We start from the raw sequence: 59,866 nt of genomic DNA, 5'->3' as shown, positions 1-59,866 counted from the left end.
CCAAGTTGACTTATTAATATCGCAACCTTTTGCTCCTCTGTCATAGGGTATAGGTCAAACAGGCTACTCAGCTTTTCTTTAAAGTCTCTGAGGCTATGGGACTCGCCTGTATACTGGGGCAGCCAGGAGGCACCTGGAATGTACGGCATTGTTAGCGGTAATATAGGTGCCATAGTTACTTGGTTGTGACCACGGTTAGAGTCTATGGGGGAATCAGAGGGGCCTGGGGATGAGGATCCACTTGCTTGAGACATCAACCCCCTTGTTAACCCCAGCAAGGCCACACTCACCGTACTTGATACTGTGAAGCGTTGATCCGGATGGATGGATGGATTGAGGATTTATCACTGCAGTTGGGGATGATGCAATCTGTATCTCTCACTGCCATTCACTGCTCCTTGCACAGGCATGTCACATGTTCTGCACTCAGCATGGCTTGCAAGGAAAAGACACCAACCCTGCAGCTCAGTTTAACTTGAATCATGCAACTGCTGTTTTGAAAAATGCAAGTCTTTTTTTTTTTAACAAAAATAAACGTTTTGCGCACTTTCGCTATCCTGTTCGTGACGCCAAAAAGGTGGGTTGCCCCGGCTCGGCCTATGTGGATTCACGGTGCGAGCAGGCCTGACACCAGGGGCGGCAGCGCCTTGAAAAAGGGGAGTTTTAAGCAAAAATGGATGAAAGAAAAATAAAAGTTTGTCGTGACGCCAGTTGGGGTTTCGGCTTGAGGTGAAGCCGGGCACTGTAGATAGGGCCTCTGGGAATAGGTGGTGATGCAGTGCCAGATGTTATACCCTCCCCAACCAGGGCAGGTCCCAGGGCCAGATGATATAGGTGAAGAAGGGGAGATTTCCAGGAGGAGTAACAGAGGGTTGATGAAAGAATACGGTCCAGACAGGGGTTAACCAAACACTTACAGTTTACTTCTGTAGTCAGCAGGAGATAACAGATGTTACAGGAGGATTCACCTTGCTCCAGTATAGTGAGATGCCAGTCCTCCCTTTTACCACTAGTATGATTCAGCCTTCCATTGCTGCTCAAACTCTCTAATAGATTTCCTCTGGTCCTGGGTTCCAGGAGCTCAGAGGTTAATTACAACTGGGTAGATCCCCCTTCTGGACAGCAGGTAACGCGGGTTCTTTGGGATGCTGGATACACTCACCCCAACTCTGTATGTTACTGAGCCTCCAGGAATCTTGCATTCACTAGGCCTGGGTCCAGTGAAGCTCTCAATGTTCTTAGTGTTTCTTACACTAGTTAGGAATTGATGGTCCTATAACTGCAGCTCCGTCCCTGTGAGGTCTCATCTCACCTCTGCAGGTCTCCGGCCTCCTGTGCTGTTCTATCACACCATGAGGCTTGCAGCACATACTGCACCTCCACACACCTCTCCTCTCTCTTGCACACTCTGATCTGGAACTGAAAAAGAGACCCTCTTCCAGTCTGTAGCTCCACCCCTTTTCTTAAAGAGATAATGGCTGTGGAACTTTGTGTGTGCTAACAGGGTGACTGGATCTCACTATACCTTCACAGTACACAGTATAGATCACATAAGATGACATTTGTAGTGACCCACTCTGTGGGTCGCTACAGTAGGACGACAGGGAACGGGAGATTATGAAGCTAATCTTGTTTCCCTTAGTCCTAACAGCGGCACAAGACTCCCCCCCCCCCCAAGGATGTTTTTGATTGTTATATTGTGTATTGTATTACTTTTGTATGTACACACAGGGGGGAGGCTCTTGTGCCCTCTTATAGGGCAAGCCATGTATTTGGCTAATTAAAAATCCGCCTGTCCTACCAGCACACAGGGGCAGAAAATACCCCATATTGTGCTGCTGCTAGCACTAAGAGAAACAAGATTATCTTCATAATCTCTGGTATGGTTTGGTAGAGCTTTTCTTCCAGATGAAATAGTGTATCTATCTCTACCATTCTATCCATAGGCATCTGTTATAAGTAAACACTGAGACAGCTCAAGTAGATCTCTGCTGTACCCTGCAAAGGCAGTGTGAATATACCTTTAGGAGAGACGCATTGTCAAACTAAGGTAATGTTTTCTTCTTGCGTAAATAATATAAGGTCAGCAATTCTTCCACCTTCATATAATAGCATTGTACTGGTTACAGATCATTCGGCAATAAGCAGAAGCCGCTGTCATTGAGCCTTCACATTTCATCAAATGGGAAATTCATCTCAATTACCATTCACTAGACAGAGCTAATGGGGGCAAATAGAAGAATGGCATAGGGCAATGGCGGGGACTACGCAAATCATTGGAGGGATCACTGCCATTGTTCATATGGCAGGGGATTGCTGGTTTATACAAAGACATTCTCATGTCCTAAACCTGTATTGTACAAGTAAAAGATGTGTTATTTCATTGTAGAGAACAATCTGTCCTAGTAGTAAGAAGTGTACTGTAACCAGATGACTAGAGGACACTCTGATCAATATTATTTTCTAGAACCCTCATAATCAACCGCTAAGTGAGCCATCTGCTAAAGATTTATTTCTGTTCCATCTGAGCAATCCTATTTAATGGATAGAGATGCAATATGTCAAGTTTTTGGAAGGCCAGACAATTAAAAAAACAAAAAAAAACAAAAAACGGGGCTCCATAGCAAAAAATTTTGGGCTCCCTTATGCACAAGGATAATGTAATCAGTTATGTCTCAGTACAGGGGAAAATAAACACAGTGATGTCACAGTACAGGGATAATACACACAGTGATGTCACAGAACAGAGATCATACACACAGTGATGTCACAGTACAGGGATAATATACATAGTGATGTCACAGTACAGGGATAATATACACAGTGATGTCACAGTACAGGGATAATATACATAGTGATGTCGCAGTACAGGGATAATAAACACAGTGATGTCACAGTACAGGGATAATACACACAGTGATGTCACAGAACAGAGATCATACACACAGTGATGTCACAGTACAGGGATAATACATAGTGATGTCACAGTACAGGGATAATACACACAGTGATATCACAGTACAGGGATAATACACACAGTGATGTCACAGTACAGGGATAATATACATAGTGATGTCACAGTACAGGGATAATATACACAGTGATGTCACAGTACAGGGATAATATACATAGTGATGTCGCAGTACAGGGATAATAAACACAGTGATGTCACAGTACAGAGATAATACACACAGTGATGTCACAGTACAGGGATAATACACACAGTGATGTCACAGTACAGGGATAATACACACAGTGATATCACAGTACAGGGATAATACACACAGTGATGTCACAGTACAGGAATAATACACACAGTGATGTCACAGTACAGGGATAATACACACAGTGATGTCACAGTACAGGGATAATACACACAGTGATGTCAAAGTACAGGGATAATACACACAGTGATGTTACAGTACAGGGATAATACACACAGTGATGTCACAGTACAGGGATAATACACACAGTGATGTCACAGTACAGGGATAATACACACAGTGATGTCACAGTACAGAGATAATACACAGTGATGTCACAGTACAGAGATAATACACAGTGATGTCACAGTACAGAGATAATACACACAGTGATATCACAGTACAGGGATAATACACACAGTGATGTCAAAGTACAGGGATAATACACACAGTGATGTCACAGTACAGGGATAATACACACAGTGATGTCAAAGTACAGGGATAATACACACAGTGATGTTACAGTACAGGGATAATACACACAGTGATGTCACAGTACAGGGATAATACACACAGTGATATCAAAGTACAGGGATAATACACACAGTGATGTCACAGTACAGAGATAATACACACAGTGATGTCACAGTACAGGGATAATACACACAGTGATGTCACAGTACAGGGATAATACAGTAATATAATAGTGTAATACAGTATATCTACTTCAGTATTCCACCAAGTACAGTATATTAGTTTCTGTATTCCACAAAAAGCTGTAAATATCTGTCTCAGAATTCCACAAAGTGCGGTGTATCTGTTTCAGTATTCAGAGTGCAGTGATTCAGCCTGTCGGGCCTTCACCATACTCTGTGTGGACAAGTGAAGAGGTGCTCCAGGATGTGTGAAATACTGAAACGGATATCATGTACTTACTGTATTCTATGGAATAATGAAACAGATATCGTGTACGTTGTTGAATTCTGAGAGACTTTCATAGCTTTATGTGCAATACAGAAACTGACATACTGTACTTTGTGGAATATTGAAATAGCTAAAAAGTCATCACTAACTACACCTTATATCTCGATGGATATGGGCCCCTTGGTTGTTGGCCCCCACAGCAGCTGCTCTACCTGTTGCTCTGATGGTTATGTGGGTTTGTTACATACATACAATGCCCATATAGTCTGCTTTATTCTGTATGTTATGGCCAAAATTATACAGGCAGATTGTACATTTGACTCCTAGGTGCACGTCTGGTACGCTTAATAAGTAATAAATATCTATAACTCAGAGATTGGCAGCATTTACACTGATCTGTAATATTATAATTACAATAACATGTCAAATCTTCTATATTCCCTGCTGAGAACCCCACAAATCTATTGGGGAAACCTGGAAGCAAGTGTTCAATTGCCCTGCAGCGCCACCACAGGAGACATTAAGCATTACACCCTGTCTACTTAAATCAATGGGTTTCTACAGAATGTGGGACAGGGCAGGTCATCCCGGCCAAGACATAATCTATGTAACTATTTTCTCATCTAGCCCAGAACTGATGGTCCTGTACAGAGGACACCCTCTAATAACTCAGAATTCTGTAATGGGGTATGTGAGGACTAGGCCACCCCCCTTAATGCTTTCAGTAAATGTATCATTCAGAGCACTTAGAATAATTTGGCATTCATTCATTTTTATGTGAATTGTTGAATTATTATTTTTTTTTTTTTAATTGAGGCATGTATTTTAGTTGTCCAACACCTCTAGCCCTAGGACCCAGCACGGAGACACGAGGGGCCGGTCAAGCAGTACTTGGTGCTGAAAGCATGTGTGTTTGAGTCTGTTTTCTCCATGTCTATTTTAAGACTCCCCTTAGTCAGGAGAATAGAAGCCACTGACTGCTCCTGTAGCTGCAATGACACCAGTCTCTCCTCGGAGATCAGGAGAGAATTGATCTTGGGGAACACATCAGCGCCCCACTGAAGAAGCGGCCACATAAGAATGGAAAGCTTGTGTCCTGCTGAGACCGATAGGGCCTCTGAAGTCTCCATCTGTCTAGATGAGGATGTCTCTCTTGAAACTGTCCTGAACAGTGAAGAAGCCCAGGATCTTACACAGAGGTATGCTGACGTAGACCCCAAAAATGCTCTTGGATATGGGGAGCACTGTACCTGCTAGGGTAGCAGCACTGGACCCTATAGATCCCCTTTACATACAACCGCCTGAATGTGAACTCCGTACTCTGTTCTGTCTCTGTCTATTTAAAGACGCATCTGAAATGACAGCTGGGGGATATTTGCCTGCCCCTCCCCTGCCATTCTGGAAGCTGGTCACATAATGATCCCATGCCGTCATTTGTGATGTGCCAGTCGTGTGTAATGCCTGCAGCCGAGATTTTGGTGACATAATTTGAGCTATGCACGTATCTGACATTGTGTCATAGTTATGGATTTGACCTTTCAGCTATCTTTCTATCTCTTTAGCGGATATCCATCTAATTCCTTTCTCCATCTTTTCTTGGAATAATTTCAGTATTATTCTGTAAGATAAAAAACATTAAAATCAATGTTCTGGAACAATTGCTGAGCTTTCCTAAACCTAATAAAAAACATTGTAACCTAAATCTAATATACAAGTAAAATATAAATATAGGTAATAGAATTAGAGTTTAACTGTGCAACTGTATTATGTTCTATCACTATATGTTCATTATGGAGACTACTGACCAATGGACCCTATAGAAGAACCCATGTAAACATTGCAGTACTGCAACGGGAGACTCCATGATTGGTAAACCTTACTATGATATGACCATTGAATCTCTGCTGAGGTTTTACCAAAATCTGAGATTTGCACAAAGAAGTAGGAAACGCAACGTTTTTTTGTTGCAGATTTTGCTGCTAAAAACACAGCAAAATCTGCAACAAAAAATGTGAAGCCTCAGCTTCAAAGTGGTAAATTCTAAGTAACATGAGTGCAAGTGACAAAATATTTTGTGTTGACTTGAAAAGTTATTGCCATTTAGGACATTTATGTCATATCCACAAGATATGACATGAATGTCCTATAGATGAAGGTCTCAACTCTGGGACCCACTTGAAAATTGGGGATCCCAATCCCCATCTCAAGGCTGCAGTGAATAGAAAGTACACCGCGCATGCGTACGTCTCTCCATATACTTCTATAGTACTTCCAAGATTAGCTATCTGCTAAATGGTACATAACCAACTTTTACCCTTTGTATAATGCTTCATTTATAGATGTATAGTAATTTCAGGATTCTAGTGAATTAGTAGGACCAGAAGCAATTTTTGATCCTCTCATTATCACTATCCTAAATTTTCTCGTTGACTTTATTCCAGTTTAAAGGAGGCTGTAAATACTGAGGAGGTGAAACCCAAGCTCCAATGTCTCATGTCAAATCCAGACTTTTCTATGGTCACAGTTCAATGTGAAGACAGTGGTATACACTGGGAGACCAGCTCCAGCCGATGTTCCACACCATGGGCATCAGAAGCCAGCACCACCTCGGATGTCTACAGCATGGAAACTTCTTCTGTTGGAACCCCTTCTGGCAAAGTCATTTTCATTATGGACGAGGGTAAGCTACGAAGAAAGAGAATTAGACCTTCAACATCAGCAAAGTTCGCTCGGCATTCATCACATCATAAAAAGAGCACTGAAAATCCCAAAGCATCTGCTGATAATATGGGGGAATCTTTTAAGCAAGCCCTGGAAAAAGCCAAACGTCATCTGTCCACCCACACAGAAGAAGCCGGCAATGCTGATCCTGTAAAGGATACTGAAGAGTCAAAAGGAGAAAACCCTCATGTACCGGAAAAGGACTCCGCTTCAGAAAATAAACCACCAGATGAGAAAACAGAACCTTCTTCTGCCGAGGCCTCCAACATCTTACCAGACAAGGTAGCAGAGGAACCAACATGTGCTGATCCAGGTAAGTGAAGGCCAACGCCGTCTTCCAAACTTGATTTTCCAGTATCATCCATTAATATCTGTTTTAGAAAACCAGATGGGGTGAACATAATGTCTCCTTTAAATAGCATGGTAAATGACCTGTCAGAGCAGTACGCCACTGTCTTGTCTTATCTCATTCATCAAGTCAAGAAGTAAACAGTTCAGCCTTTCTCATCAAAGACTGCAAATTGGATGTCAGACCAAGTCAGCCTTCATTTTTCATATTTTCTTCCAACATCAGACTAATAGCCCATCCATTCCATATGTACCTGACAATGGCGGAGAAATTACCAATTATAGTATCAATACAAGACGGTGATAGATCTAGATACAACACATTCTGGATATAAAAGACTCCTACAATTATATATATATATATATATATATATATATATATTTTTATATATATATATATATATATAATTTTATTTTTTTATTTTATAGGAGCTAGTATAGTTTTTCATGACAGTTGCTGCAAATTTTGCTGTTTTTTGGTTAGCGTTGCAAAAATTGCTGCCTGTGTAAATTCAACCTAAGTAGACAGCATGTCATTTACCTTGAGTATAATATGTGATAAATGACTATGAGAAACCATCCGGAATAGCTGTGACAATATATGGATGTTTTCGTACTGTCATTACTATAGGTACTAGATAGGCAACTAGATCAGGAGCTTCTGGTAAATCTCAGACACGTCCTGACTAGGTCACAAAGCCTTAAACTGGCCAAACACTAGAGATTTCAGTTTTCTAAACATCTGTTGGTTTTCTGGATTACACTATAAACTAATAACTCGATGATATGAGTTTCTGTCTTGATCCGTGATCTGCGCTTGTATTGATAGCATGCAAATCCAGCTTTACAAGTAATATCAATGACGGCATCTGACAACAATTGAGGAACATGTCCAACGTGTCAGATTTTTCATGGTTTTGTCTTGTGATTAGAGTCTTAAGCCCAGTTCACATCGGCGTTCCCCAAGCGAACCCCCCCAAACGTACACCTAATCCAAATAAAAAAGCGGTTACCTTAGGAAACCAGTGGACCCCACAGACTTTAATGGGGTCCGTGTGGTTTCCGCTCGGTTTCCACACGAAAAATGCGGAAACAAAAGTCCTGCTTGCTGCGCATTTCTCTCCGCATTTTACATGTGGATAGGGGAATGGAATCCACGATTACAGATGTGAACCGACCCTTACACTGCTTTTCATGTCACATTAAAGGGTGTCTGACTGACAGCTGTAAGTGTAATCTGTGACTAAGATGTCCTTTATGGACTATATCTGAGCACCTTGTATAAGTGCGTATGTGACATAAACATGGTCAGTTCACTTCTATATGACTACAGTATATCGTTATATATGTCTCTGGCTGACTAGTGTCGACCATCTTGGGTTAATAAAACTTTAAAACTTTAGAAGGCTCTTCTCGTATTATCCTATAAGGCCCGGTCCTCTCTCTGGCTGTGAGATTGGACGGTATAGATAAGAAGGTGATCGCGGTTTCTGCGCCAAAGTGGTTGTGGGCGAGACTGTGATTCATCACAGGACATTGTTATCATGGCAAATCAGATCTTTTTAATAGTTTCTGAACTCTATGATAACTCCATGATCCTAGTGTGGCCTTGTTTGTAATGGAAATGTAGGCCCGTATAAAGAGGAGAGAGGGCGCTCCACTACTAGTCATCATTTGGATCACTGGATAACATTCTATAGCTCCTTCTGGAGTTTCCTATTTTGTGATGTCGGTCTGTATTGTTATCTTTATGCTATTACTGATATGCATTGGTTCTTATGGTGATAAGGTCAGAGTCGGGTTTATGACTAACTGACCAATAACCCTGGGTAACTGGCGTCTTCCTAATTAATTAGGCTGAGTGCCGGCAGGTAAGGAAATGACATCAGACACACTATGTTGGTATTAGTTCCTTTCTCAACCAAGGAGGAAAAACTGACACACTTTTTATTAAAACAACGTGGAGCTAAATAGTTGCAGAGAAAGGAAGAGAGATAACAAACACGTAAGTTTTCATATTCATTCCTGATTGGTATGATACATCTCAAATTAAACAGAATAAGTTTAAGCAGTTCCATATATAGCCAGCTACTCCCGGCCCTGCGTGGTAACCTTGGAGAGCTGTCTTCTGGCAGCAAGCCAAGCATTTGTTTTTCTTGCACCCATCCTGGATGCAGGCGCCATCTTATCAAATAACATTATACCAGTTTCAAGCATAAGCAACTATATCTAGCATTCAGCTTTTAAGGATAACAATGTTTTTCATACATTATATGATAACCTTCACAATGGTATATTACTAATTATATATTCTATCCCTGCCCTTTGTACATAACTTTAGGGTTGAATGGGTGATACATATATTGTTGTGCTACCAGACCCTTTGCACTAGTTTGGGTCTGGGATTTTTTTTATTGGTGCAATGTTAAGGAATATTTCATATTATTTTACTTACTAAAGAGGTTATTTAAGGAAAAATAAAGCTTACCGATGCAGGAAATGCACTGCATAAGCTTTATTAGTGATATATATTTCAGTCCCCTGAAGTCCCGGTGATCACATTTTTGTAGTGCAGCTGGAGAGCCCAGATGTCACGTTCCTCTGCCTTCCCTGCTGATGTTCTGACTCTCGGTCACATAACTGACTCTGCTTTACTCTATGGACCTGCAGCCAGAGTAGAGCAGAGTTAATGAGTTTACTGAGATTTGGAGAAGCAGCAGAGGAAGCAAGGCACACTTCTGGTACCCTGTAAAGCTAAGCATCAGGGCTATGGGGAATCAGTCTATATAATAGAGATGAAACTTATTCAGTGCAGGGACTGCACTGGTTGTCCATTAAAGATATGCATTTGTATATTAATATTGTGTTTTTTCATTTGATGGGATATAGTAATTGTTCACTGGAGTATTTTTGTGTATATAAGATATACATGAAATATAAGTTATCAAGAGCTCAGCCTATGGTTATCTGAACTAGAGATGAGCGAACACTGTTCGGATCAGCCGATCCGAACAGCACGCACCCATAGAAATGAATGGAAGCACCTGTGACGCTGACTTTGCCGGCGGCCGGCCGGCGTCACAGGTGCTTCCATTCATTTCTATGGGTGTGTGCTGTTTGGATCGGCTGATCCGAACAGTGTTCGCTCATCTCTAATCTGAACCTTAAACTGCCCTATTGTTTTATGGCATCCCATACACACAACAACAGAATGGTGCAATTTGCATTATATATTTATGAGCCTTGTATTACTGCTTCATTTTCCAGAGCCTGACAAGATTCCCGCACCATCTGAATTAAACAGTGACTGTGCGGGTCCCGCCATGTGCCCAACAAAAAAAGAGCCAGAAAAGCAAACAGCAGCAAAACCGGTAAAGCAACCTCCACAGAAAAGCACGACAAATACCACAAAACCAAAAGGACGTATCCCACAATCATTAGCAGAGAGTAAAATGATATCAAGCAAGCATGATATTGACAGCTACCCGCCATTCGTCCTCATAGAACTAAGCAGCGTTTTAGAAAACATAAATAGATTATGTAATCCCCAAAAAGACGGTTCAGAAAAAAATCCACATGATCCCCCTAGCACAAAATCAAACGTGTTTAGTATCGTTTCAGATGGGTCGGAAATATTAAATATCTTGGCCCCTGATCTTATATCTACTGTAGACCAGGATGCAAGCAAAGAGATGGAAGATAAACTGGAGTATTTGGAGGAAAACCCTTTACTGATACCCAAACAGGTCTGTACTGAGGACGTATCATCTTCTTATACTTATGAGGAACCTGAACAAAACGTTCCTAAGAAGGTACAAGAGACGTTAGCTGCTGAATACAATATACAAAATAGACACATTGATAGGGCTGTCAATGAGATAGATTACTTTGAAAAATTTACTTTAGTTGACCCCAAGGTGCCGATAGAGTCTAACTATGAAAGTCAAGAAGCAGACGTAGTGAACGTTAAAGAAGAACAACATGGTCCTGCCATTAAAAGTGAATCATCCACCGACAATGACAATTACCTACTGCAAAGCTTAGATGAATCCTTCTATGGTGTCTCGTTGGATGATGATGGCAACTTATCACACAGAGAGGCTCCAAATCCAGAAAGGTATATCAAAGACGAAGATCAAGACAAAAAGGATAAGGAAGTGAAGACTAATGGAGTGTCCTTATTTAGTTCTGAAGAGGGAGTATTGACCAAGTCATTCTTCTTCCCAACGTCTTACCCAGTGAACCCAGAACTCCTGGAAGAACCTCCTGCCTTGGCTTTTCTTTATTCAGATCTTTATGAACAAGCCAGAGGATGTAAAGCCAAAGAGGAACATGATCGATCGGATGCAGAAAGTACCACATCTGTACAGACCTTCCATAGCAGAATTTCAGATGACGATGGCACCGGGATATATTTTGAAAAGTTTAACCTTAAGGATGAGATCCCACCTGGAGGTGAAAAGTCGGATGATGAAGAATTCTATAGTGACGAGGGTAGTGAGGAAGAACAGTACCTAAGCTATGAAGCTTTGTCACAAGGGTCCCTTGCTGATACACACCAGAAAGAAGATAATAAATCACCAAATAATGTCGCTCCGAAAAAGCCACTTGGTGACAAACAAAAAGTCTATGACTATAAAGTATCACCAATGGATAATGGGCCAGTATCAATGTCTACAGAGCAGAAAGGTCCAGGAGATGAGGCAAATGCTGAGGACTTAGATTATGTGATTGTGTCTCCAGATGACCTTGATGAGGATGATGTTTCCCTAAAGGAAATAACATTTGAAGATCAAGAGTCTTTGGAACGCGAGAGTGATTTGTTTCTCGATACTGTACAACAAGCCACGCCTGAACATGAGGAGTCCGGCTTCGAGATGGTGGAACACGAACATAAATCAGAAGACATAGCAGAACCCCCTCTATCCGAGGACAAAAAGGCTCAGATCGATACTTACTGCAACACATGTAAAGTTCCAATAGTTGCCATTGATAAGATCTTTGGTGACCACAAGAACCATGATGTGAATACATTGGACGATACAGTGAATGAAATGACGGTGAGTGTTTCATCCATTTCTATAAATTATAATTCTGATGTGATTTTGTCATAAATTGTACTAAAATGGTGGAACGTTTGTTCTATTTATTATATATACTATAATAGACATTGAAGGCTGTAAGCAGAGATCGAAAGTCCCTAAGCAATGAATACAGAAGATATGTGGGGAAATGTTTTGCATTGTATAATAGCACATAGAGTTGTATTGGTATATGGGAATCATAAGGAATGGTGAAAAAGGATAACCTCAGTATTCATAACCGAGACAATCTATCAAATTTATTAAACATAAAAAGAACAGATTCTATCTACAGACTACCAATATTCAATGTGAACACATTTTGCAAATTTAGGCCTCATGACCGTGGGGAACTGGAAGTAATAAGTGGGCGCTATAACAAAAAGGGACTATAGCTGATACGGGGAACTATGATTTAATATTGCTACTACTAATACTACTACTAATAATAATAATAGTACCCCCTTTCTGCCCCAAAGCAGTAATAACCAACTTTTTGCCCTATATAATAAAAATCCCACCATTCTTATTTTGTTAATGCACTAAGGTGGGCCTTTTTACTGTGTAGTTGGCAGAGAGGGGCATTATTACTTTGCAGGGGCATATATTGTAGGATTATTACTATGTGGGGCTCTTATGTGGGAGTATCATTACTGTGTAGGGGCAAACCAAATTTTATTACGATAACTGTGTCTGGTCTCTATTATTCTATTGAATACAAATGTTGGCACGCTCACTGCCGTCTGCAGCACAGCTAAGGTTTTGGGCAAAATATGAGCCACTGTCTGTGATTATTTGTTTTCGGCGGGGTCGGGAGAGAGAACATCTGTGTAGAAATGATATATGTCATCGCATGGTGGTAATATTGGTGTTTGTATAGTGGCAGTAACAGTATGGTGGGATTATTAGGTGACTATATAGTGGTAATTGTGAGGTTGTTGTGGGTATGTTCTTGTGTGTTCTGTTCTGCTTGCTTGTTTTGCTTCCTCTGCCTGGGGTGGTGGTGGAGGAGGGGCTGGGCTTGGGGGGGAGGAGTTGTTTGTCAGGGAGCCATGATGGAGCATGGAATGGGGAGTGCAGGTCTATAGGAATGACTGCGCGTGGTGGACTTGTTCCAGAGGACCTGCATCCTCACCACGACACTACAGTAATGGTTGCCGTCATAGTGTGGCAGTATTGTTTGGACTTTGTATAGGGGTATTATTGGTAACATTAGTGCATGGTGTGCTTTATTTCATATCAATATGGAGATAATATTTACATTGGGTTTCATATAGCATTATTATTCAATACCTTTATATGTTGAAAAATTATTTTCTTGTCCATGTAGGGAATCCGATCTTGTGCCCCTTATATTTTAAGACTCTACCAAATTCCCTAGTGCAGCAGAACTCTGCGTAGTGTGTACTGACTGAATGCATTTGTATTGGAACAATATGTCAGAATTTGAGTTCCAACTTTTAATTTTGCTCAGGGCCTTTGTCTAAAAATGGTGCTGCTAACCACTAGGGCCGTGATGGCGAACCTAGGGCACAGGTGCCAGAGGTGGCACTCAGAGTCCTCTCTGTGGGCACCTATCTGTAGTAAAGATTGTACTGTGTGGGGGCCACTGTGGAGCAGATTGGATTTTGTGGGGGCCACTGTGGAGCAGATTGGATTTTGTGGGGGGCACTATGGAGCAGATTGTACTGTGTGGGGGGCACTATGGAGCAGATCGTACTGTGTGGGGGGCACTATGGAGCAGATTGTACTGTGTGGGTGGAACTATGGAGCAGATTGTACTGTGTGGGGGTCACTTTGGAGCAGATTGTACTGTGTGGGGGTCACTTTGGAGCAGATTGGACTGAGTGGGGACCCTTTACTATTTATATCACACAGTATCTGTTTTACAGCAGACGTGATACTACAGGTCATAACAACATTGCACAGTCCTATAAAACAGATCTGTGTGATGGTAAATAATGAACATTAATTGTTCAAAATTATACTAAATGCAGAACAAAGTTGTTTGTATAATTGAAAGTTCTGTAAAGCCCCATTCACATGACTGTATTTTGGTGGTACGTAATTGTGTGCAATTGTGGATCTGCACAGTATTAAGGTTAAATCACTGTGTTGGCACTTTGTGATAATTTAGTGGGTTTTGGGTTGCAGATTGGTTCCTCAGTTTCTAAAAGGTTCGCCATCACTGCACTAGGGGTTTCCTATGGGCCCCATACACCTTGGGCATGAGAGGTCTATCCTAATCATATGTAAATAGTAGACCCTTTCAGCTACTGTTTGGCGTGGCCTTGGGCCTTCACCTGATGTTAGACCCTGGTCAGTGGGACCTCTAGAATACCCGTTTTAATGTAAGTCATAACCAAATTATGTTATAGCGAGAGTGCTGACTTGAAGGGATTTGCAAGATTTTATTTTTCTGGTCGTCTTTGGGAGCAGAGCTACGGTAACAGTGCCCGGCCACTATACAGAGTACAAAGCTATCTGCTTCAGACTCCATGACTCCACTTCAGACAATGTTGGCCCCTATCAATCAGATATTTATGGCCTATCCTGAGGCCACAAAAGCTGAGGTCACTAGTACTATTCATCTTCTTAAAGATGCCTCCCAAACCAATAATAGTGCCATGTAGGGACTTTAATAGGAGCAGAAAATATACTTTTGTATGTTTTTACGATTTTCATTACAGAATACAAAGCTCACAGTCCTAACTGTGTTTATAGCTAGTAATTTCTCCATTTTTGTTACAGCTAGATCCTTCAGATGTTATATGACACCAGAAGCACTCTTCTAAGTGGTATAACACCAGAGATACAGCCACTGTATTTTAGGCGTCCCCACCTTTCATCCCCGACCTTTGCTAACTCTGTACAAACTGGAAATGTACAGGGAATAATGGACAGTATTTCCCAGCCAGTTAACCTTAGTTAGAGAGTTGCTAGGAAGAACTTTAGAGACAATTTTCTACTAAAAGAAAAAATAGGTTAAAAAAATATTCACCAAACAACGTCCCTGTACAGAGCAGTAAAAAAAAAGTGAATCAATAGTAAAGCTAGGTTCACATCTTTGCTAGAGTCTATGTCGCAATGTCCACCTGAAATCTGTGGACAAAAAGTCCTACAGGGAGGACCCCTACGCTGCACAAAGGACCCCTACACTACACAGAGAATCCCTACACTGCAACGGGGACCCCTACAATGCATGAAGACCCCCTATACTGCACAGAGGACCCCTACACTGCACAGAGGACCCCTACACTGCACAGAGGACACCTACACTGCACAAAGGATCCCTACACTGCAAGGGGGGATCCCTACACTGCAAGGGGGGACCCCTACACTGCATGAAGACCCCCTACACTGCACAGAGGACCCCTACACTGCACGGAGGACCCCTACACTGCACGGAGGACCCCTACACTGCACGGAGGACCTTTACACTGCACAGAGGACACCTACACTGCACAGAGGACACCTACACTGCACAAAGGACACCTACACTGCACAGAGGACACCTACACTGCACAAAGGACACCTACACTGCACAGAGGACACCTACACTGCACAAAGGACGCCTACACTGCACAGATGACACCTACACTGCACGGAGGACCTTTACACTGCACAGAGGACCTTTACACTGCACAGAGGAGCTCTACAGTGCACAGAGGACATCTACACTGCACAAAGGACACCTACACTGCACAAAGGACACCTACACTGCACAAAGGATGCCTACACTACACAGAGGACACCTACACTGCACAAAGGACACCTACACTGCACAGAGGACACCTACACTGCACAAAGGACGCCTACACTGCACAGATGACACCTACACTGCACGGAGGACCTTTACACTGCACAGAGGACCTTTACACTGCACAGAGGAGCCCTACAGTGCACAGAGGACACCTACACTGCACAAAGGACACCTACACTGCACAAAGGACACCTACACTGCACAAAGGACACCTACACTGCACAAAGGATGCCTACACTACACAGAGGACACCTACACTGCACAAATGACACCTATACTGCACAAAGGACGCCTACACTGCACAGAGGACACCTACACTGCACGGAGGACCTTTACACTGCACAGAGGAGCCCTACAGTGCACAGAGGTATTTTTCCTACTGCAATTTAAATTTTAAAGCAATTATAGCAGTCCAACTGTCTATTGTTCTGGTTCTGCAATGGACAAGAACAACAGAAAGGCGACACTAGTGTGATCCCAGCATTATACTTTAATGCCACATTATGTTGTGCGCTATACCATCACTAACAACCACATTGCTTTCAAAACAACAGTGTGCCAGTCAATGTGAATAAGGTTACAGAGACAGTTGTCTCAGCCTGTAATATAGATGTTGTCCTCTCTTTGCTAATCTCTTTTCCCATCTTTTTACTTGAATATTTGTGTTACCCACGCAATATCTCATAATGGTGGATTAAGCCTGGTACAAGCAGGATACTTGAGTAAAGCTGATGGGCGCAGGTATTCTTGTCTCGTAATAGAACATATATATATATATATATATATATATATATATATATATATATATATATATAAGCCTGTAAAACATTTCTACTAAATGATGGATTTATTTGCAGAGTAACCTGGAGAATCTGCTGGAGAAATTACAAGAAAGTTCAATGAAAACAGAGGATTTTGTTACGAGAGTAGAGGCCCTGTTTAATGAAGTTGAAGTAAGTATATCTTACATTAAGGAACGTTAAAGGAAATGTCCATATTGTCATCCTTATATATACATGATGGCTGCGGTCTTGTGTTGTTTACCCATGCCTAGTCATGCAGCATCTCTATAATGACTATGCCTTCTCTTGCTGATATTATGGTATATTCTATATTATATGCCATGACATCATGCGATGGGAATGTCCCTTTAAAGAGGACCTGTCACCACCTCCACCAACCCTAACTCTTAGGTACCAATTTACTGATTCCAACGCAATTGGAATTTTCCCTCAACCCCTACCATTCCTATGTCAGTAGTTTAGCACCCAATATGCTAAATAGGCTCTCTACTGTCAGATAAGCGGCCCCAAGACCATGAGGACCTGATTGCCTAGGAATAGTGGGGACTAGATTTCAACTGTGCTGGATTTTTTATTTTTTTTAATGAGGGAAATTTTCTGATGACACGTACCCTTTAAAGTGGTTGTTCCATTATGGAAACTAATCCCCTATCCATAGGACAGGGGATAAGTGTCCGATCAATGGCAGCTAGACCGCTGGATCTTCCAGTGGTCAGGAGGACAGGGACTGAAAGACTCCATAAGGCCTCATTTTGAATGGAGCGCTCCATTCACTTCTATCGGGCTGCAGGGACTTAAGGTCCCGACAGCCCCATAGCAGTGATCAGAGTATTGGTTTCTGTTGTTTTGGTGGTTTGCACCACTTGTTTGCCTCTTAAACCCCTGGTTGGTATTATGTACTATGCTATTGTGTGGCTATAAGGGGGAGTTCACATGGTGTAAAGTGGTGCGCAATCTGGCACATATACGCAGCCGCAAAATTACGCGCCGTATATGATCGTAACTCCCATTGAAATCAATGGGATCTTTTTTGAGCGTGCAAACTTCTGACATGCGTATACATGCCAGATTGCGCACCACTTTACACCGTGTGAATTCCCCCTAAGTGATGCAGGATTCCCCCAAACAAACATAGTAGTGACTAATGGAGCAAGGGAAGGGATAAGAATAATAAAACAAACAATCTGGATGAACTTTTTTTTTTTAACTTTGTCTCATTTCCCAGAGGTTTTGCAGTGTACTTTCTATTACACATTCTCCATGTTGCATTTTCTAATATTTTGATGATCCTTTCACTACGATATATTTTATCCCATCCAAATCTTGCTTATGTTATCTACGTAGAAAAACTGCTCAGAAGGTGAGAAAAATTTGGCAGACGAGAATGAAAAAATGGTCCAAAAAGTAATCGACCAGCACAAGCAGAAAAGAGAAAGTTCAGAGGAAGTGAAGAAGATGAAGATGGATTATTTGTATGATCAGATGGTCAGTTTCCAGCAGAGCGTCGACTCAGCAAAGGAAATTCTGGAGAAGGCAGCTAAGGAGCTCGATGAGCTGGATCCTGTCATGTTTCTGAGTGTAAGTCCTGCACATACAGCCGCTCTATGTGACATGTCAGATAGTTGTTGTTTATACGCTTGTATCCTATTAATATTATAAATGTGAAAGTTTGTGGGTTTGTGTGTTTGGATGTTTGAATGTTCGGATGTTTGTTCCTCAATCACGGAAAAACCGCTCCACCGATTTGGCTGAAATTTTCCACAAACATAGTTAATACACCCGATTAAACAATAGGCTACTTTTCGTCACAATAGCGCACATACGTTTGTGCCAGGACCCCCACAAAACCCAAACTCACACCACCATCTCTGCAATCTCACACACTTTGGACCATAGCAAGCCACAAAATTCATATTGCCCTCTGCAGCCCCGCCCCTAACCCCACACAATCTCATATAAATATACTTTACCACTTTCACCCTCACCTTAACTATACTCCAGGAGGTTCTCTTTAATGCTCCGGAGCAGCCATGTTTGCCGACCCCCACCGCTCTGACAATCCGCGACACCGCCCACCCATGTCAATACCCCTAGGCGGTCTAATAAATGCAAGAAAAAAGTTTTAAAAAAAGTAAAAAAAATATAAAAAAATAAATAAAAAGGATTAAAAATTCAAATCACCCCCCTTTCCCTAGAACACATATAAAAGTAGTTAAAAACTGTGTAACACATACATGTTAGGTATCCCCACGTCCGAAATCGCCCGCTCTACAAAGCTACACAAATATTTTTCCTGTTCGGTAAACGCCGTAGCGAGAAAAATGGTCAAAAGTGCCAAACCGCCATTTTTTCAATGTTTTGATTCTGATAAAAATTTGAAGAAAAAGTGATCAAAGCAATAACATTTCCCGAAAATGGTAGAAATACAAAGTACACCCGGTCCCGCAAAAAAAGACGCCCTATACATCCCCGTACACGCATGTATAAAAAAGTTACGGCTGTCGGAATATGGCGACTTTTCAAAAAATTATTTTTTAACACAGTTTTGGATTTTTTTTAAGGGGTCAAAATGTAAATAAAACCATATAAATTTGGTATCCCCGGAATCGTAACGAAACACAGAATACAGGGGACATGTCATTTTGGTTGCACAGTGAACGCCGTAAAACCAAAGCCCGTAAGAAAGTCGCAGAAATGCATTTTTTCTTCAAATCCACCCCATTCTGAATTTTTTCCCTGCTTCCCAGTACATTACATAGAATAAATAATGGTGGCATCATGAAGAAAAATTTGTCCCAGGATAAATTAAGACCTCATATGGCTCTGGAAGCGGAGAAATAAAAAAGGTATGGGGTTTAGAAGGAAGGGAGTCAAAAACGAAAATCAAAAAATGCCATCGGCGGGAAAGGGTTAACTTCAAATACTTCTGTCCCAAAGTCACTATGTAAAGTTTCTCACAACACCGTATAGCAGCTCAAATACAAATTACATCCAACACAAAAGTCTCACGGATTCTCTGAATTACAGCAAAAACAAGATACAAAGTTACATTTCATATCCCAGACCTTATACACAGTACGAAAACCTTACCCACACCTGTATATACCCACTTCTACAATCACCGCAGACGAAGTCACGGGTAACAGCTAGTATTAACATAATCCTAAAATTCTAGAGATTCTATAGCATAAATCCTACCCCCTATGTCTTTTCCAAATATGTGTAAAAATATGTAATATTATAATATTCTACCGTTAACGCTAGGTTCACACTAGCGTTCTCCTGTCCGTTCTGAGCTTTCCGTCTTCTGCATGCCAGAAGTCGGAAAGCTCAGACCGGGTCCGGCCGTGAGCGGCGGTGAGCGTTTTAGGCTCTCCGCCGCAAAACCGGATTTTTTTATCCGGACACAGAGTACTGCATGTCCGACTCTGTGTCCGGATTATAAAACCCGGTTTCGCGGCGGAGAGCCTAAAACGCTCACCGCCGCTCACGGCCAGACATCTCTCTCACCCATTCAAATGAATGGGTGAGAGAGACTCCTGCAGGTTTCCGTCTCCTGCCTCTGTTTTAGGCAGGAAACGGAAACCTGAACTATGGAGACCCGAACGCTGATGTGAACGAGCCCTTAGATGTTACATTTCTGCCTATGTATTCTTAGCAGCATTTACTGCTCTGTATCTCAATGGCTCATAGTTGTCACATTGACATTGTTTGGGTCCGATCTCAGTTGATATCACCATCCACGTCTTATCTTACTATATTCAAGGCTGTTGAGGATCTCCTGAGTAGTTAGGAAAGTGTTGACATCAGGATCTTGGCATGGACTTGCTGCATTCATCGAGTCTGTATCTCCTACTTTAAAGAGTACATCCACTTTTCAATTCTTTTCTTCATTGATCCAGTATTTAATATACAAATAAAAGTAAATTTACAACTTTGCAAATAATCTAAAAACAATCTTCTACCGTTTTGTGTCTCCAGCTCTCCTGTAGGTCTAGGGGTCTGTAGTAACAAATTGCAGTCGTGTGCTATTCCCTGCCATGGTCCCTTTCTTCTAGTGTCTCTACATTAACTAAAAGATGGAAAGATGTAACACATCACCGTATGATCAGATGATATAGGGTTTGTTTGTAGTCAGTAACCATGGAGACACACAGCTCTTATTATAGCTGTATACATACAATACTCAGATATTCCAGTTATGATTACCGTATTTGCACATTTTACATTTTAGATGCAGTGGACAAGCACAAATCTTTTTCTTTTTTTTCCATAATTTACATTAAACCAGATGAGCGCCCTGATCCATAAAGCACAAGTGGATGATATGTAGAGATGTCTGTATTAATCTCTTGTATCTTTCCCTTTCTAGGCTCACAATGATATCAATAGCAGGTACGCTTCCTCTTGCTTGCTCTATGTGAATACAAACCTGTAGACTAAACAGATATGTTGTCTTTACACCTGGTAGGTTTCTGTGACCGTCGTGTACACTTGAATACAGTTTTCCGTTCTTACCCTTGCAGGAGTTTTCCCAATGGAGACCATAGATTAGAAAATGATTTATTTCACCGTCATCCTCCCTCTGTAGTAACACTGAAACCTGCTGTAACTATGTCTTTGTTAGCGATTTCATCATAGAATTGCACTAGGTTGAGGGGATATCGTCACTCCATAAGGAGAGAACCACCATTAACGTGTGTGGAGTCTTATTAAGCCATGAGCGCTCCACTTTGCAAAGGAACATGGGAAGAATATGCAAATCTGACTTCTATGATGTAATTAGGATTGGTCTGCACACTTGAGGCACTGACATCCTAATTACATCATGGAAGTCAGCTTTGCATATTCTTCCCTAGTTATGTATAATGTTCTAACCGTAAAATACAACATATTTCCAATATTTTTCTGCAAATGCAGGTTATACAGTAAAATTATCTTATTCCATATATATTCTACTAGTTTTGCTTCCGAGTTCATCATAATTCCTAATGGGAATAGCCTGTGGTGGGAACACTATTTCTGCAACCTGTGCAGGTGCCACAAGGGAGAAGGGCCACGGGGAATTAGCTTATTCTCTCTACCTGCTCATGTACTGTATATGGTCGTCTTATGCTTGTATCAAGATATAATAGGGTTGTCTTATATGTGCTTGAGTTCTCTACCGTATCTCAGTGTCTTTCAGTTTGAAACAAGGGGTTAATTTACTAATTTTGCAAGTAGACCGCAGACAGAAAACAGGTTCCTACAATCCCAGAATTGTTCCCACTGGCAACAGTAGCCACATACACTACCACAAGGCAGTTACAAGAAAACTAAAATGTCATTTTTTTCACAATTTTTCATGAGGGACTCCATTAAAATGAACAAATTCATGGAAACGAAAACTACCGCCAAACCAGTGTACTGTATAATATATTAACTTGCAGAAAAATTCAAGTGCCATAACATCTATAGAAGTTATATGTTGCAAATGAGTAGACTCATGTGTAAATCAAATCAAAGGAATTCTAATATGGTGGTCTTGTCTTATTCCTTCTTTAGAATAATTAGTACAGTTCAACTGATACCAATTAGAAACCATCATAAATGTTAGTTTTCTGAAATACTGAACCATTCCAATTGCTGTAAACAGATATGTTCATCCTTAACTTTTTGCTAATTTTGTCTATAAATTTGTGCTACAAATGCAAAACTATGTCGCCATACAATACATGCTACTAAAACCCTTACTAGACCGCAACTCACAGCACAACCACTAGGTGGCCACAGATGCAGTATAAATATCTAGGTACAGAGTATAGCAAAATCATATTTTCAAAGCTGATCATCTCACATCACACATCATGAGATATATCAAGCCAAGAAGAAAGATAAGGAAGGACACATCTGTAGAGTGATGAAATGGGGCATCTTGACCATTGTGTGTTTACTTGTAAATGACAGTATCTGTATTTAATCTTGTAGGTTACATAAAGCGATAGAGAACACGGTATCACTAGACAAGATGCCCAGCGCATTTTCTCTCTTTGATCATATTGCCGCAAAGTCTAAGAGTGATCAGAAGACAGTCAAGCAATTGCCAGGTATGAACGGTACTTATCGCCATACAATATATGTAAATATTCCACATAGAGCAGAAAAATGTATAAAAACAGCCATAAAGAGAAGACATCTGTCAGTTGTGACATGACTCCCGGATGACTTGTCACTTTGAAACCGTGAGCTTCTTAGAAGACAGCACATGCTAATTCTAGAAGACTGATATGTAAGATGCTGATATGTAAGAGAACCTGTTTGCAGTCACAAGATATTGGCCGCGGCAGCTCCAGCACATTTTGTACAGACTGTTCATAGTGAAGATGTGGTCCAAGGGGAAAAATAGTCACATTTTGTTTATTCTGACCCGTTTCTCCTCAGTTTCCTTTACTTAAAATATGGAAGTGAACATGAATGATTTTATGCAGTTATTGCTAAAACTAAACCCAAATACTGAATTTGGGCCATTGCAACACCTTGAGTTTTGTAAGCCATTCTGTTGTAGATTTGATTTTGCATTTGGGTTACTGTCTTGTTGCACGGTCCAGTTTCAGCCAAGCCTTAGTTTTTGGATAGCTGGCCTTACATTTGACTCTAGAAAGCTTTGATCACCCCCACCCTCCAGCACCATGCCGCACATTTGGTACGAGGCGTTTGTACCATTACATTCTATTCTTGGATTTTGCCAAATTTGGCACCATGCCTCATGACCAGACATCTCCATTTTGGTCTTGTCCAAAGGATATTGTTTCGAATGTCTTGTGGTTTGTTCAGATGAAACCTTGCAGACTTAGCAGTGCTGCCATGTTCTTTTTAAGAAGGGGGCTTTATCCTGGAAGACCTTCCAAACAAGCCATACTTGTTCAGCTTTTTCTAATTGTACCTTTATAACCTAGAACATTCAACTTGTCAACTGAGGTGTGTAGAGTCTTAGCTCTTGGTTTTTTTTTGCAATTTCCCTGAGCATTGCATGGTCTGATCTAATTTGTTGGGAATTCCATTCCGAGGAAGAATGTCAACTGCATGTGAATATTTCGCACTTGAGGATTATCTTTCTCATTGTTCAATTGATAGCATTCAAATTATAGGAATAGTCTTATAACCCTTCCCAGATTGATGGACGACAACACTTTCTTCTTTAAGATCACTGCTAATTAGAGATGGGCGAACCGATCTGACAGGAACAGGGTTTGACCCAAATATTCCAAATTGTTTATTTTTAACAAAACACCGATTTGTCTTGAATACACTATTATTGCTATTGCCTCATATAGTGAGCAGCAAATACAGAAGACACTTGTGTATGAGTTACTGTTTGACGTTCTAACACCACCTAATATCAGCTGACCACTTCTCAGCCAATAGACAGGGGTAGGTCGACACTGATGTCATATACATTATATCAGGTGCTGTGGGCTTCAACACGAGGCATTTCAGTAATGGTAGAGATAGGGAAGGGTCTCTGATTCATCTCACTGCCTCATATAAAGCACTTGGTTCTGAAAATCTTCCAGTTGCAAGCAATAGTTAGGAATAAGAGCATTTAGTGAGATTTAAGCAATTACATGTCAGGACCATAGGTCCTGCTAGCAAAAAAGGTTTTTTGGGGGCAAGTAAATTTTTTTCCCCATTAAATATATATAAACTGCTGTTATACAAAACAAAGTGTTGATTCTGGCTGCGCAAATCTAAAAAAAATATCGATTTTTAAGCATTTTTTGTTCACCCAATGTACAGTTTAACAGCCTACCCTAATCTGAAAAAAAACTTGTTGCTGTTTTTTGTTTTTGCTCTGCTCAACCAATACACAGAGACAGATAGATAAATGGATAGATAGATGGATAGATAGATAGATAGATGGATATCTACATAGATAAGGAAACACTTGTGCAAGTACTAACTATACGAAATTGGACTGCAACAGCAATACTACTTCTGGTTTTGGTAGAACAGCCAATAGCCACAGGCACCTGCTGTTAAATCAATTTCTCATTGTAAGGGCAATCTTTTGATGAGCTGGATGAGAACAGTCAGCATAGTATGCAACCAGTGGAGGAAGACATAACTGTTGGTGGGGAAGGTAGTAGTAACAGTGGTTGTGGTCCCACTACTGGTAGACATCTTGGTAGGGGAGCTAAAAAGAAATCTGAAGGTGGAAATTATGAGTGTGTCCAGAAATCCCATGGCCATGATGTGTCAGAAAAAGACGGGGAAGACATTGACATTGCCAATGATGATGATTCTTTTTCATAGGACATGGCACAGGGTCAGAGTGACATGGTGACATCAGATGAAGAGGGTGCCAGTGGGGATCGTAACGATTCTAGCCATTGTGCGGGCTCAATATCCACAAAGCCTGCCCTGGGCAGACCTAGGGGAGGATTACAGGTTGGGGGTGGCGGCACTGGTTGTGGTAGTGACAGACACATTTCCACTGCAACTGGTGTTGGTTTGCAGAAACTACAACCAGTCATCTCGCAGTCATGGCCAAGAGGGTGTTTAGTGCTACTGGTGGCGTTTTAACACCTAAAAGGATGAAACTGTCCACCGCTAGCCAGGAAAAAATTACTTTTGTCAAAATGAATCTGACATGGATCCATGATGATTTTCACGTACCTCTGGCTGGTGCCTATGAATAGTGATGCCACTGTCTCCCTTTATCATCATCCGTTTACTGTACTGTTGATGATGGCTGCTAATCCTAAACAGCTACCATCACTGCTATTACTCAGCCAGACATGTTCTCCGACTTGGTTCATCTTGTTACACCCTGCCACGGTGTCGCACATGTTACCACAGCTGCCCAGTGCCTACCACCGCTGCCACCACTCAGCCAGACAAGTCGCTGTCCACTTTTCAACTAGGCTCACAATCTCAAATTTATCTCCCAAATAACAATAAGCCCCTGTATCACCTACAAATCACCAAAACGGGATAATGTTTCCTACAAAACCATTGCTTTTTGCAATATAACTACCATGGGTGCCTAAAAAAAAACCCAGGCAAGTGCCTTTTCCACCCAAAAAGGGTAATTTGTGGAGCGTTTTAAATATTAAAATGCATAAAAGTAAGTGTCAGCGCAGTGTATGGATAAACTTGGAGTTTTTGTTAAATAAATAATGACACAGTGTCATTTGTCATATGTTGTTGTTCATCTCAAGTTGTATTTCCCTAATTTAAAGACCTTCTAAGGATCAGATCTTATAATTCCAAATCATTGCATTGACATATTTCAGAACTTCTTCAGGAATGTGACTTTTATATTTTATGTGAGGAGACTCCACAGTATAATAATAGCACTGAAACTAACCTGATCGGCAAACCTCACAAATATTTGCTGAAACTAATTTTGTGGGATTCATCTGAAGTGGCTCGAAGGGGGCTCTTTAGAGCATTTTATACTGTGTGGGCCCATTGTGGAGTATATTATACTGTGTGGGGCCAATTTGGAGCATATTACACTGTGTTGGGGCCATTTTGGAGCATATTAAACTTTTTGGGCCACTGTGGAGCATATTATACTGTGTGGGGCCCACAGTGGAGCATATTATACTGTGTGGGGGCCACAGTGGAGCATATTATACTGTGTGGGGCCACTGTGGAGCATATTATACTGTGTGGGGGCCACAGAGGAGCATATTATACTGTGTGGGGCCACTGTGGAGCATATTATACTGTGTTGGGGCCATTGTGGAGCATATTATACTGTGTGGGGGCCACAGTGGAGCATATTATACTGTGTGGGGCCACTGTGGAGCATATTATACTGTGTGGGGCCACTGTGGAGCATATTATACTGTGTGCGGGCCACTTTGGAGCATATAATACTGTGTGGGGGCCACTGTGGAGCATATTATGCTGTGTGGTGGCCACTGTGGAGCATATTATGCTGTGTGGTGGCCACTGTGGAGCATATTATACTGTGTGTGGGCAACTGTGGACCATATTATACTATCAGTACCTGGCTGCTACTTACCATCTGACATCCTATGGAAGCCATAATGGTGTTCTTATTTTTTTTACACACTGCTCCTGCATTTTGGCCTTGTTATTTTTACATAAATAATGACACAGTGTAATTTGTCTTGTGTTATTGTTCATCTCAGGTTGTGTTTCCCTAATTTTAGGACCTGCTAAGGATCGGATGTTATAATTCCAAATCATTGCATTGACATATTTCAGAGCTTGTTCTAAGTCCCAGATATTCTGCAGTTTCTTAGTTTCATCACTCTGTTCTAAGGCCCCCTGAGTATGTCCGGCTTGTATTCCTGGGTTATAGCTTGTGCGCTCTCATTAGCGCAGGTCTCAATGTTACTGCTCATATTTTGCTCTTCTTTTTACCTGTTTACTCAGCAGTTACCCACAAGTGTAATAGATATTATCCATATTACTTGTACATCGCAGCTCTGTATTGCTGACAGCCGGAGTTTTTCAGCTCCATTCCATGTATCACAGGTCCCCAGACTATGAGGTTATTGAAATCTCCATGTCCAGAATGCTTTTATAAATCCCCACTGTGATGTGACGTTTGTTAAATGATAATATACAGGACTTTTACTGCTCTTTCTTCAGGGTTGAGGCCCCGGCACGATCAATTTACCCCATGTCCTTTCATCATTACTAGACAGCGATAAAGCTTTATCTTCCGTAATTACTCAGATTTTTGGGCTAAGGGCACCCATGTGCCCAGTTCAAGTGTTGCGATAAGCAGAATACGACTTATATTTTTAGAATAACCAATATCTCACTTGGCTTTTATCTGAATGTGAGGTGATATGTAATAAATATAGAGGCTTTATAGTGGATGCACAACTTCAGAACGACTTCAATATAGTTTATATAAACTTTATATTTATGTCTTACTCATTCCTGACCAGACTGTGCCACTGCTCTAGGGCTCCTGAAGAGATGGGGTCAAGAACAAGTTCTCTGCATTGGTAAATCTGAGATCCCTGAAGTTCTACAAATAAAGGTCTGGGAATTTAAAGGGGTTGTTCCAATACGAGATTTATCCCCTATCTACAGTATAGTTGACAAGTGTCTGACCATTCCCACCACAGGGACCCCCCTCTTATCATAGGAACAGGGGTCTCAAGTCCTTGATTTATTGACACAAGTGGTTGGGTATGGCTGCTGCTCCTTCTATTATCTGTGTAGAGAAAACTGAAGAAAGCTCTAGGCTATCTACAACAGTCCCATATAGATGAACAGCAGCAACAATATGGAACTGCCACTATGGTCACTAAAACACAGATCCTGTGTAATGTAAATAGTGAAGGGGTGTAGACTCTCAGGCCGGGTTCACATGATGTATTATGGCACGTAATGTGGTACGTAGACGGCGCGGGAGCTTTTGTGGGCCGTATACGCTCTCATTGTTTTCAATGGGAGCCGGTACCGTATACGCAGCGCTATTTTGCGGCCGTGATTTTGCGGCGGCCGCAAAATAGCGCGGCGTATATGGTACCGGCTCCCATTGAAAACAATGAGAGCGTATACGGCCCGCAAAAGCTCCCGCGCCGTCTACGTACCACATTACGTGCCATAATACATCGTGTGAACCCGGCTTCACAAAAGCACCACGTTATCTTCAAACAACTAATCAGCAGGTGCCTTGCATATTGGACCCACTGATCTCTAAGGGTAAGTTCACACTGGTATTTTGGTCAGGATTTTGAGGCCGTATCCGACTCAAAATCCTGACCAAAAAGATAGCTCCCATTGAAATCAATGGGAGCCGGTCAGCGAGATGCTCATTCTTCTGGCCGATTCGCCTCGCGAGTCGACTTGAAGACACTCCCTACGCCCAACTAGGCCCATTCATTGGGCCTAATCCGGAGTGCCCGATTGGATGCCGATGCAGTGCACCGGTATTCAGTCGCGGCTACCCATTTTTTGGTCCGGAACCTGAGGTGGCCTCAGGTTCCGGTCCAAAAAACTCTGTGTCAACTTACCCCTAGATCTCTTAGACTGTTAGGACCTCACAGATGATTCCCAGAACTAGCAGATCCCAGTATTGCATACATGCTGGTGTGCTGTTCTGCTCACTCACCATATAAGGTTTTACAAATTGAGGGAGTAGCAAATGTCGCTAAGATCTGTGAATGATCGCATTTTCAAACACCTAACTTTAATCTTTGGCGCAGGATGACTGTGCTCCTGTTCATTGATGTCATCACTGCTTGTCAAAAACTAGAGAGTAACAGAGCTTTCGAACTTGGAGACCTTGGTTTGTCACTGTAGCAGATCACTACATGCCTAGGCTGAACGATGTCAGCACTATTCAACATTGTATGTCCCAGTAGTTGGGAGAACAATGAACTGGGATGACAGTAAAAGGTGTGGACAGATTGATTTAAAAAATGACACATAGTGATCCATTCTGTACTGCAAGTGAATTTGTAGGTCACATCCCAATCCTAGGAAGGCAAGTGTAACCAGTGTTGAAACAAACCATCAGAAGGCATTAGCATGACATTGGGCTACTAGCCAGATTCCCAGCAACAAGTGCTCCACTGACCTCACACCACTGCTCTCAAAGGCTTACCATTCTTAATGGTGCACCGCTAGAAGGCAATGGAAGCTGGAATGGAGGTTTATTCTCTTCAGCGATGAGTTCTGCATTTGTCTTGGATGCAATGATAGCCAAAGATTGGTCTGGAGAACAAGTGGACGATGCTATGAAGAGCTCTTCATAAGGGAACATTGGTCTTACTCCTGGGATTATGGTGTGGGGAGGTATTATATACTGTATGTTAACCAGACCACTCAAGTCTTCAGTTCAGGTATACTAACAGTTCAGCGTTACATTGATTTGGTTGTAGAACCAGTGGTACAGCCGTTTCTCCAAAGTGTCCAAGGAGCCATTGTCCAAGGAGCCATTTTTCAACAGTCCTTTGAGGTTCGTTGCTGGCAGAAATGACTGGAATAGTTGCTTGTGTTCTAGAATACTTTGAAACATGTTAATGCCTTCTTTTCTTAGACATGCTGCTGTGAATTCATCATAATATAATTGCTTTATTTTACCGCAGTTCCGCAGACACCAAAATTGAAGCCACAAGAGCAGAGCTCTGCAACCAGCACTTCTATTACCGTGTACTGGACAATGAGCGAGGAAGACGTCATTGACTGTTTTCAGGTGTACTGCATGGAAGAACCTCAAGGGAAAGGAGATGATAATGGTAAGCCTGGGAATAACTGATGGATGTCATTGTTACATGCTGGTGTACACGTTTGATGTATGGCAACTAAACCATCACGGACAACCACCTAAAGTATATGGGGCTCCCCGATTCTCCCATGACAGCAGGGGGAGATAAGGATCAGGCAATTGGATACAGCCATCCCTGGAACTCTCTCCGGGGCCGACTATTAAGCCCACTGCCAGAGGCAGCACTCATGGTAGTCTCTCTGGGCCCGACTATTAAGCCCAAAAGTGACTTATGCTGGGAAATGTGACTTGTCCGCTCCAATTGGATATCAACTGCTTGATACTATTGTTTTCTGGGAGATAAGCCCTTGCCAGAGATGTCTGACTGTAGCTTTGTCTCCTCTCCCTTTTTAGCTGGGCTGAGTATGTCTATGTTTGTATGGAACAGTAAGCTGAAGTAAAATTTAGGACCTTTTCGGAATTGAAAGCCTATCACTAGGATTGAATGGCACAACATGGCAGTACCCATCACCACCTCTATCACCTGGTTGAGCCATATTGATAGTGGCCATTGCATGTAGCCAAAATATAATGCTGCAAAAGAGTGACATCTCTCAGATGTGTATGGAAGATGTGAAGTATACTAAAGACAAAAAAATGAACCAGAGTTACCCTTTAATGTTTTTCTTTATGGCCACAACTACCCCTAGTATTCTCCATACTTTTACATGCCATGTAAGGAGCCATGCATATGACCAAGTGTGCATCCAAGGTGGGGGCCAACTCAGTCGTTCCGGAAGCCCCACAGATGTGAATGCTTAACAAAATGCACTTGGATGACACTTAAATGTCACCCCGAGTGTCATCCAAGTGCCTTCCGTAATAAACTTGGCCACCAACTCGGATGCACACTTGGTCGAGTGCAGGGACCCTAACAGTAGCCATCCTTCAAACACATCCTGTCAGTACGTATGAAATCTGCCTTTGAGGTCCAACCATGTACACCTGTATCCTGGATCTATCGCCAGAACCCAGCCCCACAGATAGATAGGTTACAGATCACCTGAATCATACAGTGTTCTCCTCTTATGAGCTTAGCAGGAATGCTCTCACTGCTCCAAACAGCTCATTTCCATAATGATGGTGATATTGGAGCAACGGGGGAGGGATTCACAAGGGGAAAATGCGTTTGATTAAAGTGACCCTAACCTCTCTGTGGTGCTTAGTTGATATGCTGGATTCTCCTTAAAGTCTATGTACAACTGTGAATTCAATTTAAAAAAACGCAGAAAAATCTGCAACAAAAAAAAAAAGCAGCAACGTAAGGCCTAAGACTACATTAAGTCCATTGGTTGCCCTTCCTTCTCATAGTCTATGGTTGGTGGATTGGAATATTGAGCATATAATACGGTAATCTTCTTGTACTGCTATGTTCATAGGTTTGACATTGTCCTGGTTACTTTGGTTTCATTGGGGGGTGATTTGTAAAGACTCTTGTGCCGATTTTAGGCTTGGGCCCTATGTTGTGGAAATCCAGTTGTTGTTTTTGGTTTTTTTTGCAGATTTTGCAGCATTGTTTGAGCCAAAGCCAAGAATGGTTAGAAAAGGAATCCTACTAATATTATAAATGTGAAAGTTTTTGTGTTTGAATGTTTGTGTGTCAATTACGCAAAAACGGCTGAATGGATTTGAATGGATTTGAATGAAATTTTCACATAGATAGTTTGTAACCTGGATTAAAACATAAATAACATGGCTACGCAACTGTTATGAATTTTTGTTCACATACTATATTACACTGCTCTTATCTCAGCTTCTGAGAAAGCCAGGTCTGTTATCTCTCTGTGTAAACACTCAGCTAACCATCAGTGTTCATGCATTTGCATATTATCTGATCTGCTCCAGGCACTGCAGACAAACTGACATGGCCAAACACCTTCAATCCAAATAGGCAGTTTGCCAAATTTCAACAGGCCTGGAAAAAGAAAATCTCATTTGTAACAAACAACGACAGCTATGAAGGAAGCCAGAAGTCACAGAGCTCTCCTCAAGCGCAGCTAAGGGGGATCATCGACTGCGACAACACACTCATTATATGGCGTCCCAGCAAGCTGCTGAGATACTGGAACAATCACAGGCACAGTGCGAGGAACGAGTTCAGCAGCAGTCCAGCTTGAGAGCTCCCAAAATTACGGCGCATGCAGATCATCAAAGGCAACAACACACTCATTATATGGCGTCCCAGTGAACTGCTAAGATACCACAACAATCACGGGCACAGCGCGAGGAACAAGTTCAGCAGCAGGACAGCTTGACAGCTGTTGAAACACCGGAGCAGATGAATCATCAACACCAACAACACGCTCATTGTATGGTGTCCCAGCGAGCTGCTGAGATGCCAGAACAATGACAGGCATGGTGTGAGGAACAAATTCAGCAGCAGGACAACTTGAGAGCTGCCTAAATGCCGGAGCAGGCAAACCATCGATGGCAGCAATTTGCTGAATATAGGCGGATCATCGACGCCAACAGCCCGCAGACGAAGTTGCGGGCAGAGGCTATAGTAGGAAATATATAGGAAGGTCTTACACTTCTACTTTCCGATCAATCAACTCCTGGCTTTGGCTCAAAAAATTCTGCCACAAAAAACACTTCACATGAGGCCGTAGCCTTAAGTTTTATTCTCTGTGTGCACGATTTATCATGTGTTTGAGCCTACTTTAAAAGCTTTCACGCCAGGCCTGTCACTTTACTTTTTTTGTCTAGGAAGGTTAGTGTTACATTTATGAAATATACCTTTAAAAAATAAAAAAAAAAAAAGCAAAAAAGGTGGCGTCTGAAGCATAAAAGAAACCTGAAATATCGGAGAGCAATGGAATCATTCTTTCCGCAAGGGAAATTCTGAGCAAAATTTCTGCCACAGTTGCGCCTTTTAAGTAAATTCAGCACATGGAATGCTAAGGCATAAAAAAGCACATGCCGAAAAATAGTGCAAATAATAATTGACTTCCATTATATGACCAGATCTGTAGAATTCATTGGCATTGTATAATTCTCCTTCCAGAATTCTGGCCCATCTCAGCATATCGGGAAAAACACAAACCTTCTGGCCACCTATAGTCTCTATATGTACTGTTTACTTGGAATCTCGTGAAATGCAATCCATTGACTTGTGATGTGATTCTGTATTAATAGCAATGTGATTTATCGCTGCCTCTTGTATCATCTTATTACTTTAGGTCTGCTGGAGGAATACAGGGTCACAGTGAAGGAAAGTTTCTGCATCTTGGAGGACCTTGAGCCAGATAAATGTTACAGTGTCTGGGTTATGGCTGTAAATTACATCGGTTGCAGCCTACCCAGCGACAAGTCAATATTCAAGACTGGTATGTGCGACACTTATCCGATTAACACTGACAAGCATTGCTCAAGGGGGTGAGATACCAGGCAGCTCTGTGGGGAAAACACTTGTCATACATTTTAGCAATTTTGCAGATTTTTTTGTTATAGCTAGTTTTATATTAGATGCAGTGACCATAGGTTACCCATTGTTTGCATTATTAACATGGTAAATATAAAGTATGAGTATGGATAATACAGATAGAGTTTATGATAGGTTATATTAAAGAAACATTCTGACAACTGATGTATAGTTTATGCCTAGTGCACAGCCTAAAGGGCATGATATAGGCACAACGCCGCACCTCCCATGAGGCGACCTGAAACGACCGCTTCAGGCAGCGCTAAGCCAGGGCCCCAGGGAGGGCGGCATTTTTGCTTACCTAAGCCAGTCCAGGACAAGCTGTCCTGGACTGGCTTAGCACCGAGCGGTGGATTGGGGAGGCCGCTGGAGCAGCGCTGCTCCAATGGCCTCCCCTCACGCTCAGGCAGATAGCAGGTCCTCTCCCTGCCCGCTCTCTGCCTGCTAACGCCGCTCCGCCACGTCCCCTTTGCTCTGCCACACACCCTCTGCTCCACCACGCCCCCTCCGCTCCACCCCCTCCTCTGGGGGGGGGGGGGCGGCGAAAAAGGAAGGTTCACCCCTGTATAGGCATATAGAGGACACAATGCAGAGAATATATAGATATATTCTGGTGATATATTACCTTTAAATTATGATCGTCTGCTACCCATATGTAGAGGTGAGAAGTCCGCATAGGTAGAGGATATAATTTCCCTCAGACCAGCAGTGATATGTGTGATAATGGGGAAGTCTAGTAGGAAGATACAGACTATATAACTGTTCTGTGACCTATAAGTTTTAGGTAAGTGTACAAAAATGCTGTGAAGCAAAACATACTCTCAATAATAGAAATGTTAATAGTTTATTGTTGTCAAATAACAAAATGAATTGATTAAAGAAAAGAGAAATCTAATCCCATCAATATTTGGTGTGACCTTTGCCCTTTGGAGGAGGAGTCCTGGAAGTGATGATCCGGCCCCCACAGAGCCCTGATCTCACCATCATCCAGTCTGTCTGGGATTACATGACGAGACAGAAGGATTGGAGCAAGCCTACATTCACTTGGGCTTAGTTCTCTAAGAAGATGGAAACAACTTCCCTGCCAAGTTCCTTCACAAATTGTCTATAAGTGTATCTAGAAGAATTGATGGAAGGCAAAGGGCAAAGGTCACGCCACATTGATGGGATTTTGATTTCTCTTTTGCTCATACACATAACTTAGTTAATAGATAAAAATAAACTATTAACCCTTCTATTTCTGAAAGCATTCTTACTTTGCAGAATGTTTCCACACCTGCCGAAACCTTTTGCACAGTACCGTATATTTCCATGGTCTATCGCTTAAGTCTTAGTACAACTTACAAACAGCTTAAGGTGAATATACTGTGAGTAATTCAAGGCAGAAGGGCTCGAATAGCAAAGTGTGGGTGGTTATGTGACCGTAGTGCTATTCTAGTGAGGTGCTGAGTGAGACTATATGCCAAGCACAGGGTATTTTGGCCTACACTCTATCTTAGTATATCCTATGACTACAGGACTACTCACTTTACCAAGAGGTGTACAGGTGTTTTGGGAAAGGTAAAACATTTTATGGACCTTTGTGACACTATGGAACTATATGGCAAATGTATAGACGTTGAATGTATGTCTTCGGTAGTAATATGTGGGTGCAGGTGCCTATTGTTGAGGACTGATGTAATAGGATGTCATGAAGATGGGGCCAGCTCAGCTCCTGGAGAATCGGCCCCTTGTAATACACAGCGGATATCCTGCTCTAAGTGCTGCAAATGGTAAAAACACCATTCATGTTTGTTTAACCCTTAGATTTCACCATCAAAAATAATGGTGACTCTTTGTGTTTGTCCTTCCCTTTATCCGCATCCCTGCAATGCGATCAAAGGGTGCCAATGCCTTGTCATGGTGACAGGAGAACCTACTGAAAGCTTCCAAGTCACCTTCATAAGTAAGCCTATAAGATGCTGCCAGATGCAGAGTCTAATAGATTTGCATTAGGTTTCAACTTGGTGAAATATAATACATTGCAATACAGACATATTGCCATGTACTATACTTGCAATCGTACAGATTAAAAAGTAACAATTAACAAAAAAGAATTAAATAAAAATATTAAAAAAAAAACATAAATAGCTCAATATTTCCCAATGTTTTTTGTAATAGAAAAATAGCAAAAATAATAGCAATATTTGACATTTGTCCATAACCAGAAATATTATATAAATAGAACATGACTTATCGTGCAATGTAAAAAATAAAATAAAAGACCAACAAAATTGCTGTTTTTTGGTCACATTGCCTCCAAGAAAAGCAATAAAAAAATATTTTAAAAATTACATATAACCCATATGTCAACATTAAAATAAAAAGGTTATAGCTTTTATAATGGGACCTTAAGAAGTTAAAAGACTCAACCTATTAATTCGCCCCTTATTGTCCTGATGCTTGAGTACGGATATTCTGATGGTTGTGTAGCTGCGGTTTCTCATTCTTGTCTTTATCAGAGATTGAATTTCTTAGATGACTTCTTGGTTGTCCTTCATGTGTCCTCTTTTAGAACAACATCTTAGCACCCCACATTTCTGGCATAGTTCTGGACATCTCCAGTTATTAAACACTTGAAAATCACCTTTGAGACGTTGCGGTTAGACGTTCAGGGTTTAAGTGTTGCCCGTTTCATGTGTCGTTCTGTGATGGGAAACCAAGTGTTTTGGTAGAAATCTTGTGGACACGATCTATTTGCTCAGAGACAATAAAGGATACTGGATTAGGGAAGAGCTTTCTTGTGTTTCATGGAGGAAGTCTTGAAATATTAAGAAATTATTTTGGCAAGGGTGGAATATAAACTATAAAGTAAGAATGCCTTAAAAAATAGAAGGGTAAATGGTTTATTTTTGTCAAAAATAAGGAGAGAGAAATCTAAATCTGATTAATATTTTGTGTGACCAGTCTTTGGATGACGAGTCCTGGAAGTGATGACCCACAATGGTCCGTTGTCGTTACCTATCAGAATATTTTTGGCATATAGGAGGAAACCCAAGCAAAAAAAAAAATGCCTTTGGTCAGATTTAAACCCAGGACCCCAGTGCTACAAGGCAACAGACCTTACCACTGAGCCGCCATGTCACTATGTTAAAGGGGCACTCACATTTAATAATAAATCTACAGTAGGTGGAGAACACTTGTGTAGGAATCTTATAGGACAGACAGCGCTGTCTTAGAACAGGGTTTGCAAATTAGCTCTTATCCAAGAGGTGAAAAGATGGCTGCCCAGGCTCCGACACAGTAATACCTCAATATCCAACTAAAGACAACTCCATTGCCTCTACAATCTTCTAGGTTGAGCATGGGGACATCTATCTTAGGATCCAAGCAACGGACTGTTGGTGGAACAACACCAACAGAGTGACTGATGCAGATGGCGCCCTCTCCATCTACTTCCGTATCCATTCACTGTAAAGTACGTAACAAGATGGACGCTTGCTTCTGCCATGCTTGTTAACTTTTCTAACAATAAAAAGTCCTACAGAAACAAGGCGAACAATGATGGTGAACCCCACTCCAAAAAAGGATACGAATAAGGATGTGTCTATTTGTTGTTCATGTCACATAATATATCGGAGACCCCGTTGTCTAGACATAACTTCACATCCTCAGATTTGTTTGTTACTGTCGCCTTGAGACATAATCCAGCAATGTGATAATCTGACGTGAACACAATTGTATCTGGAGAACAACCTCTTGTATATGGAAACCCCCTTTAACTCTATGCCAACATCTGTTCCAGGATAAAGAGTAAGGTCCCCATAAGTTCCCCTACAATGGGCTAGATCAGATTCTGTGACATTTCATCCTGTTTGACTTTATTCTACTTTATAGCAACACATAAGTGACAAATGTTCCTTGTTGTTGACGTGCCCAGCACATCTGATACTGTTGTTTATCGGATCCTATGGTTGTGGTGTCAGGGCTTAGCACATCTACTTGGCTACGAATGAACATTCCCCGCAGCATCTACCCTGACAGGGCGGCAGACATAGTATTCATCTTCTATTATGATACCTCCTTGTTTCTAATGTTATATCTGCTCCTAGTAGCAATGCAGCATATGCTGGAGCATGCAATGTTCTCTCATAGAGTACGAGAGAAAAAGCCTGGGTGTCAGGGGAGCAACTTGAGGGGTGCAGAGGGTGCAGTTACATCGGGGCCCAGGAGCCTTAGGGGGCCTTAAGCACTGGCATCAGTATTGAGATTGCATCTTCCATCTGGCCCATAAACCAAGGAGACCCACAGATTACCCTCTTTTGCATCCGTAACCATCACTATCAAGAATTCGCTGTAGGGATGAGGGGGCTCCGGACAAAAGAATACATCGGGGCCCACAAGACTTTAGTTCCGCCCCTGCTGGATGTCTCCATATACATTTGGACGCACACAGTATTGGCCCGTACATATCTATAAGTCATCCTCAGCACATGGATCTGCGAAAATGTGTGCAACCTTTTTTAGATGAAATTGCAATCACCCGCACACCACACTACTGATGTCTACTGGCAAGTGAGAGTTTGGCTCGAGTCTGAGGCCAAACTTTATGGAAAGGTGTTTACTTTATATTTCTCATTCCTTCTGATTCCCCCCCCCCCCAAACCTGCACCAGAAAAAGCAGTTTTTTGCAATTTGAGGGCTCAACCCAATACTGATTTTACACTGCAATATGTAGTGTCAACTTTCAGAATGTACAAAGATAGATACCTGTACATACCCTAAACATATCCATAGGCCCCCTTCACCATTCACACTGGTATATATCACAGTCTTTTACAAGGTATCACAGTCAAGATATATACAAGGTATATATCACAGTCAAAATTACAAGGAATTTATTGATCTGGCAGAACCTTATTCTGCAGTGAAAAACAGTTGTCATATAATACACATATATAGACTAGCATCTGCCCGCTTGGCACCACGGTCTCTCTAGCTACTGACTTCCTCTGGCTTCCCCCCCGTGCACCTGACCCCTTCGATCCCCGGGCTAACGTCCCTGCCTGCCATGGCGCCCCCGTCCACCCTCTGTCTTGCATGGGTCGGGCTCCCTCCCACTGCAGCACCCCCGTGGCACCCCCAACCTCGCAGGCCCTCTTCCTCTCCTGCTGCACCCCGGCTCTCCCTCCCCAGCCCCTCTCTCCTGCTGCACCCCCCTGACTCTCCCGCGGCCCCCACCTGGCTGCCACCCTTAACCCCCCTTCCCCCCAAGAAATCCCCCCTTCCCAAACCCAGATCCCTACCCCCCTTCCACAGACAGCACCTCCAGGAACACCCCCTCCCCCCACAAACTCCCCTGCTGTGAGAACCACTGTCCCGCAGATGAATGATGCGCCGTGCTTACCAAAGCTTGGGCCGCGACAGTGTGTGCAACTGCAGACAGATACTGCATGGTCGCTACATGCTGGAGTGTGTGGCAGACTGTGTAGGCCACAGCTGCAGAGCCAGCCAAAGCGAGGTTCCTGACAGTGGCGCAGGTGAGCCCTGCCACGGCGGATCACGTCTGTCCCCCGGCGTGCACACACCTGGCACCGCCAAACCTCTTCTCGCAGCTCAACAGTACAGCCACTTGTTCAGTACACTCTGGAGCGGTGAGAGCCGCCATGTTATTTCGCTTGCTGGCCGGCCGATCGCTCCACCCGCACAGTCGCGCCAGCCAAACGGGGAGCGCGGCTCAAGGGCCTGTGATGACTTGATCTAAGGTCCTTGAGCGAAGTCCGAAGTGAAAATCTCTGTTACCGGCCGTGAACTCTGGTGGTCTACGGCTATATTAAGTAGCCTATGTTTCAATTCAGTACCCAAGGTATGTATTGTGAAATTTGAGGCAAATCCGTTCAGGCGTGATTGAGGAACAAACATCCAAACACACAAACTTTTATAATATTAGTAGGATTATCAGGACATTGCAGTGCAGGACCAAGGCACAACATACTTTGTATCACACAATATACAGCACATATGCTAAGAGAGGTTGGTCAGGGTTAAATAGGTCAGCATTATGTAGCACCGTATCACTGAATCCATTGGGCCACATTTTCTAGCTAGACACTCTCATAGTGTAAACTTAGAATAGACAATCTGAAAAAGTGCCAGATTTATCACAGTGGTTGCTGCTGACGGTTAAATCTGGTGCGACTAAGTATTGTCTAGTCTAAGGCCTTGTTCACACATTCACTATTTAGGTATGCACGCCAACTGCATTTTTCATGGATGAAACATGAATCCATTTATTCAATGTATTATTCCAAACATCCATTTTTTTCATGGGTTATGGATCCATGAAAAAGAAATGGAGGCCTGTTTGTTTTTTGTTACTGATTGGTATATATCGCATCGCATCTGTAAAATGTACATCACACACCCATAAAATGCATCATGTAAATATGGCCTAATTTTTTACCAACTTTTAGTTGGTTTACTTTGGGCCAGAATTTTAGGCCAAATTTGGTGGAGTATGTTATATTGAAGCCATGCACCAAAATGTGTTATAAACGTACCACAATGCGAATGAGTCTGATTATTGTCACGTTGATGTTCTTTGTTTCCTACTTATCTCCTGTCCAGCTCCTTCCACCCCAGTCATTAAAGCGGAGGAGTGTACAGTCTGCTGGGACACCGCGGTCATCAGATGGAGCACGGCACATCTAGAGTCCACAGACTCCTTTACCCTGGAGTGGTGTAAGCAGTACTCCTCAGAGGGAGAAGGGCTCAGGTAAATGCTATAGTGCGTCTACTATAGGGGGCTATAATTCTGCTGGGTTTTGGGGTTTTTTAAACTTGTATGTGCACTCATGGTGGATTTCTTGCAACAATTTCTGCAACTGAAAATCCATTCTTTGTGCCTGAATGGGCTTGAACCATGGATTTGTGGCTCACCAGAGCTGGCTGTGGCTGGGCTGAGGGTGATCTCTGGTATAATTGTATTACATTATGTATCCTGTGTGACATAGCAGGGGATCCTGAGTCTCACCACATAGCGCCACCTAGTGAGTCTCACACATACAATATTGTGTGCTAGTATGGCGGTGGGCATCCCCCTATGAGCCAAATAGGAACCCAGACTCAGGGCTGTAACATTAACATTTAAAGGGCTAGGAACACTTTTTTTTTTATCAAGTCTACCCTGCACTCCAGGACTTTGCTGTGTCACCAGCTGCACCCTGTTATTGTACTGAAGAAACTGTTTAAGCATCTGCACCTCCACACCCATGGAAGAGTTTTCAGTAAAAGTTCATCTCTGTTTCAATTTTACAACTGTTTCTGTGTCTGACTCTGCACCGACACCATCAGGGCGCCCCGAACACCACCAGTCAGCACAGTATAGGGGAAACGCCCCAGGGGAACAATCAACACCAATATTTGTGCAGTCTCCTCATCACTGGTACCAGTGGTGGTAACGTCAGATATCACCAGCGCTGTGCCCTTGTGCCCAGAGACCATGACACATCTGTGCTATCTGCACCCCGCAATTCCAACTACAGTGTTACCCACCCCCACTGCCCCCAATCTGGTCACCGCAGATTATTTCAAGTCAAATTGAAATGTACAGGACAGTGACAGAAATTTTTGCAAAAACTCTGCTGCATTTGAATACGCCCTATAAGTGCATTTTTTTTATTTTCATGACATGTTCCTTTCAGGTCTGTTGCTGGAATCAAAGACCAATATCTGAGGGTGTCCCTACAAGCAGGGGAGAACTACTTTTTCTATGTAAAAGCCACCAATAACTTTGGGTCAAGTGAACAAAGTGAAGCAGCTCTAATATCTACCAAAGGTAAGAACTTCTGCACTGGGAATCATATCACTCATTTATAAAGTAAATCTTTGGTTTTGTTTTTATGGCTTCCACTGTGGGGTAAAAATGCTATGTTAGCGTTATTCTCCGGATCCGTAAGATCACGGCGATAGTACATTTAGTCTAAGGGCCCCTTCACACGGAGTATACGCTCGCTGATTCTGAACGTGTAACACGTTCCGAATCAGTGGCGCTAAAACAGATCCCATTGCTTTCTATGGGAGCCGGCATACGTGCACTCCCCATAGAAATGAATGGGCTGCTTTTTTCCCTATTGCTTTCAATGTGATACGCGCGTACTGATAGGGCTCACAATCTACATTAAAAAAAAAATAGAATAAAAACTGATTAAAAACTTTCTGTCTTTTATTTTTGCAGGTACCAGGTTTCACTTGCTGAGAGATACAGCTCACCCTGCCGTAGACTTGTCACCAGATGGGACTGTCATTAGTATTGCAGAGCACAGTGAGATTGTGGGGTCGGTATCTACTTACAGATTTCATATGCTGAATACATTATTTCTTGGTATTTTAGTATTATTACTTGATCCAAGGTCATGATTGTATTATTAACCCATTCTGTAAACATCTCACAAGTGAGGAGAACAATTCGGGAGTTTTGGGAGAAGAAAGTAGTCCCATTCTTGTCTGATGTAGGATTCTAACTGGTGGCTCCTGGGATACTTTGCCAGATTTTTTGTTTCAGAATGGAAATATGAGCGTTAGTTAGCAAAAGACATTACAGTGCAACCCATGGCAGCTCAAGAGGGTATGTGTAACGTCAGAGGCGGGAAGGTTTGGCATATCAGTGACAATTATTGATGACATTACCATATTTCACATATTTTGTTGGAGGGGCAATTTAGTGGAGAAGCATACTTTGAAGGGCAATACAAAATCAAATCGGGCTCTCTTCATATGTATATACCTAGAGATTTGATACGACTGTTTTCTGAGTGACTTGGCACTCATAGTTTATCTGTGAAGGTTTCATCAAAATGATTGATGGATCTCTGTCCAAAGTTTTTAATATTTGGTCTCCATTACTCATGTGTTCTTGTCCTACCAACCCATACCAGAGCTGTTGGAGATATATAGTATACAGTCTTTGCACAGACGTGCCCAGCACCAGGTATCACTCCCCTAATCTCTATATCTGGAACATAGAATGGGGCATACTTTGTGTCAGCATTAGGGCTGAGCCGATCCTGACTTTTCAGGATCGATTTTGAAATCTGATTTCTGATCATTTTTCATTCGAACCCGATCTCGATCCCAATTCCGATCCCAATGCAAGTCAATGGGATTTTTTTTACTAATCAGAGATCGGATTTTAAAAACAATCCTATTCACTATACAGCATGGAATCTAACAATTGAATGCTTTAATTGTTAGAATCCACGCTGTGTAGTGAATCACTAAGTAGCCAGAGGATTTTTTTTTAATCCTCTGGCTACTTAGTCCCCCCTGGTGTCCACTTACCTACAGAGATGGCTAGTCCGGTGCCGTGTTCTCGTTCTTCTTCGCCTTGCTGCCCTCTGCCTCCCAGGTTAGGAGAGTGTGGGCAGGTTAGGAGACTGTGAGCGAGTACTGGGAGGGGAGACGTCACATCTCCCAGCCCTGTACCCGCCCACACTCTCCTAAGTCACAAGCCCTGCCTTCTTCCTAGCCCATTAACACTAACCTGGGAGGCGAGGGCAGCGAGGCGAAGAAGAACGAGAACAACGGGCACCGGACCAGTCATCTCTGTAGGTAAGTAGCTACTAGAGATGTTAGCTAGTCTCCCATTAGAATGAATGGTCGCAGCTGGCGCGCAGGGGGTTAAGGCTGTGTGCCGGCTGCTTCCATTCATTCCTATGGAACCGCAGCAGAGCCTTCATACTAAATATACACTCCGCTCAGAACGGAGTGTATACTCAGTGTGAAGGCTAACATTGTTAGCTTTTCCCACAATGCTTGGCCAGTAGCAAAGCATTGTGGGAAATAATCACCGATCTCGATCCCACCTTAAAAGATCGTGTTCGAAATTCCGATTGCGAAATTTTCTCGATCGCCGATCAGAATCTGATCTTTTCCGAACACGATCGCTCAACCCTAGTCAGCATTCTTTGCCATCACCGCCCTAGACCCAATAGTACTAAAGTGGTATTGGCACCCTGTATGATAAGTATATTTTTATATCTAAGCCCCGTGTGATACTCTGCTACATTCACCATGCGGAGATGGCTGAACCCAAAATATCTTTTCTTCATCTCTTGAAGGATCCCTTTAGTTCTCGGAGAGCTTCTGCCGGCTAAAGGACAGCACTACTGGGAGATGATGGTGGCGGAGTGCAGTTCTTACAGCGTTGGTGCAACGTTTCATCCTTCTCCAGAAGAATCTGCCACCTCACAGGACAGTACATCATGGTGTATGCAGTGCTCCAGCTCCAGCACAAGGTAATAACACTAGATATTGCGATACATTGCACATTTGTCATACAACACATTTATCTGCTAATATGTGTAGTCGTATTGTGGACCAAAATGTATGGGCAAAAAATGGACTATGCAAAATTGTAGTATACCCAATGCATTCCTTATGGATAGGAGAGAAGCATCTGATCACAGGTGGTCTGACTACTGGGAACCAGAAGAACGTGGGTCTACAAGTGCCATCAAGCACCCATGTGAATAGAGCAGTGGTATACAGCTCCTGGTGCAGCAAGCTCCAGCTATCCTATAGAAGTGTATAGAGCAGTGAGTGACCCAATATGCAAACCACTGTCCTATTCACATGGGGCACCGGAGGGAACCTGCAGCCCCTCTTGTGATAGATGGGGATTTGAACACAAGGATCTCCGTGATGACAAGAAAGGGCCACAAGTGGATAGTGGATACGTGTCATTGATGGGGATCCCCTTTAACAGTTTGCAGGTACATTATGCCAGTTTGGATGAACACATACATTTACTGTATATATACAAGAGATGAACATTAACCTACAGCATATATTAAAATAGGTTTGATAAATACAGTCATAGCCAAAGGCTGCCCCTGTGATATCACATGACATATCTAAGGGCCAATTTAACTATAGGGCATCTTCACTAGGCCTTATAGTAGTAGTTCCCCCCTCAGTCAACCCAAACCGAGTGGGGTAGTCCTGGATTTCAGGTGCTGTGCCACTTTTCTGGGGGCCAGGTAGCGATTTCAACTCTATCTGTGTCTATAAGACACAGAGTTGAATACAATGGTGGAGCACGGAGCTATCAGTCTTTGGCGGAGACTGTCTTTGTGTGCCGAGACACAGACAGCATTATAGCTAGAGCCTGCAGGTAAGTCCATGGGAGGGAGGCTAGGTGAATATAATATTTTATAGTAAGTATAACATTTTTTTTAGTTTTTTTTCAGTCCCCTGCCCTCATGATCACCTACCCTGACATATATCCATTGTTATGTCTATAGGGGATAGTTGTTCATTGTCCATAATGGCACAACCCTTTTAAATTGTGTGTGTTGGGGGCAGTGCCGCACCTCCCATGAGGCAACCTGAAGAGACCGCTTCAGGCGGTGCTATGCCAGGGCCCCAGGGAGGGCGGCATTTTTGATTACCTAAGCCAGTCCAGAACAAGCTGTCCTGGACTGGCTTAGCACCGAGCAGTGGATTGGGGAGGCCGCTGAAGCAGCGCTGCTCCAGCAGCCTCCCCTGCTCTCTGCCCGCGAACGCCACTAAGCCCCGCCCCCTTCACTTTGCCCTGCCCCCTTGGCGCTCCGCTCCACCCCCTCCTCCGGGGGGGCTTTTTGTAGTTCGCCTCGGGCGACGAAAGGGGCAGGTTCACCCCTGGTTGGGGGCCCACTTAGGAATAATATGAACTGGGCCCACTTATCTATTAAAACAGCCCTGATATCATCCAGCATAGCCCTTGTTCTCTATATACCTATATATACATAATGGTAAAGTCCATATACGATATCATATAACTATTTTGTGGATGACCCAAGTGTTTGGTACAATGGGTACTGGCTAGTACATACACTACCTCCTACCAGACACTGCTTTGTATTGTATCCAGTTCTATCTATAACTATACATACATATAAGGAAACCATCTCGTATACATACATAGTTACATACATTTCCTTTTCCAGCTTTTCTTACAGATTCCTCCACAATGAAATATGGAGTGAAGTTCATTTAACGGAGCCTCCAGTCCGGGTGGGGATTCTTCTAGACTACAGGAAGGGCAGACTATCTTTCTACAATGTCCAGAAGGGGCACTTGCTCTTCACCTTCAGACACAAGTTTACAGAGGCGGCTCACCCCACATTTGCCCTGGAGGCCCCCGGAGAGATTCACCTTCACACCGGAATTGAACTGCCTCATTTTACCAAACAAAGCTAGCACCCAACCCCCAGAGGTGTGCAAATGCTGAAAAAGCCATAAGTTGTGTTTACTAGCCCCTGACTGTGTGCAGGGATATTTGGGAGTAGTACCAATAATGTTCATATTAGAGGTAGCACAAAGCTGATTTCTATGCAAACATGGTTTCTCAGGGGGTATATTTATTTTGGATTGTTTTTCTCAGTTTTTCTTCCAGTTTTATGTAGGACAAGCCGGACATTATTAGTGATGGTGGTAGGTTCAGTGAGAACGGGAAGGATTTCTGATCTCTGCATAGAGAATTGCGCCAAGTTCAGATCAATAAAGCCTTAGCGAAACTCTTTGAAGAGAGCAGATTCGTGTAACTAGATGTCTTAATGTCGATATCTCCTGTTATTCCAAGGAGAGGATCAGCAACACTTAGCAAGGTTAAACTGAACTATGCCGAAATTCTCATTGAACTCAAACTTATCAGAAACCTTGACTATGGGAAAAAGATATTTTCTGAATAATAGTAAAAGATTAAAGGGAATATCCACCTTTTTACACTGTGCTTCTGTATTTGCTTTATTTTTCTCGTACAGAGCTGAAAATCCCTACATAGTGAAAAGATAAAATTCTGTCTATCTGAATCCACCACTAGAGGGAGCTTAGGAACCCACTGCATATGTTTTTGTTTTTTTTTAAAGGGATTGTCCGGGGAGAGTAAATTCACTTTCCTGTTCCGACGGACTCTTGATGATGGACTGGAGAGTTCTGGCCACATCCCGTCTCCAGATCACATGATCAGATGCAGCGCTCCAACCCCTAGGACATTCTACCTCCCCATCACTCCACCCTCTCCCCTGTTCTATGGCAGGGGGAGGCAGAGTGACCCAGAAGTCAGAGCAATGCTTCCGATCACATGATCCAGGGGTCGGGACGATGCCGGAATCCCCGAGTCTATCATAAAGTGAATTTAAACTCCCTGGACAACCCCTTTTAATTCAGTTTAAAGGTGTTGTCCCACAGTCACAAGTTTAATAGATGTCACTGAGTAGCAGAATAAAAGTCCATTGAATCAGAGGACGAGTCGCCAATTATCAAAGCATATGGGTCTAATGAAGATAAGTGAATGGGCATCACAGAGACTCAATGGAGTGGCAACATGTATGCACAGTCATTGCTCCAGCCAAAAAAGGGGACATGAGACCCCCATTCTCCTGATCAGTGGGGTCTCAGCGGTAGGACTCCTTGCTATCAGACAGTTGTCTGTTTAGGTGATATGTGGATAGGTGATAAATTGTGATTATGGGATAACCCATTTATTATACCATATGCAGTAGTAGTGGCAGCAGGCAGCTAGAAGTTTATTATTACACTCAATGGGGCTCGTTTCTGAATCTTCTTGTGCCTATTATCTTCTAATTCTGCCCTTCTTTATACCATGTGTGTAAGATAGATCATGTTTGCACCTATTTTGCAGGCTTTTTACAAAAGGCTGGTGACTTCACTTCTTTGTCATGGAAAGTGGGTATAGTTTATCTGGAGTAACATTTTACAATGTATTTATAAAGTGCCCTCTGTTTTTCAAAAATGGCGCAAAAAAGGGGAAACTTCACTCCAGTGTATGGGCGGCACAAAGAAAAAAAATATGACAGCAGTTCCAGTATGTAAATTTTGCACAAGATTTATGATGCCTTTTTAGCAAGCTACGCACAAGGAATGGCGAGACATAAAAAAGGTGCATGTCAAAAATAGGCACAAAAAATTGTGCAAATGATAAATGACCCCCTATGTTTATGCAGGGGGTTTAGATCTCTGTATCTGAAAATCAAAGCTCCAGCCACTGTAAAGATATAATAAAAAAATAAATGGGGGGTTTTCAGCAAATAATAAATATATTTAGAGGGGTTGTCCTCAGGATAGGCCATGAATATATAATCGACAAGCCCCTGGACTGATCGTCTGTACGGAGCTGCTTCCAGCACCTTTCTTGTAAACAATATGGTGCTGGAAGCAAAAACTTCCATCAACAGCAGGTCCAACTGACTGAGTGCTGAGCTGCAGTGAAGGTAGAGGGCCGCTGGACAATGGCGGGAGCTTTCTGCTTCCAGCTCCGTATTGTGTACAGGATAGGTGCTGGAAGCAGCTCCATACAGATGATCAGTCTGGGTTTGGACCCCTATTGATCATAAGATAAGCATAAAAAAAAAATTAAGCCCAACCAACCCCTTTAATGAAATAGCACTCATCTTTAACTGATCCCCTGATGTCTTAGTTCTAATGTAGACTATGGTTGGGTTCACATTGGCGCCGGGCTCTCCGTCGTTCGGGTACTCGAATGATGGAGGGCATGACCACTGAAACAGTGGTTACAAATGGACGCTGGCGAACCCCATTGACTAGAATCCTGGTTCCAATTCCTGGTATCTCTTGACACCAGAAAGTGGAGAGTAGCTGGGACCTGGGGTATCAGTTTTTTTCATGTTAGCATGTCCATTCTAAACCTTTACACACACACACATTATACAGCGCGTTAAATAAGTATTGAACACGTCACCAATTTTTTAAGTAAATATATTTCTAAAAGTGCTATTGATATGAAATTCTCACTAGATGTTGGTAAGAACTAGAGATGAGTGAGTAGTATTTGATGGAATACCTCCCCTGCATAGTTATTGGTGTAATCGGTCGAATACCACGTGGTAAAGCCAGTAAAAATTCCATTCCCCTCCCACCTTCCCTGGCGCTTTTTTTACACCGATATCTATACAGAGGAGGTATTCGATCGAATACTACTCGCTCATTTCTAGTAACAACCCATCGAATCTACTCAGGCAAGGAAACTAAACCAGAGATCTTTATAAATTAAGTTATGAGTAATAATGAGAAATGAAAAATTGTGAAAAAGTATAGAATACATGAAGAAAGCGGTGCAAAAAGCCATGGAAAGTCCTGCCACCAGCTGAGATCTATCAGGAACCCTGACACTTAGTGACAAATAATATCAGATGGGTCAACTGATGGCCTGTAAAAAGTTGTCTCATTACTAAGGGACCTCTCATGATGGGTAAAACTAGTGAGCTGTCTCAAGACCTTCACAACCTTATTGTTACAGAAAAATTTCTAAACTACTCAAGGATCCAGTGAGCAAAGGAGTGAAAAGAATTAGAGCCAAGAACCACCCATGGAGAGCTACAGAGAGACCTGGAATAAACATCTACAATTGTTTCAAAGAAAACAATACGTAATGCCCTCACCCTCCATGGCCTGTATACAAGCTCGCCCCACAAGACTCCATTACTGAACAAAACACCACACCAACAGTGAAGTTTGGAGGTGGCAACATATATATATGGCACATATAATTAGAGAAAGGATGAATGGACAAATGTACCGAGACATTCTTGATAAAAATCTGCTGCTGGGTAGAACGAGCCCACCGAACTGTAAGGGTCCAGTCACATGGAGGAATTCGGTGTTGAATTTTCAGCGCTAAAAAAAGAGCCTCCCATTGACTTCAATGGGATCCTTTTTCTGCTAGCGGAAAAGGGAACCCATTGAAGTGAATGGGAGACTTTTTTCCATTTGGATTTTCAGCAAAGTCTTTTGTAGCCAGTATTGAATACATTTCAGTAAGTGTGTTCAATACTTATTCCGTGTCATTTCTCATTGTTACACATAATGTAAACTATGGACATCTATGGTTCTTAGCTTTGTGAATTTGATGGGTTGTTACATCTATCTATCTATCTAATATCTATCTATCTATCTATCTATCTATCTATCTATCTATCTATCTATCTCATATCTATCTATCATTACATATCTATCTATCTATCTATCTATCTAATATCTATCTATCTATCTCCTATCTATCTATCTATCTATCTATCTATCTAATATCTATCTAATATCTATCTATCATTACATATCTCTCTATCATCTATCTATCTATCTATCTATCTATCTATCTATCTATCTATCTATCTATCTATCTATCTATCTCATATCTATCTATCATTACATATCTCTCTATCATCTATCTATCTATCTATCTATCTATCTATCTATCTATCCATCTATTTGTCAATTGCTGGAAACCCTATACATCATCACTGAATCTTAGACCTATTTAGACTGAACACATAACTGTGTATAAGGTCGGACATTCACTAAGGTTGATATATTGATATATTTTATGAGTGGATCATATTAAATTGTAGGGGGCTGCGAATATAATCCAGAGCTGATGATAAAATATAGAAATATTTCATGTAGATTATTTTGAATTGGAAAACCAAACCTGATATTTTTATATGTTGTACAACATTTTAAGGAGAATCAATTATTTATTGGCAATTTCTTAGCAGTGGAGAAAAACAATATAAAAAGATTTTTTTAATGCATCGCATATAGAGGGAAATATATATTTTTGATTACTTTCAGAAGAATTTTATTGAAAAAAGTATAAATCTGCATCAGCCTGTATTTCATAGAATCTGCAGCCATTTTGAATATTTAAAGGAGAACTACCAATATAGAAAGAACTTAATAGTAAAGTTATACTGTAACGGGGAAACAGTGTTTTGTTTTGTTTTTTTTGATGTATACAAAGTCCAGCATGTCCAACTTTGTGTCTGTGCAAAAAAAAAAAGAAAAAAAAAGAAAAAAGGGGCCAACACGGTGGCTCAGTGGGTAGCACTGCTGCCTTGCAGCGCCTGAATCCTGGGTTCGAATCCCCCAGGAACAACATCTGCAAGAAGTTTGTATGTTCTCCCTGTGTTTGCTTGGATTTCCTCCCATTCTACAAAAGATATACTTAAATGAAAAAGATAAAAAAAAAATGTACGTCGTGATCCCTATATGGGGCTCACAATCTTCATTAAAAAAACCAAAACAAACAGTTTCCTCACAGAGAGGCTGCATATGGACACCAGCGGTTTGCTTTAAAAACCCATTCAAATGAATGGGTTTTAAAACTGATCACTGGGAAGCCATCCACTATCGCTGGGTTCACACCAGCATTCGATTTCCGTTTTCAGGTTTCCGTCTTCTGCACGCAGAAGACGGAAACCTGTCATGCCGAGTCCGGCGTGAGCACTTTGAGCTCTCCGCAGCGAAACCGTTTTTTTAAAATTCAGACACAGAGTATTGCATGTCCGACTCTGTGTCCGGTTTAAAAAAAAACTGTTTCGCTGCAGAGAGCATAAAACGCTCACCGGCACAAACGGCCGGAGATTTTTCAAGCCCATTCAAATGAATGGGCTTGAAACATACCAGCAGGTTTCTGTCTCCTGCCCCTGTTTTGTGCAGGAAATGGAAACGTGCAGAACGGAGTACGGGCGCAGATGTGAACGAGCCCTATGCAGTTTCCCCGAAAAATAGGACGAAGACCTGGTGGGTGGACACAGAAGGATACAGACCAGGAAGTGTTGCCATAGGAAAGTGTAAAGGCATCTGGCCTATACTTTGAAACGCTGAAATCCACATATAGGAATAAGACTTGTATCTTTAGGCTGAGGCTCCACTTTGCGGAAACGCAACTTTTTTTGTTGCAGATGTTGTGTTTTTTTGAGCCAGAGCCAGAAATGGTTTGAGCAGAAGGTAGAAGTATAAGAACTTCCTTTATATTTCCCATTCCTTTTGCAGCCATTCTTGGCTTTGGCTCAAAAAAGCGCAACAAAATCTGCAACAAAAAAACCTGCGTGTCTGCAATGTGGGGCCCCAGCCTTGATGTGCAGAACTCACTTTTCTATAAGGTTTTGGTAGTTCTCCTCTATGTGATGTGTAGAAAATATTTAGGTTATTTTCGGTTTTGCCTTTATTTTGTTTCTATTATCAGTCTGAGCAAAGGATTTTACATGATTTTGAGTTGAGCTGCGTCTCTAGTACAGGAAGACAACTTATCTAAGGAGGATCTGACATCTCTTCTGATGTGACTTTTTTTTTTAATAAATATTTTTTAATAAACTGTATTACCCTAAATATAACAATTTTGCATCAATATCTCTGAGTTCTGCCGTTCCTCTGTTATTCCTCCTAGAAATGAATCAATAAGTTGACAGCTGCGTGTTACCATATGTAGGACGTGTCCATACACATCTCTCATTGTCCTATTACAGCTGATAGTATCCAAACCTGAATGGTAGTTGTGAATTTACATTTCTAGGAGGAATAACAGAGGAACAGTACAACACAGCCATCTAACAATTTTTTTAGCATCTTTTCATAGTTCATGGGGAATACAAGTTTCTTTCAAACTGGACATGTCAGGAAAAATGAAATAATTTAAAGTGAAGCTCCGTCTTTGAATAACAAAATGTGATTAATAAATACAGTAGTTTCACTCAGTTCACAGATTTTCCAGTTCATTGAATATTGTCAGAGGAGCGATTTGTCTAATATTTTGTTGAATTCTTTTTTTTTTTTTTTTTTTTTCATATATATAAGGAGTGGAGAATTGGTTTGCCAGTTCACCCTAACAGCCAGCAAATCACAAGTTCATTCAAAAAAATTTGCTCCCTAGGGGAGCCTTCACACGGAGTAAACGCGCGTATATTTTTGCAAAATACTCGTGTAAAAATAAGACTTCCATTGACTTCAAAGATATTCATTGAAGTCAATGGGAGTCTTATTTTTACACGTGTATTTTGCAATAATACACGCGCGTTTACTCCGTCTGAAGGCTCCCTAAGGTTGCGTTTACGCTGTGCTTTTTTTGCCCAAAAACATATGTAAAAATATGCAATTTTACATTACACTTGTGGAAAAAAGGACCATGTAAACCCTTCCTAACGTGAAATGTGCACATAAACGAGAAAAATAGATGTGTAACAAATGTTTTCTTAATGTCAGTTACACATCCTTTTTAAGAACAAAGGAACTATGGGGGCATCGAAAGTCAATGGGGACACACACTGAGGACATCGAAAGTCAATGGGGACATACACTATGGGGGCATCGAAAGTCAATGGGGATATACACTATGGGGACATCGAAAGTCAATGGGGACACACACTGAGGACATCGAAAGTCAATGGGGAAATACACTATGGGGGCATCGAAAGTCAATGGTGACATACACTATGGGGACATCGAAAGTCAATGGGGACATACACTATGGGGCAATGAAAGTCAATGAGGACATACACATACATTAAGGGTCCATTCGCACGCAGTAAACGCGTGCTCTTTTCGACACATAACACGTGTAAAGAATACACGTTTAAAACTAACACTCCCAATTACTTCAATGACATTTTTGCATCAAAAAACAAGTCACATTTTTTGGCGCATTTTTTACATGTGTAAAAAATGTCATTGAAGTCAATAGGAGTCTTATTTTTACATGTGTATTCTTTACATGTGTCCCTGCAGCGGCTCCAGCCGCCATATCATTAATAGAGTAAAATATTTTTTAATTATAATAATTAGTTGCTACTTGGCAGTAACCTACGAAAGCTTATAAAACACCTTCCAGGTATGAATAGGTCTGTGAGGAACACAGATAGCACACGTCCATAAAATACGAAGTGTGAATAAGCCCTTATTTTGTGCTGGATTTCTACTCTTGCACCAGTATAGACCAGGACCAAATAGGGCTGAGAGCAAACAAAAAGCATCACATAAGCTGTTCTGTGCAATAGTACAAGTTGTCCAGAAGTGGAGCTGCACTTTGAATACCTATGTTGTACCTATGCAAGCATTGGAAAGTTATATTAAAGGGATCCTATCTTTTGAACAGCCGCCTCCATCTTCTTCTGCAACGAGGATTTCACCGCATCTTCTTCCAGCGGCGTCATACCCGCCGGCCACGAGAAAATGGCTGCTTACAATACTATAGAAACGGCAATTTTTCTTGTGGCCGTGGGCATGTACAGTCAGCTTGCCCTAGGCCCGAGGCCTAGAAGTAAGAAGGCGCCGCTGGAAGAAGACGCAGTGAAGACCTCGGCACAGAAGAAGATGGAGGCGACGCTGGAGAGCTCTTTGGCAGCATTGGGGATGCCCCCAGTGCTGTTTGAGCGCTGGGGCCCACCCCCTGTGCTGCGAAAGAGCTCATTTGCATACCGAGAAAAAACCGGGATTGCAGGCGAACCGCGGCGCGGAGAAGAAAAAGGAAAGGTAGGAGATGAATAGCCTTTCTTAAGGCTATTCCGACATGTTAGGGAGAAAAAAAAATGTGTTCAAAAGATAGGATCCCTTTAAGCCTATTATTATGATATATATATATATATGATATATATGTATGTATGTATGATATGATATGATATATATATGGCTACTATCAGCACCCTCTGATTTTTTCGAGGAAAACTGATGATTTAGGGTCGTTTCACAGGACTGTGTTCGACCCATGAAGTATAGTTGTATTTACCAGCCTAAGCTCATATAAACTGCAGTGACATGCTGCGCACAGTTCAGTATAGCCACATAGGGTCGATATATCTATCCAATACCTGGGCTAGTTTTTCCTGGCCTGAATATGGCTATGTGAAAAGGACCTAAAGTAATCTCCTCTATACACAGTGGCGTAACTAGGAATGGCGGGGCCCCGTGGCGAACTTTTGACATGGGGCCCCCCCGACACCGAAGATCTCGACCGAGTCCCTCCTACGCATTCCTGCGCGCTCTATTATGTTCCATAGTGGCCCCTGCACACAGTATTATACCCAATAGTGGCCCCTGCACACAGAATTATGCCCCATAGTGGCCCCTGCACACAGTATTATACCCAATAGTGGCCCCTGCACACAGTATTATGTCCCTTAGTGGCCCCTACAGGACTAAATACTGTCACCGCTGACCGCTATACCAGGACAAATTGTGGATAAAAAATCTGGTCCTGTGCATTACAATTTAGTAACTCCATGTGCCTCATATTAATAGCAGTTAACCCCATCATCTCCCTCACATTAACCCTTGTGTACCTCACATAAGAGTTACTGATATGTGAGAGACATGGAGGTAATAATAAAGTATCTTCATTATTATTACCCCCATATGTCTCACATATCAGTAACTCTTATGGTGAGGCACACAGGGGTTAATGTGAGGGAGATGATGGGGTTAACTGCTATTAATATGAGGCACATGGAGTTACTAAAACACAAGTAATCCCCCCATATGCCTGACATTAATAAGTAACCCCAGTACGTACCTGTGTAGCTTTAGTTTCATTTTCCTTCTTCCTTTCTTCCTCCAGTGCAGGACGGCAGGGATAAGCCCCGCCTCCTCCTCTCATTGGTGGGCAGAGGACAGCAGAGAAAGGGAGGGGGGAGAGAGGGGGAGCGTCCTGCAGCGCTGACAGGAGACAGAGCTGCAGCTCCTGTGTCTCAGCCGTTGCTGCAGCTTCGGGGCCCCCTGTTGGTGGAAAGTATTCCACCAACAGGGGGCCCCGATCATTATACTGTGGGGTCCGAAAAGACCTCCGAGAATAATGATAGCAGCGGTAGCAGCTGTCACCGGGCCCCTAATGTCCCGGGCCCTGTGGCAGCTGCTACCGCTGCTATGGTGGTAGTTACGCCACTGTCTATACATCTACTCAGGAACTTTTGGTTGCCCTCCCCAGTTAAAACATGACCATAGTGCATACTTAAGACTGGGACACATTTGGCATCATTACCATGGGGTGCGCCAAAACTTTGCCAGTTGCTAAACCTTGGTGATTTTCAGTTGTAGCGTAGTAGGAGGGATTAAAAACTATGTAAGGCCAATGCCCCACGGGTTGGAAACGCTGTGATATGCCCACGGCAGAAATGCCGCGGGTCAAATCGTGGCATTTTACAGTAAGTGCAAAGTGGATGGGATTCTAGGGAATCCCATGCCCACTTTGGAGTATAAACCGCAGTGCTGACACACTGCGATTTCCAAAACCGGCGCAGTTTTGGAAATCGCAGTAGGTCAATTATATCCACGGAAGCACCGGCGGTTTCCCCATAGATATAACTGTAACAGAGAAAACTTTGCAAATTTTCTTTTTGAAGCACTGCAGGAAGAACTGCAATGCGTTGCCTAAAAAGTGCTACGGGACGTTCCATGGGGCCTCAGCCTTAATCCGCAGCATGTCAATTATTGCTTCGAGTTGCACCAGTGAATCTCAACTATTGCAATGCAAAGCCTGAAAGCCACAGAGAAATCTGTAGGTAATTTTGGGTGCCGATTTTCTTGGGTATGTTCACATCTGCAGTGAAGTTTCCATTCGGATCCTCCATAGCAGGGTCTGTTAAAAATGGTGAGCAAAAAACAGCATGGTGGACTCTTCATATGGCAAAAAGACGAGCTCAATAACGGATACCCAATGGACCCCATTACAGTCACTAGGGTCTCTTGGGATCTGTTAGATCCTTCATGTAATGTATCTATTCATGTCGGATTTCTGTTTTGTTTTTTACTCCTATATCGGAAATTCAACGATTTTATTTCTCGTATTGAATGTGTTTGCATTGTAGTAATGCAGTGATTTAACTGTGGCTCATGGGTGACCAAGAGAGGCCGTGTAATCTTGGCTTCTAGCCTTCCTGACAATGTGTGAACAAGGCCTTACTCTACATATCCACTGCCATACCTGCAGAGTACCCATAGACTGTATGGATAAATAAATGACATTTTATGTGATCTGATGTGTTTGGTGTTTTCCTTATTCAGATATATAGACATTGCAGGGAATGGCATCTCCATACCGATTCATTTATTAACTGCACCTTATTATCCCATATTTTTGCAGTTGTTCCTGTATTTTCTGCATATTTTAGGTGTGCCCCTTTTTTTGGCTCTGTGCACTTTGCACCTATTTTTCCAAAACGGTATTGTGATTCCAATGTTGTATGACATGGACTTTTTTTCTCTACATTTTACATTGTCCATGTACCGCAGTGCATTTGGAAGAGAAAAGAAACTCCGCTTTGGCTAAACCCCCTTTCCTCGCCAAAAATGGAAAAGTGGCGAGTCAAGTAAAACATCTGGAAAAAAGGCAGAAATGGGACATAAATAAACTGCAGAGAGCAAACAACCCCCCAAAAGGCGACATTTACACCAAATAAAGGCACAAGTTACTGAAATGTGCCCCATTCAATGTATCTCCCACAATCTACAAGACAGAAGGGAATTTTTTTTTTTACAAAAACACAACAGCCATAGTATGGAGATGAATTTCTGAGCTAGACAGCCCTGACTTTTCCTAAAATATATTCAGACTCTGCACCTTAGTAACATGGGCACATAAAACAGAGAACAAAATGTTAGGGAACGTTGTAATGTTCGTGTTGCAATGCAGGGTGGAGATGTTGAGACTTTGGCGCTGTATGAAGATGCAGGTCTTATTTATACACAGTAGCCTGCGGGTGGAACATCCAGGAACTTGTTTCAGTGGAACATAAATGTACAAAATCCCTTAAAACTGACAACAGAGTTGAACTAATATACGGCTATACAGAAACCAACACAGCTAATATGACAAATCTTGAGCCCTGTGCACGGCTGCACGGCCAAGTCTTCCTGAGTTAACATCTGTGGATACTATTTGTGTCCTGAGATATCAGCTGTCACCATCAATTGCCATACAGCTGAATCCTGTCCGGTCCTATTTAGTAGTCCTGAGAATGCAGAAGGTGGAGTTACATGACCTAATTCGCTTTAGTATCCTGCATTTAGTGACAGGTCTATGTGTATCATGTTTAGCCTGCCATTTCTAATTTATTAGATGATACAACTCATTCCAGTTATTCCATGGTTTCCTTTTTTCTAATATCGAAGACAATTATTTTACTTACAGAGCTTAAATGGAGCTGGAACGCGCGTTCCAACATAAAGACAAAATGTTTCAGTGGTGTACAGAACCCCACAAACACTGCTATCATTATAACCGGGGGTCTTTTCAGACCCCCCTGGGTATAATAATCAGAGTCCCAGGGGAGGTGAGGGAACATAATAAACACTGTTACTTACCTCTCTTGGCTCCGGAAGGCTTTGGGCCTATTTGGTGACGTCACAGACGTCATGTGGCCCAGGCTTGCTAATTATTCCAGAGTTTCCCATAAAATTTTTTTCCCACTTTAAGCACTGCTTACTTATATACACTTACTTACATAGCACCAAACATATCCCTTATTACTTTACAGAGACATTGTCGTTGGAATGTGGAAGGAAATCCACACAAACACGGGGAGAACATACAAACTCCTTGCAGATGTTGTCTTTGAGTGGATTCAAACCCAGGCCTCAGTGCCTGAGACACCATGCTGCCCATAAAAACTGTGAAGGAACTTCTATTGAACTAATCAGTAATCTAAAAAGTGTTAAACCAGGATATGTTTTATATTTTACATTTTTCACCATGCTTTCCTTTTACTTTGATGCTAGCTTTTCCACTCTCAATCAGCTTTATGAGGCAGTCACCTGGAATGGTTTCCAGTTAACAGGTATTTCTTGTCAATTTATGGAATTTCTTGCCCTCATAATGTGTTTGAGACCATCCGTAATGTTGTGCAGGGTGGTATACAGATCCATACGGTGTTTAGCCCTATGCAACTACTGTTCTTATCCAGAATATGGTAAGAACCACTCAACTAACTAAAGAGAAACAACAGTCCATCATTACTTTAAGACATGAAGGTCAGTCAATCCAGGAAATTTCAGGATGTTTTGCGGTATCTTAAACGGCAGTCATGAAAACCATCAAATACTGTGATAAAACTGGTTCTCCTAAGGACCACTCGAGGAAAGGAAGACCAAGAAGTATCTCGGCTGCAGTGGATGAGTTCATCAGAGTTACCCGCCTCAGAAACTGAACATCACCTCAGATTAAAGCCCACATGCATGCTTCACGGTGATCAAGTACTAGACACATCTCAACATCTACAGTACAGGGGAGACTGCAAGAACTAGGCCTATATGATTGAATCACTGCAAAGAAGCATTGCATGCACAAGCATTGTGTGTACTGGGGCAGAGGGGAGTCACACAAAACAAACTGTAACTGAGGTATAAAAAAAAAAAATGTTCCTTCTTTGCCGCATAAAAACAGAGGTACAGACAAGGTTTATAGTAATAGCAATTTTTAGCACTAAAAGCAAGCCGATTTTTGCTGGTACATGTATTCTGTTTCAGTTAATTCTGCATTTGATTTTATATGCGTCGTACATCTACCACTAGATGTCAGTATAACACCATTACACCTTTGTATAACACAGGCTTACGACTATTCCACTCATGAAATATAAAAAACAAAAAACTTGCGAGTCTTCAGTAGGTGATACCTTTTTTAATGGCTAACTCATAATGATGACAGAATATAACGTTTCGAAGCTCTCGGCTTCTTCTTCAGATATATCTAAAAACACTTTCTAAAGGCTGCATAATTATGTATAACTGGGCACATAGGGATAGGAATACAGGAGGGAGGGGGAAGAGGCTTATTACTATATACATATAAATATAAACAATTCACAGTTCCCAGGTTCTTTATCTTTATGGCTGTCTTAGTTCAGTGATTTGTATAGAATGACATGAACCCATGTGATGCATTCATTCCATTCTCCAGAGTGTTAGATAGGGTCATGCACCTGTACTCATAAATCCATCTCTGTTTCCTTGATTTAAAATTCCCTCTCAAATTCAAAATTTTCATGTCATTGGTGATATTATGATCTTCCTGATATTCCACTCATCTATACTAAGCACCATGTACGCAACCGAGTATGCCATCTCAGGGAACTTCCAATGCCCAATGATTATAGAGAGGGTCCTATCCTGCTGTGTGTCATCAGAACAGAGTGGAACCCCCACTGAAATTAATGGGAGGTGGAAAGCACTTGGATGCCATGTGCGCGTCCTCAAAGTGGATTCCGCCAGATAACTCCCATTGAAGTTGGCAGGTGTGGATTATGGTCAAGTGGAAAAATTCAGCTTCACATTCCTGAAGATGATTTTTTTTTTAACCAGAAAAAAAATCCATCTTTTGAACTTCCCCTTACAGACAGGACTGTCAGAAAATAGGAAATGTCCCATTTTTGTCTGTTTTCTCAGATCTGTCATTATAATCATATCTAAAAGGGATCCATAAAGAAAGGTCAAAGAGTGTTACCAAATGTTTTGGCCATTTTTACCAATGGTCACCTGACTATAGCCTTATAGCTCTTCACATGATTGTGATTTACTTTCTATCAGAGATTTT

The 59,866-nt window shown here is 42.0% G+C and overlaps 1 protein-coding gene across 1 annotated transcript; it reads left to right on the top strand.

Moving 5' to 3' along the window:
- Positions 1-5,083: 5,083 nt before the first annotated feature.
- Positions 5,084-46,264, top strand: CMYA5 (cardiomyopathy associated 5). Its single transcript, XM_075270049.1, has 14 exons — positions 5,084-5,326; positions 6,569-7,161; positions 10,464-12,256; positions 16,898-16,993; positions 18,188-18,421; positions 21,216-21,238; positions 22,811-22,929; positions 29,914-30,063; positions 33,272-33,418; positions 40,120-40,267; positions 41,196-41,329; positions 41,729-41,828; positions 43,611-43,787; positions 45,480-46,264. Exons 1-14 carry the CDS (start codon positions 5,208-5,210, stop codon positions 45,730-45,732), a joined length of 4,086 nt encoding a protein of 1,361 aa, XP_075126150.1. The 5' UTR covers positions 5,084-5,207; the 3' UTR covers positions 45,733-46,264.
- Positions 46,265-59,866: the final 13,602 nt, after the last annotated feature.

This window comes from Leptodactylus fuscus, chromosome 1 (genome assembly GCF_031893055.1).
Source record: "Leptodactylus fuscus isolate aLepFus1 chromosome 1, aLepFus1.hap2, whole genome shotgun sequence".
Lineage (NCBI taxonomy): Eukaryota > Metazoa > Chordata > Amphibia > Anura > Leptodactylidae > Leptodactylus > Leptodactylus fuscus.
This window is presented reverse-complemented; position numbering and strand designations above follow the sequence as displayed.

Bases quoted from the DNA above. Each gene is read 5' to 3' on its own strand.
- CMYA5 (XM_075270049.1), top strand. From the start codon at position 5,208: ATGGAAAGCTTGTGTCCTGCTGAGACCGATAGGGCCTCTGAAGTCTCC. The intron at 12,257-16,897 runs GTGAGTGTTTCA...ATTTATTTGCAG, and splicing joins ATACAGTGAATGAAATGACG to AGTAACCTGGAGAATCTGCT. The intron at 22,930-29,913 runs GTATGAACGGTA...ATTTTACCGCAG, and splicing joins GACAGTCAAGCAATTGCCAG to TTCCGCAGACACCAAAATTG.